The 60,948-nt window shown below is 45.2% G+C and overlaps 2 protein-coding genes across 3 annotated transcripts; both read left to right on the forward strand.

The window, feature by feature from the left end:
* The first annotated feature begins 20,035 nt into the window (after positions 1-20,035).
* Positions 20,036-30,402, forward strand: BPIFA3 (BPI fold containing family A member 3). The gene is made up of 7 exons (XM_005896918.2): positions 20,036-20,159; positions 25,822-25,972; positions 26,984-27,091; positions 27,969-28,118; positions 29,281-29,365; positions 29,787-29,850; positions 30,368-30,402. Exons 1-7 carry the CDS (start codon positions 20,036-20,038, stop codon positions 30,400-30,402), a joined length of 717 nt encoding a protein of 238 aa, XP_005896980.1.
* An 8,634-nt stretch (positions 30,403-39,036) lies between these two features.
* Positions 39,037-46,208, forward strand: BPIFA1 (BPI fold containing family A member 1). Of its 2 annotated transcripts, none has more exons than XM_005896919.3 (9): positions 39,037-39,193; positions 40,758-40,932; positions 41,082-41,241; positions 42,698-42,805; positions 43,123-43,272; positions 44,118-44,202; positions 44,777-44,840; positions 45,373-45,448; positions 46,024-46,208. In XM_005896919.3, exons 2-8 carry the CDS (start codon positions 40,773-40,775, stop codon positions 45,411-45,413), a joined length of 768 nt encoding a protein of 255 aa, XP_005896981.1. In that variant the 5' UTR covers positions 39,037-39,193; positions 40,758-40,772; the 3' UTR covers positions 45,414-45,448; positions 46,024-46,208. The 2 variants fall into 2 exon arrangements, with proteins under 2 accessions (XP_005896981.1, XP_070238219.1); XM_070382118.1 differs by having other exon boundaries at positions 39,053-39,193; positions 40,743-40,932.
* Positions 46,209-60,948: the final 14,740 nt, after the last annotated feature.

Raw genomic sequence — 60,948 nt, forward strand, 5'->3', positions numbered from 1 at the left:
CAGAAACCTGACTCGGGTTGCCAAAAGGGAGAATCAGAGCCTCTCATCCAGTTTCCAGTTATAAGCTAGTTCAGAATCAGGAAGACACTGATGGAAAGGAAGGCAAAGGATCCCACAATGTGGCCACAGTGTATACTGTAAATCTTCCTTCAAGTCTCTCCCAGACTGGCCCATTGACAATCATCACAATCATGGTGTACCATGAAAAAAAATACCCCAAACTTTTGGGAATGTGAGATACTGGCTGCGAGTTTATGTAATTTTCTGGGAACCCAATTTTCCAGGTCCACTAGTTAAAACGGGCTTCTGTTTTTCAAGTGATAAATGGGATTTTGGTACAAGTTTGATTCAGAGTGGGCCCGATAATTATGGGGACCCATTCTGTGATTATTTCCCCAGTTCATTCATGTATAATTGGAACAGATATAATTAGCAACTGACAGAATCCCCAGATGGCTCTCTGATTTATAGAGTGAGAATTGTTTTAGGAGACAATGGCAAGCAGAAACTCCTGGAGTTTTCTCTTGTCACAGGATAATAAACCAAAAGCAGTTGGAGGAGTTGAAGAGACAAAGGTTATAATTTAGATTTGAGAGACAAAATGATGCTGATACTCTATCATTCAGGATCAATTTACAGAAGAGGGAGGAGAGAGAGAGTGCAAGCTCAAGCTCTTGAGAAATTGGCTTATGTGATTATGGAGGTGGGTTAAGCAAGACCAAAACCAGTAGGTAAAGCTACCAGGAAGGGAAAAGCCAGAACTGAAGCTGCATCCCACAAGAAATTTTTCTTCTTTTTCCTTCTCTTCCTCCTTCTTGTTCTTCTCATTCTCTGTCTCCTTCTATCTCTCCCTCCCCCTCAGCATTGCTTTAAAGGTCTTCCAACTGATTGAATTTGTCCTACCTAAATCATCCAAGATAACTTCATTTACATAAAGTCATCTCATTATGGACTTGAATTATATCTGGAAACTCCTTTCAAAGTAACGCTTAGATTTGTACCTGATTAAATAACTGGGGACTGTAGCCTAGCCAAATGGACACACTGAAAAAGAAAATCATATTATTATCCCATCCCCACCTAACACGACTGCTCACTGTCCACAGCCCCTGGCACCTGGGATCCACTATTGCCCTGGGAAACATTTTTTGACCCTATACCAAGCTGTAGGAACCATCAGAATCAGCTTGCTTTTACTTGTCAATGCTATCAACACACCTTCACAGTTTTGCTTTGGGCCAGTAAGCATCTTGCTCTCTACCATAATATAGTTTGCAGGACTTCCCTGGTGGTCCAGTGGTTAAGAATCTGCCTGTCAATGGAGGGGACACGGGTTCGATCCCTGGTCCAGGAAGCTTTCGCATGCCGCAGGGCAGCGAATCCCATGCACCACAGCTACTGAAGGCCACCTGCCCTAGAGCGTTTGCTCTGCAACAAGAGAAGCCAGCACAATGAGAAGCCATCCACCACGGCTAAAGAGCAGCCCCTGATCAATGCAACTAGAGAAAGGCCACACACAGCAACAAAGACCCGGCACAGCCAAAAATAAATAAAATTTAAAAGTGTACAATTTTAAAATAATAGTAATATGGCTTGCAAAACTATTGATTATCTTGACATCAAAGAACATTTCATACATCCAATACACTGTTAACATTATGCTTGTTATATGTGATGAGCAGAAATTAGCAAGAAATTTAAATGCATTATCAAAATACACGAGAGCAAAAAGATATGACAAAATTTCATGAAAACCCAGGACCCCACCACTGTGATGAAACTTTTGAAAGGACAATGGTTTGGAGCATGTCAGGATGTCCCTCCAAGATAAATAAAAAATTGTTGTGCCCTTGCAATGCCTATTCTTACAAAAAAGCGCAAAGCTTCATAAGCCATTTTGATTTTTAAGACAATATATAATACAACTAAGGCTTCGCAGGCGGTGTCAGTGGTAAAGAATCTACCAATGCAGGAGACATAAGAGACTCAGGTTCAGTCCCTAGGTTGGGAAGATCCTCTGGAGAATGAAATGGCAACCCACTTCAGTATTCCTGCCTGGAAAATCCTATTGACAGAGGAGCCTCGTGGACTACAGTCCATGGGTCACAAAGAATTAGACATGACTGAGCACCCACAAACACGCATACATACCACAGTTAAAAGTGCCTTTCTGATTGCACTTAAGTACTAACTCTTAAGGTACCAGATTTGAGTAGGAATCAGAGCAAGAAAAGTCTCTCCACCAAGCAGTTCAAGCTTCTCTACCACTTTGTCCTTAGGACCAAGGCAGAGCCAGTGATACTTTTAAAGTATCTTTCGCAAACAAGGGCGTTGTATTGATGTTCTGGCAAACTTTAATAAGAGAAACACAACACAAAATTTTGGAGAAAACTCCAGCATTTTGGAGAAGAGTACTATCCTATTGTGGGGATAACTGTTTTGATTTTGAAAAACCGCTCCTGTCTTGAAACTGAGTCCTGGTAGAGATGACCATCTAACTATGAGATATCAAATGACCATGCAACCTGAGATGCCCTTCCTAGAGTATGTGTAGTCTGATCTATCAGGTTTTAATATTGGGCATGCACAGCAACAATCCTTGTCCAGTTGGAAACTGTATAAGAGACTGAGCCTGAGCAGGTCCTAAAGTCACAAGTTAATTTATATATTTGACTCCTTGCAAAGAAAAAAACATGCTATTATTTTCATATACATTATGCCCAATACTCTCTGAATATTAAACACTAATTCTGATAAGCCCTTAATGTACCACCATTCCAGCGGGAAGGAAGAACACCATCCAGCCAGGTTATGGCAGGTTGAGAAGAATCAGTCATTTCTACTCACTGTAATAAGCACATCTTCTTGATATGGGTTTGCCTTTCTGTCCCTAGTGATTCAGCCATCATCACTATCTGTGGTCTGACATAATGCCTATCTACCCCTATGGTATCCCACACAACATTGGTTCTTATTTTCTTTTTAATGTTACAGAAAAAGCTTTCCACTTTGGTTAGGACTGAGAAGTGAAAGACCATTGTTTCAACAATAAAACAACAGTTACATGAAATCCACACTTTTTCTTAAAGTCATTGAAATGAACTAAATTCAAAATGGACAAACCCTGCATTGATGATTAAAGAATAGTGGCTTCTATAATATCTGGGGTCAATTGTCTAGTTTAGATAAATATTCGGGTTGATTGAAATGCAAGTGTGCCCTGGGTGGAGATACTTTGCTAAGAAGAGAGACCAGTACTCAGTGGCTGAGGACAGAGGCTTGCCGGCATCTACCCTCGGAGTCATCTCAACCAGTTGGTTGGTTGTGACTCTTCTACAGTGAATGCTCTCTGGTGGGCACTGGTGCAACACAAAGATTCACACCCGTTAGTAACCCTCCTACATTGTTGGTGGGGCTGTAAATTAGTGCAGCCCCTATAGAAAATAGCAAGGAGCTTCCTTTAAAAAAGAATTGCCATATGATCCAGCAATCCCACTCTTGGGCGTATATCCAGAGAAAACTCTAATTCAGAAAGATACAAGCACAACAATGTTCATAGCAGCACTATTAACAATAGCCAAGACACGGAAGCAATCTGTGTCCATCAACAGATGAACATCTAAAGAAGATGTGGTATACATAAATATACACAATGGAATAGTAATCCGCCATATAAAGAAAAATGAAGTAATGCCATTTGCAGTCACATGGACAGAAGTGGAGATTATCATACTAAGTGAAATATGTCAAAGACAAATATCATACGACATCACTTATATGTAGAATCTAAAATATCATACAAATGAACTTGTTTACAAAATAGAAACAGACTCACAACACAGAAAACAAATTTTTGTCTACCAAAGGGGAAAGGGGGTGGGGAGAAATAAATTAGGAGTTTGGGATTAGCAGATACAAACTACCATATATAAAATAGACAAACAGCACAGTCCTGCTATAGGACACAGGGAACTATATTCAACATCCTGTAATAAACAATAATGGAGAAAATATGAAAAAGAATATAAGACTTCCTCAGCGGCCAAGTGGTTAAGAGGCAGCCTGCAAATGCAGGGGACACAGGTTGTATCTCTGGTCCTGGAAGGTTGTAAATGCCACGGAGCAGCTAAGCCCGTGCTCCACAATGAGAGAAGCCACCATCTGAGAAGCCCACGCACAGCAACAGAGATCCAGCACAGCCAAAAATCATAAATAAATGTTTATTAAAAAGAAGAAATACGTGTGTAACGATCTATATATGTATAACTGAATCACTTTGCTATATACCAGAAACTAACACAACATTGTAAATCAATTATTTTTAAAAATAATAAAAGGGAACTGATCACACACACACACATGCACACACACACACACACACACACACACATATTCACACTCTTTATATTGTCTCAGTCCATTCGGGCTACTATAGCAAGACACATTAGCCTGAATGGCCTATAACTAACAGAAATTTATTTCTATGGTTCTGCAGGCTGGAAAGCCCAAGATTAAAGAATGACAGATTCTGTGTCTGGTGAGCCTTCACTTCCTGGTTCATAGATGGCCATCTTTTTTGCTGTGCCTTTACATGTCAGAAGGGGCAAGGGAGCTCTTTGGGGCCTCTTTATAAGGACACTAATCCTGAAAACGTCATGATCTAATCACCTGCCAAAGGCCCCACCTCCAAATACCATCATATTGAGTGTTAGGTTTCAACATATGAATTTCAGGGGGACAAAAACTTCCATTTATAGTGATATTCACTCCCATTGTTCATTCATGCGCCTCTTCCCCAGACCCATCCAATATCCTCAACCATCCAATATTGTTCCTTCCAGTCCTATGACCAATGAGCCCTTCATCACAGCCCACAGGTCCATGTCTAGCCTTACCTCAGGCCACTCTCTCTGCAGAGTAGGTGACAGGTACTCGGCCTAAAGCTCTGTCCAGAGAAATGGTCTGGGCTCCTTGTGAGAGGAGCTGTAGTGCTGAACAGATCTTTTTCATGTCATATCAGCATACCAAGCTGATCCACTCATGAATCAAATTTCAAAAATTTTTCTCCTCTGTCAGTTGGTTGTAGAAAACTTCTATAAGGCCATAGATGTCGAGGAAAAGATGCCAGTGCAACAGTGAGAGGTGACGTGGGACCTGGGCCGCCTGCTTATGTACCTTATTTGTACCCTCTGAACTGCTCAGGACTAGTCCTGGATAGGACACTTCAATGTATCATGGACTGATCCTGGGCCAACCTGACTTTTTTGGCTTATTTGGTGGTTCAGGCTGTACCAAGCTCAAGAGAAGAAGTTCTGGCCACATGGTTATTTGAGAGCCCACAGTCAGACACAGTTGTCTACCAGGGGCTGGTATCAAGCTAGGTGCTATTTTCCAAATGATATATAGTTCTCTGCAGCAGATGGTGTGGCCTTGTTCTGGAGCTCCAAGGGGTATGCACTATGATTTTCTATTGGCACTTGACAAAGGCTCCACCTGGTATTATTCCCTATCACCAAAGCTTCTTGTACCTAGTTTGCTCTTGCTTCGTTTCACAGTTATTTTAGCTATTCTAACTCCTTAACATCTCCATGTGAATTTTAAGAATAAATTTATAAATTTCTACACAATCTTGCAGGGATTTTTAATGGAATTTCATTGAGTCTGAAATCCAACCGGAGGAGAAAACTTATTAACAATATTGAGTCTTCCAACAGAACATATCTCTCCATTTATCTAGATCTTTTAAAATATCTCTCAGCAATATTTTGTAGTTTTCAGTGTACAGATCTTACATACCTTTGGCCATATTATTCCAAAGTATTTAATATTTTTTTAATTTAAATTTATTTATTTTAATTAGAGGCTAATTACTTTACAATATTATATTGGTTTTGCCATACATCGACATGAATTCGCCACGAGTGTACACCCCTCCCACCTCCGTCCCCATACCATCCCTCTGGGTTATCCCAGTGCTAATGTTATCAAAATAGTATTGTTTTAATGTCAGTTTCCAATCATTCATGGCTAGTATGTAGAAATGTAATTTGATTTTGCTTCTTGATCTTGTATTCTGTAACTGCTAAGCTCACACATTAGTTCTAGTGACTTTTCTGTAGAATCCATCAGACTTTGTGTTGATGGTCATATCATCTGTGAATAAAGCTAGTTGACATCTCTTTTTCTGATCCAGCTGTTTAATTTCCTTTCCCGTCTAGGTAGAACATCCAGAACAATGTTAAACAGAAGTGGTGAGAGCCGACATCCTTGTCTGGTCCCTGAAATTAGTGGGGAAGCATTCAGTCTTTCACCATTAACTACAATGTTAGTTATAGGTTTTGTGTAGATGCCCTTTACTTTATCAGACTGAGGAAGTTCCCTTCAATTCCTAGCAAGATGAAAGTTTTTATCAAATCTAGATGTTGGAGATATATAAAATGCTTTTTAAGTATCTACTGAGTTGTGTAATTTTTCTTCTTTAGTTTGTTAATGTGGTGATTTTCAAATGCCAAACCAATATTTCATTCTTGAGATAAGCCCTTACATAGTCAAGATGTGTTACCCTTTTTATACATTACCATATTTAAATCACTAAAATTTTGGGGGGTTTTGTCTCTGTGTTCACAATGGACATTGGTCTGTATTAGTCTGGTTTTGGTATTAGGGTAAGGCTGGCCTCAGAGGAGAACTTGGTAAGTCTTCCTTCCTCTTCAGTTTTCTGGAATAGCTTGGATATAATGTCGTGTTTGGTGATGACATGATCTTAGCCTAGTGTTTTCTGTGTGCTAAGGCTTTTTCTACAAATTCAATTTCTGTAAGTGATATAGAGCTTTTCAGGTCATCGATTTCTTCTAGAGAAGCTTTGGTAGTTTGTGTCTTTCAAGGACTTTATTTTTGTCTAAGTTGTAGATTTTACTGTCACAGAATTCTTCACAATATTTCTTTATTAACCTTTTAATACCTGTGAAGTCTGTAATACTGCCACCCCTTTCATTCGCAATATTGGTCACTTGTGTCCTCTCCCTTTCCTAATCTCTCTGCTGAGACTTTTTCAATTTTATTAATCTTCTAAGAGAAACAGCTTTTGATTTTATTTTCTCTACTATTTTTCTGCATTTATTTCATTAGTTTCTACTTTGACTTTTATTACTTCCTTGCTTCTGCTCCCTTTGGGTTTAGCTGACTCTTTTTCTAACTTCTTACGATGGATGCTGAGGTCTGATGTGTGTAGTAAGGGCTCAAGCACATTCCCTCCTTCCCACTGGCTGACATTTAAGGCCAGCATTGTGGCCCTGAATGGCTGGTGCCCCCGGATGACCCGCCTTCCCCCGTCCTGAGAACACCTCCGCTGTGCAGGACCCTGGGCTGGATGGAGTCAGCTTCTGCCCTCTTGTGGTCCAGAGTGTTCACGGTTGTGGCAAGACGGGCAGTCTTCACTCCCCTGGTGCCCCAGCAACTCCGGCTCATTGAAAGTCTTTGATATTCGCCATGCGGGTCCCACGGACTCTTTAGCGGTCTCTGTAGAATACGAGAGGAAATGCCACTGGACAAGGCAAGCTCACAGAGCCCAGAACGAAGGGTGAGAACTGTGAGTGAATTTATCCAGAGACAAACTAGCGCCTACTATTATCAGACAACTTCACACTTTTGGGTGCGTGTCTGTAGGCAAGTGCCCCCATCTCTCTGTGTCTCAGGCTTTGCATCTGTGAAATGGGGCAACAACAAAGCAAGCCTCAAGGGTTGTTGGGAGGAGTCGTCAAATTAATCTACAGAGAATTAGAGCAGAGCCTGGTACAGATTCGGGATTCAATGAGTCTGCTCTTGTTACTCTTCCTGCCTCTCCTTGTGCTGCCTGGGGGGGGGCTATGGATGGTGTTGGGGGGCACAGAGGAGTGTAGGATGGGAGCTTGGTGGGAAATGAGTGACAGCTCCTCTGATCTCCCTCCTGTGGGTCTGGCTGCCTGGTTCCTGCCCCAGCCCCACCTCCCACAGCTGGGTGACTGGGAATTTTACCTAACCTCTCTGTGCCTCTGCAAAGGGAGGCCAATAACAACAGTACCTACCTCAGGGGTGGCGTGGAGGACTAACTAAGCAATTACAAGGAAGGCACTTAGATGGCCCCTCATGCACAGTCAGCACTCAACAAATGTTGACTAGTATCATTACTCTTATTTCAGCTGAACAGACCTCCTGCACCCTGTACAGCAGAATGGCCCAGAAGCTCATTCCCAGGTCCCATATGCAGGGAGACTCTGACTCCATGGCTCAGGGGTGGCCTAGAAATCTGAATTTTCACAAGGACCACCCATCCCTCCAAAAGTACTGCAATGCCCCAGAAACCCCAGCTCTTCTGTCTTCTCTTCCCCTTCTCCAGGCCACGGTAGAACCCACTGTCATCCTTTTTTGTTAAATTCCAATATTCCATTCAGGAAGGCCCCTACCTCCATTTTAGGGAAACTTGTATGTGGATTAAAGTTCTAATCTTGTGTGATAAATAGCATATCAATGAATAATGGATCCCATTCCTTAGACAAGTGATTCTCAATGAGTGGACCAAGAAGGCCTGTCCCAAACCCTGCTGATTCAGGTGCGGGAGGCTGCCTGTTACCCACTTGCTCTGCTGCTCCCTGAAGTTTGAAGACCTCTGCCCTGGGGGACCTTAAGCTGTCTTAGAGCGCAAGGAGATGGGGGAAGCCACTCCCAATGGCCACAGGAGGGCACTCGCACACAGCACTTGCACAGCCTTCACTCTGCCAGGGGCGCCTGTCCCCTTTCATGGCTGGATGCCCCTCCCTGGAGCTGTGGATGTGAGCCGGGGCCTCTTCTGGGCACATGGCTGCTAACTTCTTACCTGATGGTCCCAGCCACACCCAGTTCTTTTGTTCCTCTGACCTGCTGAGCCTTCTCCCACCGCAGGGCCTTTAGCCTGTGGTTCCATCTGCTGGCAGCTCTTACATAAGTGCCCAAGGCCAGCTCCATCTCCTTCTCCTGGTTCCAGTTCAGAGGCCACTTTCTCCAGAGAATCTCCCTAACCCTTGTCCAAAGTGACCTCCCTGCAATTCCCAGTCTCACCTCACTTTACCCCCTCAATACAATTCGTAATTATTTCATGTATTGTTCATCTTTTGTCCGGATTCTCTCCCCAGACTATAAGCTGCAAGAGAAGCAGGGATCCTGATATTGCCCAAACCAAGTGCAGTACCTGGCACATAGTGGGCCCACAGGAAATAGTGGTTGAGTGGACAAATCAATGTTCCTGCAAGTCAAACTCTTGGAAAGCCAACTGTTGTTCAGTCGCTCAGTTGTGTCCAACTCCTTGCGACCCCATGGGCTGCAGCATGACAGTCTTCCCTGTCCATCACCATTTCCCCGAATTTGCTCAGACTCGTGTCCATTGAGTCAGTGATGCCATCCAAACATCTCATTCTCTGTCGCCCCTTCTCCTCCTGCCCTCAATCTTTCCCAGCAACAGGGTCTTTTCCAATGAGTTGGCTCTTCACATTAGGTAGTCAAAGGATTGAAGTTTCAGCTTCAGTATCAGTTCTTCCAATGAATATTCAGGATTGATTTCCTTTAGGATTGACTGTGATCTCCTTGCAGTCCAAAGGACTCTCAAGAGTCTTCTCCAACACCACAATTTGAAAGCCAATTACCTACATGCCTTAGGAGGACCACAGAAATTCTGCTACAGTGAGCAACATTTTTAAACCAGGTACATATATGTTTATCATCACAAACCCAAGTTTTCATCACATTTCCAAATGTCTCCCCAAAACGTAAAGAAGCCTGTTCTAAGGAACGTTATTTGAAATAGTATTGGGGATTGCTAATGGGTGAAGTTTGGGATGTCCAGCAGCTCCATCTTCCAAAGGGAAACAGCATCTCACTGCTCTGGGGAGGCAGGCTGGTGGGTTTCTCTGGGTCCCCGTCCCCTCATGTTTGGCAGGAGGGTAGAATTAGATCTTGCATGAAGCAGGCTTAGCACGGTGAATGAGGCCATCAGATAAATATCATCACCATCCTCGTAGGTAGCTGCTTACAGAAGAGCTGAGCCTCCCTCCAGCACCCCCTTCTCTGGGAGCACCAGCAGGGACAGAGGTGGGACAACACTCAGCTAGCTGTAGTCTTTCCCTTAAATGTCAACTCTGCCTTCTTGGGCAGGTCTTTTCTCTGATTACCCCCTCCCCACCAGCCAGGTCTCCCTCACTGTACCCTGGCTTAGCTCCTCCCACCTCCACTCCACAGCAGAGCCCAGCTTCATAGCCACATGTTCGCTGAAGACTGTCTCCCCGTGGGCATGTGAGCACCAAGAGGATGAGGAACCCGCCTGGATGCTCGGAGCCATGGTGCCTGACATGTAGCATTCAACACTTCAGGGCTTTGTTTGTTGAATGAATGAGAGCGAAGCCCACCATCTGATTGGACATCTGCAAACGCCCTCCAGGCACTGGAGGCACACAGCCCTGCCTTGTAATTCCTGATAGAATTGCCCAAACAGCCACGCGTTCATTTGCAGACACACTCAGGAGAGGTGGCTCCCTAACATGCTGTGCATTTTCAGTGTCCTGGGCACCATCTCCAGGCTAATCATACATGGTGTCATTCACTCCGCCAGCTTCTCCAGTTTACAGGTGAGGAAACTGAGACTCAGAGAGGCGAGGGTGAGGGTGACCGCAATCATAGCTACAAGCATTTTGAGCATCGCCCTGAGCATGATTCCCCTTAATTCTCACTATAGCCCTGCACGATGCTCCTCCTCTTTTTACAGATCTGGAAACTGAGTCTGCCAGGAGGGAAAGCCAGGATTTGCATCCTGGTCCGTGTGACTGAGAAGCCCATGCTCTTAACCACCTGTGATTATGCGTTAGTGAAAGTGAAGTCACTCAGTCATGTCCAACTCTTAGCGACCCCACGGACTACAACCCACCAGGCCCTCCGTTCATGGGATTTTCCAGGCAAGAGTACTGGAGTGGGGTGCCATTGCCTTCTCCGGATTATGACTCCAAATCCAGGGCTCACCCCTGAGCAGTGCTTCCTGTTCCCAAATCATGCCCCAGACCTGGACAGTCTACACCTTCCACATCATCATTTCTTTACACTCAGTGGCCCTGAGAACCACAGCCTGTGATGAGGTGGGACTGACAGCCCCTACCCTCACCCCCGGTTCACACCTCCAAAGAGCCAAGGACAACAGTGCCCTCTCTTCTCCAATTCTCTTAATAAAATAATAACAAAATCCCAGCTGGTTACACAAGACCAGGAAGAGTAGAAAAGTACATTTCAAAGTAATTGATATTCTACAAACATCCTCAAGGGGATCATGAACCCTGAGAGAGAACCTCAAATGAGGAAAGCTATCACCCTGAACTGATGCTTTTGATTTAGTAGGGGTTGCAGTCAGAGAGGCCACAGACAGAATGCCTGAAGAACTATGGTTGGAGGTTATATTGAGTGCATATTGCATATTGAGAGTGCAGCATCATTTTCAGATCTGGAATAGCTCAACTGGAATTCTATCACTGCTGGGAGCCAGTGAGGAACTCCGCCCATGACAAAGGTCATGAGGAAGGAGGCTCGGCATACGCAAAGGCGGGATCGAGCTTCAGGAGTCCCCTTGGAAATTCTCGAGCATATACCCCCAAAACCAGAGTCTGCCTACTTTCTGCTTGTGCTTTCACCTAAACCTCTGACTTTACGGGGGGCTGTCCCCCACTACCTCTCTGAAAAAAGAGTTAGCTTACAGCTCCAGTTAATAATTCCTGGGTGTGACAGTGTTTAACCTACAAACTCCTTTGGAAATCCTCTAGCCTGCCTGAATAGGTTTTTCCGGCCTCATGTGATTGTTCAGAGCCTCCCAACTGTGAGAGGCAGGAGATGTTCTAAACTGTCTAAACACAGATTCTTTTGAGTAGTTAAAAGATTGATTAGAAATTGTATTGGTGAAGGGATTTTCACTTGTTGGGCCAATGTTTGCTGCTAAGTTTCCATATCCCTTACCTGCTGTGTCCCTGGCAGTGTATTGATTAATATAATTGGTGTAAATAGTAGCTTTAATGTTTGTAACCTGGGACCCTTGAGTTAATTCTTTTTCTTGTTATAGCCCACCACACCTTTGCTCTGTAGGAATGCAACTTTATCTAATGCTTTTTGGAGGGTGGCTCTGACCAATCACCTTTAGAGAAAATAAGTTTTCTGAAGAAAAGGTCTTAAAATGTTAACAGGCCTCCGGGCCAGAAGATGATGCAAATCACCTAAGCTTTTGCATATGATAAGTTTGCAGGAAGAAAGCCTGGCTTGCTGCCTGACTCTACCCCTTCCCCCATTATCCTCTATGCATAACTTAAGGTATAAAACTACTTTGGAAAATAAAGTGCGGGCCTTGTTCACCAAACTTGGTCTCACCATGTCGTTCTTTCTCTTACCTTCTGGCTGAATTATTCAGCCTCTTTTCTCCACTGAATTTCCTCACTGAGCTATCCTTATTTCAGCCTCTTTTCTTCACTGAATTTTACTGAGCTATCCTCATTCTATTACTCTTTATATCCTTAATTAACGTTTAATGCAAAAATGGGCTCAATAAAGGACAGAAATGGTATGGACTGAACAGAAGCAGAAGTTATTAAGAAGAGGTTGCAAGAATACACAGAAGAACTATAGAAAAAAGATCTTCATGACCCAGATAACCACAATGGTATGATCACTCACATAGAGCCAGACATCCTGGAGTCTGAAGTCAAGTGGGACTTAGGAAGCATCACTATGAACAAAGCTAGTGGAAGTGATGGAATTCCAGTTGAGCTATTCCAAATCCTAAAAGAGGATGCTGTGAAAGTGCTGCACTCAATATGCCAGCAAATTTGGAAGATTGAGCAGTGGCCACAAGACTGGAAAAAGTCAGTTTTCATTCCAATCCCAAAGAAAGGCAAAGAAAGGCAATGCCAAAGAATGTTCATACTACCGCAAAATTGCATTCATCTCACATGCTAGCAAAGCAACCCTCAAAATTCTCCAAGCCAAGCTTTAACAGTACATGAACTGTGAACTTCCAGATGTTCAAGCTGGATTTAGAAAAGGCAAAAGAACCAGAGATCAAATTGCCAATATCTGTTGGATCATTGAAAAACAAGAGTTCCAGAAAAACATCTACTTCTTTATTGATTATGGTAAAGCCTTTGGCTGTGTGCTTCACAATAAACTCTGGAAAATTCTTCAGGAAATGGGAATACCAGACCACCTGACCTGCCTCCTGAGAAATCTGTATGCAGGTCAAGAAGCAACAGTTAGAATTGGACATGGAACAACAGACTGGTTCTAAATTGGGAAAAGAATACATCAAGGCTGCATATTGTCACCTTCTCATTTAACTTATATACAGAGTACATCATGCAAAATGCTGGACTGGATGAAGCACAAGCTGGAATCAAGATTGCTGGGAGAAATATCAATAACCTCAGATATGCAGATGACACCACCCTTATGGCAGAAAGTGAAGAAGAACTAAAGAGCCTCTTGATGAAAGTGAAAGAGGAGAGTGAAAAAGTTGGCTTAAAGCTCAAAATTCAGAAAACGAAGATCATGGCATCTGGTCTCATCATTTCATGGCAAATAGATGGGAAAACAGTGGAAACAGTGAGAGGCTTTATTTTGGGGGCTCCAAACTCACTGCAGATGGTGATTGCAGCCATGAAATTAAAAGACGCTTACTCCTTGGAAGAAAAGCTATGACCAACCTAGATAGCATATTAAAGCAGAGACATTACTTTACCAACAAAGGTCCGTCTAGTCAAAGCTGTGGTTTTTAGAGTAGTCATGTATGGATGTTAGAGTTGGACTATAAAGAAAGCTAAGAGCTGAAGAGTTGATGCTTTTGAACTGTGGTGTTGGAGAAGATTCTTGAGAGTCCCTTGGACTGCAAGGAGATCCAGCCAGTCCATCCTAAAGGAAATCAGTCCTGAATATTCATTGGAAGGATTGATGCTGAAGCTGAAATTCCAATACTTTGGCCACCTGATGCGAAGAACTGACTCTTTGGAAAAGGCCCTGATGCTGGGAAAGATTGAAGGCAGGAGGAGAAGGGGATGACAGAGGATGAGATGGTTGGATGGCATCACCGACTCAATGGACATGAGTTTGAGTAAGCTCTGGGAGTTGGTGATGAACAGGGAAGCTTGGCTTGCTGCAGTCCCTGGAGTCGCAAAGAGTCATACACGACTGAGTGACTGAACTGAACTGAACAGAGACTAACCACTATTCATGTATTCATGTATCTCATTATTTCATGTATTCAATCATTCAGTCATCAATAAACAATCACCAGCACTTAATTTCTACCAACCAAGCATGGTGGTAGACATTACAGATGATCCTGCCCTTAGGAAAATCCTAGCCCAATTGGGAAGCCTGAGATTAGCCATCCTCACCCATTCATTCATTCATTTATTCACTGAAGAGTCACCAACATCCAGGCTTTGCAGAGTCTTGGAGAGGACCCCTGCTGGATGACCCAACAGTGGGCTCTACTGGGTGTCTCCAAGCAACCAAGCCTCCCTCTGGATCCCTGGCCTCACCCCAGTGTTCCACCTGCTGCCCTCACCATGTGAGCAAGCCCCGGCGGCAGCTGCCAGAGCCCATCACAACACCTCCCCAGAGCATGCTGGGGGGCTAACTCTGGTGTCATCTTCCTACCAAAAACCATGAGTCCATTCATCCCGGTGGCCACCCTTGCAGCCATCCACCTGTGTATCAACTGATCTTTCTTGATACCCACAGGTCCCAGAACCCAAGATGCATTCTGTCTGGAGGCTCCTGGTCCTCCTCGGCTTGCTGGCCTTGCCCTCAGCCCTACACAAGCCACACCAGCCTGGCCTGGCCAAGACTCACACAGACAGCAAATCGGCTCTGGCAAGAAGTAAGCTAACCTCATGCTCTGCCCGCTGTCACAGGGAGGGTGGGAAAGCATTACCCAGCTAGGTGAGCTGGAATCAGTCACTTACCCTCTTTTCTTTCTCTTTTTCGTAGACTCGAAGTACAAAAAATTGAGGTTGAGTTGATCATATGCCTATTCATAGCACATTGTCATTATCAGGCACAATAGCAAGGCCCCTCTTGTGTTATTTTATGTTATTTTCCCCTCAACCTCTTATTATTCCCCTCTTCCTTGGCAGGCAATGCAGTGTGTTTAATATATGTGTTTTGAAATGCCCATATCCTTGTAAAACATAGGTTGGCCATAATGGTTGTTCAGGTTCTTCCATGACATCTTAATTAAGTTGATGCCAACCCAATAAATAAGACTTCATTTTTTTTTTTTTACTGTTTTTTCTGGACATTATGCTGTTGACATATGTTGCTTCATGTTAGTGCAGAAAAGTCCATGAAATTCATCCACTTCACCACCACTTGTCCATTTCCCTAGGGATGAACACTTGAGTTGTCCCCAACTCCCTGCTATTATGAACTGCACGGTGATGAACATTCTCATATGTGTTCCTTTTAGAACCTGTGGGAGAATTTTTCTGGGGTATATCCGAAAGGGAGATGGCTGGGCTCTAAAGCGGATGCAAACTGAATTTAAAGACTGCTAGGTTGCTCTCTAGAATGATTACACCCCTTCCAGTAGCAAACAAGCATACCTCTGTCCCCACGTTTCCCAACACTGAATCAGTCCTCTTGGGCTGCCATAGCAAGATACTACAGACCAGGGTGCTTGAACAACAGATATTTATTGTCTCACATCTCTGGAGGCTGGAAGTTCAAGTTGCCAGGGTTGGTTTCTGGTGAAACGTCTCTTCTTGGCTTGCAGACAGCCACCTTGTGTCTTCACCGAGCCTTTGCTCTGTGTGCACACAGAGAGTGAGTGAGTGAGTGTACTCTGGTGTCTCTCCTTCTTCTTATAAGGACACCAGTCCCATTGGATTAAGGCCCCACCTTAATCCAATGGGACTGGTGTCCTTATAAGACCCTTAAGACCTGGTTTGCTTAACTCCTCCTCAAGCCTTCATCTCCAAACAGTCAAATTGGAGTCTGAGGCTTCACAATTCAGTACATAATGTCATCTTTCTAAATGTCTGCTAGTCTGTTTTGTTTTGTTGTGAGCAATATCTAATTGTTGTAGCTTAACTACCTGATTAGTAGGAACTTTGAGCATCATATCCTTTTTTAACTTTATTTATTTATTTATGACTGCACTGGGTCTCCGTTGCAGTTTTCACATGTAGGGGCTGCTCGCCGCACGGGCTTCTCATTGCCTGGCTTCTCTTGCTGCAGAGCACAGGCTCTAGGCGTGCAGACTGCCGAGATGCAGCATGTCAGCTCGGTAGTTGCAGCTCCTGGGCTCTGGAGCGTGGACTCAGCAGTTGGGGTGCATGGGCTTAGTCACCCTGCAGTATATGGGTCCTTAGCCAGTGAATTCTTAACCACTGGGCCACCACGGAGGTCCTGAGCATCACATCTTAATTTCTTTAGCCATTTTGACTTCTTTGAATTCCCTTTTCTTACCCTTTGCCCATTTTTCTATTTGCTTTCCATTTTTTTAATTCTCTTTCATTTGAGGAGATGTTAATTTATTTGACGTTAGTCCCTTCTCAGTCTAAGTACTGCTAACATTTCTCCCAAACTGTCACCTGTTAACTTTGTTTGTAGATGCTTCATTGAACAGGAATATTTTCAAACTTACATGTAAGATTTTAATTTATTTGGAGGCTGTCTTTATGTATATTTATATACGTAAGTTAGAGATTCAACTTCACTTCTCCCATATGAGTCCATTTTTCTCAACTCATCTACTAAATGATTAAGTTTCCAAACACGTGGATTCCTTTTGAGTTCTGTGTTCTGTTTCTGTGTAACTGTTTCCGTACCAAGAACATAGTATTTTAAACACTACATCCTTGTAAAATGCCATTTCATCTGATAGAACTTTCTTCTTCCAAATGAATTTTAGACTGGGTTTAGTTCATTGAAAAAGAAAAGTAATCTTCTGAAATTTAATTAGGATTTCATTGAATTTGTTTATGAATTTAATGATATTTTTGCAATATTACATTATCCAATTGCAAACTTAGTATAACTTTTCATTTATTCAGATTTTATTTTATAACCCTTAATAGAATTTTAAAGTTCAGTAAATGCTTTGAGCATGCTTTGTAAAATTGATTCCTAGAGATTTTGTGAGTTTTGTTGCCTCAGTAAATACTGCCTGATTTTCTATTATGGTTTCTAGTTGGTATTGCTGGTACAGATGAGAGGAAAGTTGTTGATTTTTGAAAATTAATCTGCTACCCCAAAGTCTTATGGTTTATTAGTTCTAATAATTTGTCTTATTTATTCTGTTCAATTTTTCTGTCTAGAGTATTACATCATTTGCAAATAGTGACAGTCTTTCCTATTTTCTTTCTAAACCTTATAGTTCTTATGCCTTTTTTTCTTATTTTGCAGTAGAGCCAAGGTCTCCTATAGGGGTGGAATATATCTAGAATTCTTCACTAAGTATATTTTCTGTAGGTTTTGAATATAGTTTTTTATTTTGTTAAAGAAGTCCCCTTATATTCCTAGTTTCCTAAATTTGTTTTTCTGAACTCTCTTGCTTTTTCCATGATCCAGCAGATGTTGGCAATTTGATCTCTGGTTCCTCTGCCTTTTCTAAAACCAGCTTGAACATCAGGAAAGTTCACGGTTCACGATTGCTGAAGCCTGGCTTGAGAATTTTGAGCATTACTTTACTAGCGTGAGATGAGTGCAATTGTGCGGTAGTTTGAGCATTCTTTGGCATTGCCTTTCTTGGGATTGAATGAAAACTGACCTTTTCCAGTCCTGTGGCCACTGCTGAGTTTTCCAAATTTGCTGGCATATTGAGTGCAGCACTTTCACAGCATCATCTTTCAGGATTTGAAATAGCTCAACTGGAATTCCATCACCTCCACTAGCTTTGTTCATAGTGATGCTTTCTAAGGCCCACTTGACTTCACATTCCAGGATGTCTGGCTCTAGGTCAGTGATCACACCATCGTGATTATCTGGGTCATGAAGATCTTTTGTACAGTTCTTCTGTGTATTCTTGCCACCTCTTCTTAATATCTTCTGCTTCTGTTAGGTCCATACCATTTCTGTCCTTTATCGAGCCCATCTTTGCATGAAATGTTCCCTTTGGTATCTCTAATTTTCTTGAAGAGATCTCTAGTCTTTCCCATTCTGTTGTTTTCTCATTTCTTTGCATTGATCACTGAAGAAGGCTTTTTTATCTCTTCTTGCTATTCTTGAACTCTGCATTCAGATGTTTATATCTTTCCTTTTCTCCTTTGCTTTTCGCTTCTTCTTCTTTTCACAGCTATTTGTAAGGCCTCCCAGACAGCCATTTTGCTTTTTTGCATTTCTTTTTCCATGGGGATGGTCTTGATCCCTGTCTCCTGTACAATGTCACAAACCTCATTCCATAGTTCATCAGGCACTCTATCTATCAGATCTAGGCCCTTAAATCTATTTCTCTCACTTCCACTGTATAATCATAAGGGATTTGATTTAGGTCATACCTGAATGGTCTAGTGGTTTTCCTACTTTCTTCAATTTAAGTCTGAATTTGGCAATAAGGAGTTCATGATCTGAGCCACAGTCAGCTCCTGGTCTTGTTTTTGCTGACTGTATAGAGCTTCCATCTTAAACTCTATTAGTCTTTGCCCTGCTTCATTCCATATTCCAAGGCCAAATTTGCCTGTTACTCCAGGTGTTTCTGACTTCCTGCAGAAAGTGAAGAAGAACTAAAGAGCCTCTTGATGAAAGTGAAAGAGGAGAGTGAAAAAGTTGGCTTAAAGCTCAAAATTCAGAAAACGAAGATCATGGCATCTGGTCTCATCATTTCATGGCAAATAGATGGGAAAACAGTGGAAACAGTGAGAGGCTTTATTTTGGGGGCTCCAAACTCACTGCAGATGGTGATTGCAGCCATGAAATTAAAAGACGCTTACTCCTTGGAAGAAAAGCTATGACCAACCTAGATAGCATATTAAAAAGCAGAGACATTACTTTACCAACAAAGGTCCGTCTAGTCAAAGCTGTGGTTTTTAGAGTAGTCATGTATGGATGTTAGAGTTGGACTATAAAGAAAGCTAAGAGCTGAAGAGTTGATGCTTTTGAACTGTGGTGTTGGAGAAGATTCTTGAGAGTCCCTTGGACTGCAAGGAGATCCAGCCAGTCCATCCTAAAGGAAATCAGTCCTGAATATTCATTGGAAGGATTGATGCTGAAGCTGAAATTCCAATACTTTGGCCACCTGATGCGAAGAACTGACTCATTGGAAAAGGCCCTGATGCTGGGAAAGATTGAAGGCAGGAGGAGAAGGGGATGACAGAGGATGAGATGGTTGGATGGCATCACCGACTCAATGGACATGAGTTTGAGTAAGCTCTGGGAGTTGGTGATGAACAGGAAGCTTGGCTTGCTGCAGTCCCTGGAGTCGCAAAGAGTCATACACGACTGAGTGACTGAACTGAACTGAACAGAGACTAACCACTATTCATGTATTCATGTATCTCATTATTTCATGTATTCAATCATTCAGTCATCAATAAACAATCACCAGCACTTAATTTCTACCAACCAAGCATGGTGGTAGACATTACAGATGATCCTGCCCTTAGGAAAATCCTAGCCCAATTGGGAAGCCTGAGATTAGCCATCCTCACCCATTCATTCATTCATTTATTCACTGAAGAGTCACCAACATCCAGGCTTTGCAGAGTCTTGGAGAGGACCCCTGCTGGATGACCCAACAGTGGGCTCTACTGGGTGTCTCCAAGCAACCAAGCCTCCCTCTGGATCCCTGGCCTCACCCGTGTTCCACCTGCTGCCCTCACCATGTGAGCAAGCCCAGCGGCAGCTGCCAGAGCCCATCACAACACCTCCCAGAGCATGCTGGGGGCTAACTCTGGTGTCATCTTCCTACCAAAAACCATGAGTCCATTCATCCCGGTGGCCACCCTTGCAGCCATCCACCTGTGTATCAACTGATCTTTCTTGATACCCACAGGTCCCAGAACCCAAGATGCATTCTGTCTGGAGGCTCCTGGTCCTCCTCGGCTTGCTGGCCTTGCCCTCAGCCCTACACAAGCCACACCAGCCTGGCCTGGCCAAGACTCACACAGACAGCAAATCGGCTCTGGCAAGAAGTAAGCTAACCTCATGCTCTGCCCGCTGTCACAGGGAGGGTGGGAAAGCATTACCCAGCTAGGTGAGCTGGAATCAGTCACTTACCCTCTTTTCTTTCTCTTTTTCGTAGACTCGAAGTACAAAAAATTGAGGTTGAGTTGATCATATGCCTATTCATAGCACATTGTCATTATCAGGCACAATAGCAAGGCCCCTCTTGTGTTATTTTATGTTATTTTCCCCTCAACCTCTTATTATTCCCTCTTTCCTTGGCAGGCAATGCAGTGTGTTTAATATATGTGTTTTGAAATGCCCATATCCTTGTAAAACATAGGTTGGCCATAATGGTTGTTCAGGTTCTTCCATGACATCTTAATTAAGTTGATGCCAACCCAATAAATAAGACTTCATTTTTTTTTTACTGTTTTTTTTCTGGACATTATGTTCATTTGGGGAGGGGTAACGCAATTCAGTACATAATGTCATCTTTCTAAATGTCTGCTAGTCTGTTTTGTTTTGTTGTGAGCAATATCTAATTGTTGTAGCTTAACTACCTGATTAGTAGGAACTTTGAGCATCATATCCTTTTTTAACTTTATTTATTTATTTATGACTGCACTGGGTCTCCGTTGCTTTCTCTAGTTTCCACATGTAGGGGCTGCTCCTCGTCGCCGTGCACGGGCTTCTCATTGCCTGGCTTCTCTTGCTGCAGAGCACAGGCTCTAGGCGTGCAGACTGCCGTAGATGCAGCATGTCAGCTCGGTAGTTGCAGCTCCTGGGTTCTGGAGCGTGGACTCAGCAGTTGGGGTGCATGGGCTTAGTCACCCTGCAGTATATGGGTCCTTAGCCAGTGAATTCTTAACCACTGGGCCACCACGGAGGTCCTGAGCATCACATCTTAATTTCTTTAGCCATTTTGACTTCTTTGAATTCCCTTTTCTTACCCTTTGCCCATTTTTCTATTTGCTTTCCATTTTTTTAATTCTCTTTCATTTGAGGAGATGTTAATTTATTTGACGTTAGTCCCTTCTCAGTCTAAGTACTGCTAACATTTCTCCCAAACTGTCACCTGTTAACTTTGTTTGTAGATGCTTCATTGAACAGGAATATTTTCAAACTTACATGTAAGATTTTAATTTATTTGGAGGCTGTCTTTATGTATATTTATATACGTAAGTTAGAGATTCAACTTCACTTCTCTCCATATGAGTCCATTTTCTCAACTCATCTACTAAATGATTAAGTTTCCAAACACGTGGATTCCTTTTTGAGTTCTGTGTTCTGTTTCTGTGTAACTGTTTCCGTACCAAGAACATAGTATTTTAAACACTACATCTTCGTAAAATGCCATTTCATCTGATAGAACTTTCTTCTTCCAAATGAATTTTAGACTGGGTTTAGTTCATTGAAAAAGAAAAAATAATCTTCTGGAAATTTAATTAGGATTTCATTGAATTTGTTTATGAATTTAATGATATTTTTGCAATATTACATTATCCAATTGCAAACTTAGTATAACTTTTCATTTATTCAGATTTTATTTTATAACCCTTAATAGAATTTTAAAGTTCAGTAAATGCTTTGAGCATGCTTTGTAAAATTGATTCCTAGAGATTTTGTGAGTTTTGTTGCCTCAGTAAATACTGCCTGATTTTCTATTATGTTTTCTAGTTGGTATTGCTGGTACAGATGAGAGGAAAGTTGTTGATTTCTGAAAATTAATCTGCTACCCCAAAGTCTTATGGTTTATTAGTTCTAATAATTTGTCTTATTTATTCTGTTCAATTTTCTGTCTAGAGTATTACATCATCTGCAAATAGTGACAGTCTTTCCTATTTTCTTCTAAACCTTATAGTTCTTATGCCTTTTTCTTATTTTGCAGTAGAGCCAAGGTCTCCTATAGGGGTGGGAATATATCTAGAATTCTTCACTAAGTATATTTTCTGTAGGTTTTTGGAATATAGTTTTTATTTTGTTAAAGAAGTCCCCTTATATTCCTAGTTTCCTAAATTTTTCTTAATCATAAATCCATATTAGCCTTTAACAAGTGCTTTTCTGCATCTAAAAATTACCATACTAAAACTTATACCTATTATGTTAATATGATAAATTATATTAACAGATTTTCTTATGTTAAACCCATCCTACCATTTCTAAAATAAATATTATATTTTATAATGTACTATAATTATATCTTTCCAAGCTACTATTTTATAATGTATTTTTGTAGTATACTATAATGTATCTATAACGTAGCAAACCAAAATTTATATTTTGTAATGTCATGTCATATTTTTATAATGTACTATTAGGTTTTTCTGGAACTCTCATGCTTTTTTGATGATCCAGCGGATGTTGGCAATTTGATCTCTAGTTCCTCTGCCTTTTCTAAAACCAGCTTGAATATCTGGAAGTTCACGGTTCACGTATTGCTGAAGCCTGGCTTGGAGAATTTTGAGCGTTACTTTACTAGCGTGTGAGATGAGTGAAACTGTGCGGTAGTTTGAGCATTCTTTGGCATTGCCTTTCTTTGGGATTGGAATGAAAACTGACCTTTTCCAGTCCTGTGGCCACTGCTGAGTCTTCCAAATTTGCTGGCATATTGAGTGCAGCACTTTCACAGCATCATCTTTGAGGATTTGAAAGAGCTCAACTGGAATTTCATCACCTCCACTAGCTTTGTTCGTAGTGATGCTTTCTAAGACCCATTTGACTTCACATTCCAGGGTGTCTGGCTTTAGGTGAGTGATCATACCATTGTGATTATCTGGGTCATGAAGATCTTTTTTCTGTAGTTCTTCTGTGTATTCTTGCCACCTCTTCTTAATATCTTCTGCTTCTGTTAGGTCCATACCATTTCTGTCCTTTATCGAGCCCATCTTTGCATGAAATGTTCCCTTGGTATCTCTAATTTTCTTGAAGAGATCTCTGGTCTTTCCCATTCTATTGTTTTCCTCTATTTCTTTGCATTGATCACTGAAGAAGGCTTTCTTATCTCTTCTTGCTATTCTTTGGAACTCTGCATTAGATATTTCTCCTTTGCTTTTCGCTTCTCTTCTTTTCACAGCTATTTGTAAGGCCTCCTCAGACAGCCATTTTGCTTTTTTGCATTTCTTTTCCATGGGCATGGTCTTGATCCCTGTCTCCTGTACAGTGTCACAAACCTCCATCCATAGTTCATCAGGCACTCTGTCTATCAGATCTAGTCCTTTAAATCTATTTCTCACTTCCACTGTATAATCATAAGGGATTTGATTTAGGTCATACCTGAATGGTCTAGTGGTTTTCCCTACTTTCTTCAATTTCAGTCTGAATTTGGCAATAAGGAGCTGAGTCACAGTCAGCTCCCGGTTTTGTTTTTGTTGACTGTATAGAGCTTCTCCATCTTTGGCTGCAAAGAATATAATCAATCTGATTTCAGTGTTGACCATCTGGTGATGTCCATGTGTAGAGTCTTCTCTTGTGTGTTGGAAGAGGGTGTTTGCTATGACCAGTGCATTCTCTTGGCAAAACTCTATTAGCCTTTGCCCTGCTTCATTCCGTATTCCAAGGCCAAATTTGCCTGTTACTCCAGGTGTTTCTTGACTTCCTACTTTTGCATTCCAGTCCCCTATAATGAAAAGGATATCTTTTTTGGATGTTAGTTCTAAAAGGTCTTGTAGGTCTTCATAGCACCGTTCAACTTCAGCTTCTTCAGCATTACTGGTTGGGGCATAGACTTGGATTACTGTGATATTGAATGGTTTGCCTTGGAAATGAACAGAGATCATTCTGTCATTTTTGAGATTGCATTCAAGTACTGCATTTCAGACTCTTTTGTTGACCATGATGGCTACTCCATCTCTTCTAAGGGATTCCTGCCCACAGTAGTAGATATAATGGTCATCTGAGTTAAATTCACCCATTCCAATTCATTTTAGTTCACCAAAGCCTTTGACGGTATGAATCACAAGAAACTGTGGAAAATTCTTAAAGAGATGGGAATACCAGACCACCTGACCTGCCTCTTAAGAAACCTATATGCAGGTCAGGAAGCAACAGTTAGAACTGGACATGGAACAACAGACTGGTTCCAAATAGGAAAAGGAGTACGTCAAGGCTGTATATTGTCACCCTGCTTATTTAACTTATATGCAGAGTACATCATGAGAAACGCTGGACTGGAAGAAACACAAGCTGGAATCAAGATTGCCGGGAGAAATATCAATAACCTCAGATATGCAGATGACACCACCCTTATGGCAGAAAGTGAAGAGGAACTCAAAAGCCTCTTGATGAAAGTGAAAGAGGAGAGTGAAAAAGTTGGCTTAAAGCTCAACATTCAGAAAACAAAGATCATGGCATCTGGTCCTATCACTTCATGGGAAATAGATGGGGAAACAGTGGAAACAGTGTCAGACTTTATTTTGGGGGCCTCCAAAATCACTGCAGATGGTGATTGAAGCCGTGAAATTAAAAGATTCTTACTCCTTGGAAGAAAAGTTATGACCAACCTAGATAGCATATTCAAAAGCAGAGACATTACTTGGCCAACAAAGGTTCGTCTAGTCAAGGCTATGGTTTTTCCAGTGGTCATGTATGGATGTGAGAGTTGGACTGTGAAGAAGGCTGAGCTCTGAAGAATTGATGCTTTTGAACTGTGGTGTTGGAGAAGACTCTTGAGAGTCCCTTGGACTGCAAGGAGATCCAGCCAGTCCATTCTGAAGGAGATCAGTCCTGGGATTTCTTTGGAAGGAATGATGCTAAAGCTGAAACTCCAGTACTTTGGCCACCTCATGCGAAGAGTTGACTCATTGGAAAGGACTCTGATGCTGGGAGGGATTGGGGGCAAGAGGAGAAGGGGACGACAGAGGATGAGATGGCTGGATGGCATCACTGACTCGATGGACGTGAGTCTGAGTGAACTCTGGGAGTTGGTGATGGACAGGGAGACCTGGCGTGCTGTGATTCATGGGGTCGCAAAGAGATGGACACGACTGAGCAACTGAACTGAACTGAACTATTAGATTTGTTAGCTAGTCATTTATTTAGCATCTTAGCAAATTTTTCATATATATATAAAACTGATACATAACTTCCCTTGTACTGTTCTTTTTTTCTAATTTTTTATTTTTAATTGGAGGATAATTGCTTTGCAGTGTTGTGTTGGTTTCTGCTATACGACAACGTGAATCAGCTATAAGTATACGTGTGCTCCTTCCCTCTTGAGCCTCCCTCACACCACTCCACCCCACCCTTCTAGGTCATCAGTCTTGTACTGTTCTTGAAGCAAGTCATACTAGGCTCATAAAATGAATTTTGCATCTTCTTTTCCCATTTACTTTCATAATTACCTTTTTATAAAGTTGGGTAAGAGTCTTCCGTGAAACCAGGGACTCTTTGTGACCCATGGACTGTAGCCTGCCAGGCTCCTCTGTCCATGGAATTCTCCAGGCAAGAGCACTGGGTGCTGGAGTGGGTTGCATTTCCTGCTCCAGGGGGTCTTCCTCCAGAGATCAAACGTTTGGTCTCCTGCATTTCAGGCAGATTTCTTTACCATCTGAGCCACCAGGGAAGCCCCCAGCAGTCACTCGGCAAGAAGTGGGTGCTGCAGCCAGCAACCTGGGCCTCCTGGCTCCAACACCCGCCCCCCAACTTTTGCCAGGACATCGTGCAATGTCACTGTCCCATGTCCATTTCCAGTTATTGCCCAGGGCCTCATGAAGCACAATACAGAGGGCCGAATCCAGAACATTCACCTCCTGGACAGTCTGAATGCCTCTGGGAAGATGGCCCCGGGGATGGTGGGCTGGCTAATCGGCAGCATGAGCCTTCATCACCATCAAGAAGGCAGGTGAGATCCTGAACACCATCCCTGGCCCTGGGATTCCTTAAAAGGCTCTGGGTCAGAGGGCAGAGCTGAGGCCTGGAGGTGCAAGCCCTATGAAGAAGGAAGGAGGGAAGATGAGTTGGGGCGTCACTGGGGAAGGCAGCACAGCATAGTCATTAAAGGTAGAGGTTTCGGGAGCAAAAGTGTCCTCACTTACATCCTGGCGCTGCCACCAACTTTGGGGAAATTTTTGGACCACTCTGATCTCATCTATGAGACATAGGTACCCAGAGCACAGCCCGGATAACATCTGGGGTGCCATAGGAACCCAGGGCTAGAGTCAGACATTCGAACCCCACTTTATTGCTTGAAAGCTGTGTGACCCTGGGCAAGGCATTTGAGCTTCCCGAGCTTCAGCCTTGAGTCCCATCAGTGAAATGGGCATAATGACCGCTGCATCCTGGAGTTGTTAGGGGCTTTCCCCACTGCACTCATAGCCACTGCATAGCCACTGGTTAAACAACTGCATAGCCGTTGGTATAATCAGTCTCACAGAACTGGGCCTGTCTTTCACCTTCACTTTCCCTCCTTCCTCTCAATGGATGCAGGTTTCAAAGCTACTCAGCTGTAACACCTTCTGTGCCCTTGACCTGCCTTCTCTGTGATCTGAATGCCTTATTCCCTCCATTTTAATGAGTGCCAGTGCTCATCACCTTGATGTATGAGGCCACAATCGCTTCCCTTCATTCATTCCTTTAACAGTCATCCTCTGAGAGTATTAGGCTGGCTCTGAGAACAAGCCCAGTGGCTGGGTCTGCAGTTGGCTGTGGGTTTCACGAGACAGCTGTATGGAGCTGTTAGGGGTGCTTGGGGTCAGCTTGCAGCCCAGGACTCCTACCGGGAGCTCTTGCCAGCAGAACATCTGTAAAAGGATCTGACTCCAAACCCAACTGCCAGCCTTGTCTGTCAACCCGAGGTCTTGAGGTCTGAGGTCCTTCAGCATTGGTGGGGGCCTTTTTCTCCTTCCTTGTGTAGTGCCAACATTACCAACGCTCAGCTGGACTATGGTGGGATCCGGATGTCTTTCCATAAGGAGTGGTTCACAGCAAACATCTCACTTGGATTTGACATTGACTTGAGACTGTGAGTCATTCAGAAGCAGGGTCTAAAGGGCACTGTTCCTCTTCATTGGGAAGCCGGGAGTGGGGGCAGGCAGATTTTGGCCATTTGGGGAACCCAGATCTTTCTGCCCCAACCTGGTTTCAAATCCTGGTTTCCAAACTCACTTGCTATGTAACCTCAAGCAAGTCACTTCACCTCTCTGAGCCTTGGTTTCTTCAGCTGAAATGTGGATGGCGATCAGTGATAAGTGGAGACAGGTCATTTGCTCATTTAAACCTATGTGAGTTCCCTATAACGATCTTTAAAAAGAGAAACACTTTAATGATCTCATCACCCTTCCCTCTGCCTGTTTAAACTGTCCTTTAACATTTGCTGCTCCCAAGGAAATGGAGGGCTCCACTAAATGATAAAGATTTTTATAATAAAATTAAATCTCCATTTTTTAATTTCCAAAGCCCCCTCCCAGAAAGTGTTAGTCACTCAGTCATGTCTGACTCTTTGCCACCCCATAGACTGTAGCCTGCCAGGCTCCTCCGTCCATGGGATTTCCCAGGCAAGAATAATGGAGTGGGTTGCCATTCCTTTCTCCAGGGGATCTTCCCAACGTAGGAATTGAACCTGGGTCTCTTGGCTTGCGGGCAGATTATTTTACCATCTGAGCAACCAGGGAAGCCCAAAGGCCCCCTAATCTAGTCTATTTAAAAGGATCTTTGGAAGCCACTCAGGCTAATAACATTTTTCTCCTTAATCACTGACAACAGAATTTAACATCCAGGCACCGTGGAGCCCCACTGGGCTGGTTTGGCAAAACAGCCACTCTCCATATTGGCTGCTTTCTCCTCCTTCTACTCTTTTTCTGTCTCCTGCCCTTCCCTCTCCTCTGCTGTCTCATCCCCAGGCCCTTCAATAACCATATCATAAAGACACACGAACGCATGAACCTCTCTGTGGAGTTCTGGCTGGAGAAAGATGAGTTTGGCCGGAGGGATCTGGTGATAGGCAAATGCCACGTGGAGCCCAGGAGTGTCCACACGACCTTCCTCACTGAGTAAGATCCCAGCTACCCCTTCCCAGGGCTGGGCCCCTTCCGGACCGGCACTGGCTTCGGTCGCACATCTCCACCAGCTCCTGGGAAAGCCCTAGACCGACCTCATGCTTTCCCCCAGATCTCTTCCTCCTCCTGCATTCCCATCCTGGGGATGGCCCTGCCACCCTCCCAGAAGCCAGACTCTTCCTCCCCCTCCCCACAGGCCATCTTCACCAGGTCCCATCAGTGACCTCCTGGCAACCCTCACCTGCTCCCTCTCTTTCCATCCTCACACCCACTGGCCGGGCTCATAGTCCACTTTCTGAACCTCCTCCGGCTTTCCCTGACTCAGACCTCACTGCCTTCACTCCGTTCTCCCCCTGCAGCAGGGAGATTTTCTGGTCTTCATTCTCCCCCAGCCCAGAAATCTGGTCTTGTTCCCCCCACCTCTGCTTCAAACTCTCCAGCGGTTCTCCAACACCCTCTGGATAGAGAGCAAACTCCTGGCTGTCACTCAAGGCCCTGCCTGTCCTGTCCCGTGCCCCACTCTGCGGCCCTGTGCCCTCGAGCCTCTCAGGACTCCCTCCATCAGCATGATATATTTTCATCCTTAGGCCTACACGCCCCTCCCTTCTCCTTTAAAGCTCCTCCTCATCACTCAGCCAGTCGACAGATACTTGATGAGAGCCTACTATGTGCTAGGCACGGTGCGCTTACTGCTAGGGATACAGTAGTGAGCAAGATAGAAAATAACAGATCTAAATGAAGATCTGTAAGCTGGCTGACCAAGTGAGTGAATCCCAACAGACTAGTGAGTCCCTCAAGGGCAAGATCTATGTCTGATTTCTCTCCATAATTCCAGATGGCTGAAAGCAACTAGGTCCTCAGTGTATGTCAGTTCATTTATTCATCAGATATTCACTGAATGCCTAGATCATGCCAGACATCCACAAAAAGGACTGTGGGGTGTGGCTACTGACCTGGTTCTAATCTAATCAGCACTTAACTAGCTGTGTGACCTTGGGCAAGGCATATCATTTCGCCCTTCGATTACTGCTTACAGTGACAGCTCTCGTGTAGAGCTGGCTGAGGAGTCAATGGCTGTGAGATGCCCTCCACACACAGCCCTTGCCATTGGTGTTTCCTGTATTTATCTGTGCAATACACCCACCTCTCTTTCTAGAGCTATCCCACCAAAGGTGAATCCTTTTCTCCGCAACTTCAGAGATAACCTGGAAAAAGTTATCCCACATCTGATAGAAAGTCAGGTAAGTTTGAGAAAAAGGGTTTTCACCTTGGGCATCCCTGAGTCTGTGGGTCAGGGCATATATATTGGCATTTCATTGGAGAAATGGGTCTTTAGAACCTGGGAAATCTCCATTAAAATGTTCAGTTTTGCCATCTACTGGCTGTGTCTTTAGGCAAGTGACTTAGCCTCCCTGGACCTCAGTTTCCCCATCTGTAGCATGGGAGCCATCACACTCTCTATTTCACAGAAAGTCACAGAGATTCAGGGGGACAAAGCAGAGTAGTGTGGTGCATGGCTCCTGGCAAATAGTTGGCACTCAATACAGGAGAGCCACTCTTGCCATGATTCCTTGTTGAAATCCCATGGCTCCCAGCCACAAGCCTTCCAGTTTTCTTATTCCAGTCCCTGGTCTGACCCTTCTTTCTGTCCTGGTGGCCCAGGTATGTCCTCTGATTGACGAGATACTCAGGCAGCTGGATGTGAAACTGTTGAAAAGTCTCATGGGTAAGTGAGCATCTGTGTCCATTTGGTGGGGAGGACTGAAGATGGGCAAATGGACAAGAGAGCTGTCCCTGCTTCAGCTCCCATGGAGGCCTTCTGAGGGGTGCCTGCATGTGCTCTGAGGACACTCGGAGGTGAATGTGTGACCATGACCATCACTGTCCCCAAGTGAGGTGGGACAGTGGAGGGCACCCCTACCAATCAGGCTGTACCCCATCAAACCTCCAGGTCACCAGAGCTTCCCCCAAGATCTCCGCTCAATCCTTTAGGGAGCACTGACCCCCCTACCTGAGCTCACCTGAGCCCCAGTTGCAGACAAACAGATAAAGTTCCTGCCATCAGGGAACTCACTGTGAATGGAAGACACAAGAAGTGATTAGATATCGTTTGAAGAGTTTCAGTGCAAATGTTCCCAGCACTGGGCCTTGGTCATCATGAAAGGATGAGAGACCCCTTCAGTGTGGAGCTGGGGATTTGGGGGCAGACACCTGGTGACTGATTCTGCCTCTTCTCCTTACAGAACAGGATATTGCTCACAAACTCAACCAACTTTGAGTCCAGCCAACCTTCCATGAACCAGACTTGAGCACCCTTCAGCAGCCACTGATCCATTAGAGGGAAATAACACACTTGGAGACCTTAAGTCTCCCTTATGGTGGGACTTCTGATGCTCCAAAAACTTGTACCACAGGTTCTATGGACATCCTGTCCTCTTCCATAATAAATTCTAGCTCTGAAGAGTGCAAAAGGCCTTCTGCCTAGGTCCTGAGGTTTGGGTTCCAAAAGTCAGACCTGATGAAGATCCATCCTGAGACTGGATATGCCTGGGTTTGCTCATCAGCCCAGAAATGACACAGAAAACATCGTTTCTTATCCTGTAATTGGCAGCCAGTAGCCCCCATCCACAGATCTGCTCAACAGTGCAGGGAGGGTCCTGTTGAGGTTTCTCATCCTCTCATCCATTGAACCCATGTTTATTAAGCACCTGGGTTCTCTGGTGGCTCAGATGGTAAAGAGTCTGCCCACAATGCAGGAGACCTGGATTTGATCCCTGGGTTGGGAAGATCCCCTGGAGAAGGAAACATCAACCCACTCCAGTATTCTTGCCTGGAGAATTCCATGGAGAGAGGAGCCTGGAGGGCTATAGTCCATGGGGTTGCAAAGAGTTGGACATGACTGAGCGACTAACACTTTCACTTTATTGAGCATCTAATATGTGCCAACCGCTCTGCTGGATTCCAAGGGAGTGAAGGATGGTGATAGAGTGGTAAAGTAGAAACATTGCACCAAAAAGATCTGCGTTCAAGTTCAATTCAACCCAATATGAAGTTCCGTGAGCATATGGACATGTGCATCAGGGCAGCCAGTGACCACACACCCCGTACCCGCCCCCAGCATCGGCCTGGCACATTTACTCGTGGTTAGATGCTGGGTAAGTCCTGGTCTTAGGACTCCCTGGCTATGTCAGGGACAAGGCACGTAACCTTTTGGTCTTCCTCCCCTGCAGAAAGGGGATAGAAATCTTGCAGGACGTGGAGCAACAGGAGCCAGCACACGGCTGGAGGGAGGTGAGTCATAACTCCACTTCATAAAACTAGGTGGCAGCATCTCCAAAAGGGCAGCATATTCCTCCCTCTGACCCAAAATCCCGCCCCTAAGTACAGAAATACGTGTCTGTGGATCCCACAAGATCTGTCCAAGATTGCTCGTGGCAGCCATAGTCATAAGAGCCCCAAAGTGAAAACTCCCTAAGTGCACATCCAAAAAAAGGATAAATACAGTGGATAGATAATTAGCTTGTGGGAAGGTCACCAGCAGAATCCTCTACAGTAAAGAGAATTACCTGCACTCACTCAACTGCATGGATGGATCTCACACACCTAATAAAGCCAGGCTCCAAAACACGGATCTCCCATCTATGTGAAGCTACCACACAGCAGACCTAATCCATGTAGTCAGCAGTCAAGTTGGTGTTATCCTTGGGGAGATGCTTGGTGACTAGAAGTAGAGGGAGGGGCTCTGTAGGGCTGATGCCATTCTGTTTCTTGATCTGGGTGCTGATTTACAGGGAAGGCATTCAGTTTGTGAAAGTTCATTGAGCTATTCACTTATGTGCGTTTTTCCCATTTATGTTATAGTTTAACCAAAAATTTTTATTTTGAAAATAAAAACTATTTACCCTGCAGGATATTTGCAGGAATACACAAAAGCAGTTGCAGTATGATTAACACGTGCTAGGTCCACGGAAAGTGCTAATTAAAAGTCATTTAATTTGTTGTTAATAAGTTGATTAATGACTATTCAATTCTTTTTTTTTTTTTTTTTTAGTTGCAATGTGAGAACTCTTAGTTATGGCATGTGGGACCTAGTTCCTTAATCAGGGCTTGAACGTGGGCCCCCTGCATCGGGAGCTCGGAGTCTTAGCCACTGGGACCACCAGAGAAGGCCCTCGGTTCTTAAATATAGATTCCTGTCCTCCTCCACCCAAGGCAAGGAAGAGCATACTGAGAAATAAAGAGGAAACAACATACACACAATTAATAGCAGTAACACACACATTTAAGGACTCAGCATATGCCAAGCTTGGTGCTCAGAGCTTGCATCCAGCATCTCATCAAATCCTCACAGAAACCCCATGAAGTTCAAAACTGCTATCTTATTCAAAACTGCTCTCCTTACACAGCCAGGAAATGACCAAGCCAACTGCACTCAAGCAGCCAGACTCCAGAGCCCACATCTTTGACCACTGTGGATCCCCCACTTCAGTCTTCCCTCCCAACATTCCTGCACCCACCTACACACACCCTACACTTAGGGGAAAATGATGAAATATTCATTCAGCTTGAGGGGAAAATGATGAAATATTCATTCAGCTTGACTGACAAGCTCAAACAAGGAGGTGTCAACAGCTCAGAGATGAGAATAGGGCAAGCGATACTCACGTCTCCATCTTTCAACTCAGACTCCCTAATCCAAAATGCTTCACTGGGGATTTGCAACCCTAAACGCCCACGTTCACACAAAAGATTCCCCTTGACAGCCTTGAGTTTACAGGATTTTCCTGCTTGTGATTCAGAGAGCAAACACGGGAGGGCTGGGCCTCATCCTCCAGCGAGATTGCCTGGTCCCTCGGTGAAAGTGGCTTTTGTCCACCTTTCTTCTGACCCCTGCCAGGAGTGCCTTTCTCAAGAGCCCTCCTCGGGTTTCTTAAATTCTGGGTTTTGTTTTGTTTTGTTTTAAGGTTCACAGAGCTGTGGACTCATCATGTTTTCTCCTGGAGGAGCTTGGTGCACAATGGACCTCTAATATGATACCGGGGTCTGGGGTAGGGGGTAATTGAAGCAGATATTCAGCCCCAAATACTCAGATGCTTGCTCCAGACCCTGCCCGCCTATGCTTGTAACGACTTCCTCTCGCTTCCATACAGAGTTCTGGCTCCCAGGGGACAGAGCTAGCATCCCACTCTCAAGTTCTGGAGAGCAGACCTTGCACAATTGAAAAATAAAATGAACTCTGCCCTTTAAAAAGGGATCTCTTGATTCACAAAACAATGCCAGCAAAGACTCCCCAACACAATCACAGTCTGATATGTAGGATGAAAAGGGCACAATCTCCAGTTTGTGAGAAACACAACAGGAGGCACTGACGTCACCAAAGCGGAAAACACTGTCTTGAAATGTTAGCTGGGTGTCTGTCCACACTTCTTGATGCCTCATGACCCTTGTCCTGCTCGGGGCAGGGAAACCAGCCACACCGGTGCTTCCAGGAAGGGCAACTGCAGCAGAAGCTGAGAGAAGGCTTTTGAGTCTGCGAAGCCTGGGTCTCTGACAAAGCGTCAGTGACAAAGAACGGATGAGTGGTTGCCAGTTGCAGGGGCGGGAGGGAGTCGGGAGAAGGGAAGGAGTGACTCTGAAAGGGCGGCATGAGGGTATTTTGGGGGTGATGGACATGTTCTGTAGTAACCTGATTATTATTGTGGCTACATAGAACTATTCATGTGTTAAAACTCATTGAATTATACACCCCCCCCAAAAAGTCAATTTTACTGTAGGTTAATTATTTTTTAAGCCTGAGTTTTTCATTTTCAAAATGTGGGACATAGGAGAATAACATGTATATGACTATGTTATAGCATAGTCTAATGTATAGTCTAATGGTATCCATTAAGAATAGTATGCATATGGCTAATTGAAGCAAGGTTTCTTGCTCCCAGGACTAGAAAATCTCCCTGTTGGTGGAGTATGTGAGAGTCCAAGAGAAACTGAAGAGCACATAATTGTCGTGGGTTCTGAGAAGTGTCTCCTGTTTCTCCCCAGGCAAACCTTGGCGTGAGAGGAGGGCCAGCAGAAACCCCAGGTCGAAGTGGGGGATTCCAGAATGGGCAGAGTCTGTGCCCCTATTCCCTTCCAGAGCCAGGAAAGATGGCTGGACCCCAAGGAGAGAAGGTCAACTGGAAGGTCATAGTCCAGACAGATGGGCTAAGGTCCTGCCCAAGGCCCAAGGAATCGCGACACAGGACACTTTTGGGTGTCCAGCAAAAGAGTAAAAAGTAAAGGCTAAATTTAAAGGGATGGAATTTCCCTGATGTTCCAGTGGTTAAGAATCCACCTGCTAATGCAGGGAATGAAGGTTTAACCCCTAGTCAGGGAACTAAGATCCCACATACCATGGAGCAACTAAGCCTGCCTGCAGCAATGACTGAGCCCATACCTGGCAATGAAAGTTCCCCCAGGCTTCAACCAAGACCCAGTGCAGACAAATAAGAGGGAAGGAATGGGGTGGGGGTGGGAGGGAGGTTCAAGACAGAGGGCACGTTAAGTATACCAGTGGTTGATTCGTGTTGTTTTATGGCAGAAACTAGCACAATACTGTAAAGCGATTATCCTCCGATTAAAAATAAAAGCGAAAATATAATTTAAAAAGTTAACTCGAAGGGGCTTTTAGGAAGAAAGGAAAGCACAGCATTTAGGCATCAAGGGACTAAATGGGGTGTGGCTGTCTCTACATTTCCAGTCAAAACAAGGACAGGGCAGCCTCCTTCAGATGCCCTGGCACCAATAAAGCCCCTGGAACAGAAATAAAATGCCAGGGGGAAATGAGGACAGTTCTGTTATTCAGCAAAATGATACTTGAAATATTAAACTCTACATACATTAGGGGGCGGGGGAGGGGGAACATGTAGGGGAAGTTCCCTGGTGGCCTAGTGGTTAGGATTCAATGCTGCCATTATGGAGGCCTGGGTTCAATCCCTGGTCAGGGAACCATCCCACATGCCATGTGGTAAGATGCAACCAAAATACAATAAATGAAAAAATAAAGGGATTATGTATTTAAAAAGAAAACCATGTAGGGACTTAATAATCCACCTTCCAATGCAGGAAACACGGGTTTGATCCCTGGTCTAGGAACCAAGATCCCACATGCACAGAGCAACTAAGCTCAAGAACTGCAACTACCGACCTGCGCAATCTGGAGCCTGTGCGCCACAGCCAGAGTCCACACACTGCAACAAAAGATCCCACATGACGCAACTAAGACTCGGCACAGCCAAACAGATAGTACATTTTTTTAACTTTTTTAACTTTAAAAAAAAAAAAAACATGTAAACACATGAGCTTATGAACTGAACATAAACCCCCTCCTTAGACATTATCCCCACAGCCCTGCGAGGTAGATACTAACTCCCCATTTTACAGATGAGGAAACTGAGGTTCAAAGGATTGGAGGGACTTGCCCAGGGTCATAGGATTTGAACCAGGGCAATATGTGCCCAAAGCCATCCCCTTTCTGCTGTAACACAAATGTAACTTCCTAGCTTGGCTGTTAGCTGTCCAATAACAAACTTGAATCTATTCCTTGACTTATCTGCCTCTGTTTCCCCAAAAGATAGTAACAATGTGACCCAGTCCAGAAGAGCTGTACCAAAATAACATAAAAAGGGGGCCCCTCTGAGGGTGACTGTCAACACACAGGCTGTAGGAACAGTCTGGTATGTGCTTGAATGGATAACTGAGTTCAAAGCCACAGCCTCCTAGAGGCATCAGCCAGACTCACAGGAAGCAGGAGTAGCTCCTGTGATGGTCTGAAATGAAGGGAGGGCAGCACGGCTCACTGTTTACCAGGACATCAGACACGGGGGAGAATTCTGATTCCATGACTCACTCGCTGTGTGTTCCTCGGCAATAATCACCCTCTCTGAACCTTAGTCTCCTCTGACATTTGAGGTTCAACCATATCAACCAATCATGTCAAAGATGAAGTTCATGTATGGAAACATCTGGCACACAGTAGGTCCTCAATAAATGTGCATTTCCTCCTTCACTGTCTGCTTTTGCTTATAAGGTGTTTGGTTCCACAAGACAAGAGCTGCTCTCACTGGACTAAGACCTGGAACTCCCTGTGCCTCATTTTTTTTTCATCTGTAAAACAGACTCCAAAGACCCAAGGGGTGGGAACAAATTCCTCATACCTTCATTTGGGGACGGGGAGAAAAAAGGGTAAGGGTAGAGATCAGGATGCCACACAATCCCTCAGGCCTCGGAGACCAGGTAGCCTTTTTCAGGTTATACAAGTGGGAGCATGACATTCACAGATGGAGGGATACAAAATGGTCATAGCATGTCCAAGCCATCCTCGTTTCAGCCCAGTGATCAAGAGAAAGAACTGGAGCATGGATACCTGGGCCCCATGCCCACCGTGAGACTCTGGACTCATCGCCTCAGACTCCAAGCCTCAGTTTCCCCCTTTGCAAAATGGATGTATTCATTCCCACCCCACACAAGGCTATGAGGATTCGTGAAGGGCTGGATGTGAAAAATAGCAATGCTGGGCCTGACATTTAGGCAGAGCTCCGCAAGCCTTAGCTATTGTCATAGTTTTTATTGTGATTATTATCCGGTAGCTTGAGTCCTAATGACACTGACCAGGGTTCTTGGCCTTCCTTAGTCAATAGAAATTGACTAGAGGCCAGACAATAAGTTCAGGGAAGACTTTACTGGGGCCCCTGCTAACAGCAGGGGGAAGCGAAAATACGTAACAGGCTCCCTTGCTCCCTCCCCAAGGCGGGGCATTCTGGTTCCTTCTAGGGGGTGAGGGTAGGGGGTGTGTCCAGGGGTTGGGCTGGAGAGGGGCTTAAATGGTCTGCCCACCCTTTTGGTGGTGTTGGTGCAGGGGGTATGTGCGGTACCCAACGTTTGCTCCCGACCACCGCCCCCCGGTTTTGGTTCTCAGCCTTTCAGAAGTGGCAGATGGGTTTAGGGTTTTTTTTATGTCGTGTTGTCCATAATTTGCCCCAACTGCAAATGCATGCAGTTATTTTTAGTCCCTTATAGTTTTTTTGTATTTTGTTACTCAAAGAGACATTTGTCCAGGAGTAAGCACTGCAGCAACTAACTCTGCCCTCATCTTCTCTGAGTCCTTGGGCACCTGTACCCACTGGGCCTCATGTCGGGAGCCGCGTTAGGCATTACTGACAAAATGCAGGCACGGTCCCCAGCCCCCTCTCCTCATTCCGCAGGCACGGATCCCGGGATGAAGGAGTTAGGCCTTGTAATTCTCACTTGTCTTTTCCTCTCCTCAGCTGAGTTGACTGAAAAGGAATATTAAGGTGCTTATTGGTCTTGAGAGGAGCATGAGAAGGTACAAAGCCTTCTGCGGCTGTGCTCAGAAAATAATTCATAAAGTTAATCATTGACATTTGTTCAAGGACTTTTACAAAAGAGTGTTCCAGGATGAGCACATAGGCGGTAGCTTGAGGCCATGGGAGGGATTGATATCTGAAGCCTATTTGTGAGGAGAATGTTTATGGCAAAGGAGTTTACTGAATTTAGGGCTTAGAAATAATTAAAATAGTTAGAAGTTAAACATTTAAGAAATATTGTAAAGTTAGCATATTTTACTATAGCTTATAGAAGTTAGGAATTTTTAGAGACACTATAGCTAGAAGCCTTGTTAAGAGATAGTGAGCTCAGGATGTTAGGGGCAAACAGGATTTAGGAAGATAAGTAGTAAACTGAGGAATGTAGCATGAGTTACAATGTAATCACAAGTTAACTATAGGACACATTAGAAGAGGTAGATAATAGATGATAAGAATCATTGAAGCAGGAACTCTGTTTGAAGAGCAACAATGATTTATGGAGACAATAAATCTGGGAGAGGGGGAACTGAAAATGTCAAACCTCTGGCCTAATGTTTTTGTAAAAGTATAAAAGAGAATCTTTAACTTGGAATAAACAGGCAGTCCATAGAAAACTGAGAGGCTGTCTCATTGGCCGACACCGTCATCTCTTCAGGTTGAACCCCTGATTGTTGGAATTGGACTCCGGCAGCCTCAGTTTCCACCTCGGCAAAGGAGGAGCAGCAACCCCTCCCTCCAGGGTTCAGTGAAGGTGTCTAGCTCCCAGCATGTGACTGTCATGCAACTGGGATTCAGAAGTCAGGAGACCCCCGCCCTGGAACCGAGGGGCGTCCCAGATGTAGGGAAATCAGAGATAATTCGATTCTTTTTCTACATTGGAGATGAGACTTTGGCCACCTGATGCGAAGAGCCAACTCACTGGATAAGACCCTGATGCTGGGAAAGACTGAAAGCAGGAGAAGGGGACAACAGAGGATGAGATGGTCAGATGGCATCACCGACTCGATGGACATGAGTTTGAGCAAACTCTGAGAGATGGTGAAGGACAGGGAAGCCTGGAGTGCTGCAGACCATGGAGTTGCAAAGAGTTGGACATGACTGAGCGACTGAACAACAACACTGAGACTGGTGGCGCTAGTGGTTAAGAACCCCCCTGCCAAAGAAGGAGAGTAGAAAGGTGGGTTCAATACCTGGGTCAGGAAGATTCCTCTGGAGAAGGAAATGGCAACCCACTCCAGTATTCTTGCCTGGAGAATCCCATGGACAGAGGAGCCTGGAGGGCTATAGTCCTTGGGGTCGCAAAGAGTCGAACACGACTTAGCGAGTTAAACCACGATGAGACTGAGGTCCCTTCCAGGGCTCCAACAGCTGCCTCTCCCAGTGTTCCAAACGTAATCTTCAGGCCACCTTGGAGCAAGGGTTCCCAGCCTCAGCCCCACTCATGAAACCATGAAATCTTGAGTAACATCCGCATCTCATTTTTCTGTTTAACTTGTCAATCAAACAGCTTAACGGTCCCACCTACACTGTGACTGGCAATTATTTACTTTGGAGAGCCCTGAAAGACAGCAACAGATTGCCGAATTCTGAATCATCTATAAATCCATCTCCCCATCACTCATTTCCTGATTTCCACACTATAAAAAAGGCTGCCTTCTCAGCAAAGTAAGGAGACCACAACAGCTGCCAGGACCTCTGAGAAGCCAGGTGAGACTTTGTGCATTCCACCCTACCCCCACACCCCATCACCGCTACTGTCTCGGGGGGCAGCTGTGCTAGCCTCCACACTGTGGCATCACTGGCTGGCTGCACTTCCGATCACTCTTTGGGGGTCTTCCAAGAGAGCCAAAGCTTGCCATTAGCGGGGGAAAGGTGATAACCGTCCACTCTGCCTCCCTAAGAGACCATTGACATCAATGTAGAGACTTTTGGCAGCAGGCTATTTGATGGTGATAGGGAGCACGTGGCTGTAGGTACACTGCTCAAATTGCACGTGAGCTAGGGATCTCTCACGGGCGTGCCCCTCCTGCCCTAAATCCCAGTCTCTACGGAGTTTTATCTTGAGTTTACCACTGTGCATTGCTCAGGGTACACCCTCGCTCCATTGTGTATCCAGACCATCGTCCAGCAACCTCTTACAATCCACCCAGTTTTGTACATTTTGGTGCATTATTCTGGGACCAAGCGTCCTTAGCTTCCATTGGAGTCATAAAAGATCTGTTGCCAAAAAGAGATTCAGAGGCCCCAAGCCAAGCTTACCTCTCAAGGAAGCCACAACTGGCTCTTTGGACCAAAAAGCCCTTTCGATTCCTGTGGCAGCAACAGTGATGGCTCTTTGGCCAAATCAGCCAGTTTATGGGATTTTGCCCGAAGCAGCCAAGTGTCTCCAGAGTGTGGGAGCCAGCTCCAGCTCTCGACACCTTTACTGACTACCAAAAAGGCCCTGGAGAAGGATGGTGGCCATCTGGGAAGGGGACTGGTGCAAAAGGGAGGCAGATGTCAGAGGTTGCCCAGGAAGTTCGTCCAGGTCACCTTGAGGGAAAAGAGAAAGACGTGGACGAGACAGTGTGTATATTGGTGGGGGTGGAGAGTTGGGGTGAGAGGGACACCTTCCTCCAACTGCAGTTCTGCCATTAGTTTGCTGTTTGACCTTGGGAAAATCACTACCCCTCTCTGGTCCTCTTGTCCTTGTGGAATGAGGACTTTGGATGGTTCCCAGGATTCCCCAGCACTGGTGTGAATGAGATGGTAGCTATAGCCCTGCCACCTTTGATAGTCTTGTGACTTGCAAGGGCTTCCACAAAGCGCCACGGGCTACACGCAGACCAAAGGACTTAAGGAGGATGGTGACAAAGCAGTGGAGTTCCTCAGCCACTAGCACGTTTAAGCCTTTTAATTTGCTTTGTCTCATTCAATACATTGTAAGCAAGCCCAGCTGGAAAGTAAATCTGATGGTCACTTAATTTAAACAGAGGCCCCCGGGCAGAGAGAGCTATCTTTAAATCCTATCCCCAGTGTGTACTTGTGACCTTGGGGAAAGTTACCTAAACTCACTAGACCCCCGTTGCCTCACTGGTGCAAGGCAGGTGCTAAGTGTCCACATCTTAAAAGTAAAGCTGAAATCAGTCACCGAATGTGGAGCACTCAGCCTGACACCTGGCTCAGATTAAATGCCTTAGCTGTTGCTGTCCACTCCCTGGTGTGCTGGGGCGGGGGCAGGCAGTGGATGGGTTCCTCTCTAGTATCTGTGCCACAGTGGTCCTTTCCGCAGATCCTGAGTGAGAGGATGTTTCACATCGGGAGCCTCGTTGTCCTCTGTGGGCTGCTGGCCCAGACCACGGCCCTGCTAGAAGCCCTGCCCGTGCCCCTCGGCCAGACTCTGCCCTTGGCTGTGACTCCAGCCCTGGCCCCGAGTCCCCCAGATCTTGCTGGAAGCTTGACAGGTGGTAAGTAAGAGTCTGTGACAACTTCTTCCAGGTGTGTGTGGGTGTGTGTGTGCAATCATCTAATGGTTGGGAAGGGGGCTAAAGGGGGCAAGGGCTGAGGAGCCATAATTGTCAGATCTGACCCCCAAGCATCCCACACCCCTTTCCAGCTCTCAGCAATGGCCTGCTCTCTGAGGGTCTGTTGGGCATTCTCGAAAACCTTCCACTCTTGGACATCCTGAAGACCGGAGGGAACGCTCCCAGTGGTCTGCTGGGGGGCCTGCTTGGGAAAGTGACTTCACTCACCCCTCTCCTGAACAACATCATTGAGTGAGTAGCCCTGAAACAGGGCCTTGGACCCCACCAGAGATCTCCTGCTGGAGACCAGCCAGCCCCAGGTAGTGGCCTTGGAGGAGGGAGTGGGGTCATCAGAACATGAGGCCAGGACTCAGGCTGAGACCCCCTCACAGTCTGGCAGGGAGCAGCAGCTCTCCTGAACCAGCAATCGCTCCCAGTCCTGAAGCACAGCTTGGATCTCCAGCATCACCTATAACCCTCACCATAGTCCTCTGAGGTCAATTTAATAATGCCTAGTTCTATAGAAAAGTGGAGGCACAGAAAGGGGCCTGTGCCCACACCACCAGAGTGGCACAGAGTGTGGGTTCCGACTCTAACTGACTTAAGTCCAAAGCCAAGGCTTCTTCCACTCCACTATGATAATTTCATTCTCTTCATCGGTGGAATCCCTTCTTAAGTTGCTCTCCTCACTAGTGAACACAATGGCTTTTGATGTAAGCAAGAAAGTGTAAGCTATTCTCCTTAGGGACATCATCATGTGATGTCCGTGGAACAATCCAATTAACAAAGAGCAAGAGTGGAAAGTGAGCTGGCAAGACTGGGTCCTGTACAGAACTGGATCAAATCCATTCCCAGGATTCCTCCCCCCTCTTCCCCCCAGATGCTTGCCTCTGACTTGAAGACAGATAGCCTTGAGTCTGATTTCTGTATCCATTATGTACTTGCTGGGTGACCCGGGGCAAGGTGCTCAGTCTCTCTGGGCTTGGTTTCTCCATCTGTAAAATGAAGATTTTGGTAGCCACAGAGAAGAACTGTCAGGAGGACTGGAGAAAATGTAAATCATCTGACACAGAGGCTAGCTCAGAGAAGAGAAAAGGCCTCAGAGAAGAGGCTTACGTCCCCCCTCTCTCAGTTCTCCCCAGCTTCCTGCTCCTCTATCTTCATGATAAACTTTATTGATTGACCTGCCATTAAAGGACTCAGCAAGATTTATGATCCCTACTCTTAAATGTGAAGGACTTACTTCAGTTGCCCCGACATCATCCACTCATCCACTTACCCACCCATACATCCACTTGACCATCTGCCCTTCATCTAGCCACTTTCTCTTCCATGCATCTACCCACATATTCATCCACCCACCTGCTCATCAGTCCACAAACTCAGCCAAAATAAAGTAGCCCCTTTCTTTGTAAGGCTCTGAGCTGGTGTACAGGATGCAAATATAACCCAGACACAGTTTCTTATCTTGGAAAACCTCATAGACTTAAGGTGAGCAGAGGGATATGACCCAGTGCAGAGGATGAGAAAAACTGATGCGAGACTCAAAACTCATGTGGCTACCGTTGCAAGACTCCCCTCATGTCTCCTCCATCCCACCTTATGGGTAGCTCCATCTCTGAGATGCTCCTGGTGGGAGTAGATGTGGTTTCTAAGTTTAGGACTAGAGGAGTTAATGTTTCTCACTCCAGTGTTTCTCCCTGGGCAGGTTGAAGATCACTAACCCTCAGCTGCTGGAGCTTGGCCTTGTGCAGAGCCCTGATGGCCATCGTCTCTATGTCACCATCCCTCTGGGCATGATCCTCAATGTGAAAACGTGAGTGGACTCCAAGGAGGGGATGGGAGGATGGCTCACCAAAAGAGACCCTGATGATTGTGAGTGGTAAAAAAGAAAAAAGCTGTTGGAGTCTATCCAAAAGACCTGAGCCTCCAACATCAGCTCGTTTGCTGCTATGCTAAGCAACCTTGACTCACTTAGGAGACTCACTTGGCCTCTTTGAGCCTACTAGGAATTGAAACAAGTAGAGTTGTGGGCAAGATGGAATGAGTCGAAACTGGCATTTCTGTCCAGAAGAAAACCTCCTCTGCCTTGGGACATGGAAGCTCAGCTACAACGGACTGTCTCCTCTGCAGGTCCTTGGTGGGGAGTCTGTTGAAGCTGGCTGTAAAGCTAAACATCACCGTGGAACTCTTAGCTGTGACAGATGAGCAGAAGCATGTCCACCTGGTTGTTGGCAACTGCACTCACTCCCCTGGCAGCCTGCAAATCTCCCTGCTTGATGGGTGAGGCCAGAGGGGTGGCTGCTCCTGTTGAGACAATACGATGGAATGATGGGTGCATGCTTGGACAGATGGAACAATGGGAGAATGGGTGAGTGGGAGGGTGGGAGGGTGAGATGATGGATGGATGGATGGATGGGCAGATGGACGGATGAATGTCAGTGGTCACTATCGCTTCTTAGGCCAGGCTGACCAATTTTATGCTGGATGAGGCAACAAGATATCTGAGTTCAAGCCCCATCTAGCTGAGGGGTATGGCAAGGGATGGAGGGCTCCCTGTGTGAACTTGAACAGTTCTTATCCAACTTGAGTCTCAGCTTACTCAGATAATTGTAATATGGAGCTATATCGGTGTTATTGAGAGAATCCTCAAAAATAATAAATGTGAGCATGCTTTGTCCCAGTGAATAGTAAAATAGCTATGGAACTCACAAGGGTAATTATTTCAGTTACTCTTGAATGGGAGAGGGAGGCAGGTATGAAATACAGGAGTCACCCCCATCATGACTAGCATTTATTGAACACACATGTGTGTGTCACATGTACTGTCTCATTGAATCCTCATGACAACTGCACACTAAGCACTGTTCATTCCTATATGGAGTCGACAGAGCCTGATTGAACACCTACTGTGTGCTGGCACTGAGTGTTTATTCCACAAGTACCTAGTGTGCACACTGCTGTGCAGGGTGTCGCTCCCTTTGGATGGGCGCCTTGTGATGGATGCACGTGGGTGTGGGGGCACAAGGCCAGGTCCCCTTATCAGTACTGAGACTGCGGTGGGCCCATACCCGTGCTTCTCCATACCAGCCCCAGGCCCCTGCACGCTCCATGCTTTTCTCTTTCAGACTGGGCTCCCTCCCCATTCAAAGCTTTGTTGACAACCTCACTGGCATCTTGAATGATGTCCTTCCTGGGCTGGTGCAAGGCAAGGTAAGTGGAGGTAAAGTGCGCCTCCTGGTCCTTGGATCTTAGAACTTCTCAGGCTAAAAGAAGCCCCTGGGGTGAGCTCTTCTGAGGCTCTCAGTCTGTCTGTCCATTGATCCATCTGTCCATGTTTCTTCTTCCCATCCTTCAAAATGTACTGATTGGTTTCTGCTCTGGGCCAGGCGCTCTATGTATCCACACTACAGCTGAAACAGATGGGCTCCTGCCCCAAGAAGCTTCCAGCCCACCCCCACTATGGCTGCAGACAAGGCTCACCCAGCCTATGCTCGGGATCTCCTATGACCAGAAACCCACCCCTCCCAGAGCAGTCCACCCTGTTCAGAAACAGATGCCAAATCACGGAGTGAACAACCACTCACTCTGTGATTGGACACCTCATCCCTGCCTTCATCATCTCCGTCTACCCAGTGTGGACATGTGAGGGTTCATCTGTGGGATTTCTTAGACACTCTCAGACACAGACAGATGACAGAGGATCTCTCCAGGGAGCCCATGCTCAGGATGCGGTTGCTGCCCGTGTCTCCCAAGGTGCCTAATGCTCCTCTCCGCCCCGGCTCAGGTGTGCCCCCTGGTCAATGCAGTTCTCAGCCGCTTGGACGTCACTCTGGTACATTCCATTGTCAGTAAGTACCCGCCCTGGGTCGGGAAAATCCCCTGGAGAAGGAAATGGCTACCCACTCTGGTATTCTTGTCTGGGAAATCCCATGGACAGAGGAGCCTAGTGGGCTACAGTCCAGGGGGTCACAAAAGAGTTGGACATGACCAGCTTGGGGAGGTCCTCTCTCTGGACATGACCAGAGAGGGGAGGTCCTCTCTCCCCTCTGCAGAAGCAGGGCTTTTTGCCAGGGAGCTCTGTCCCCATACACATGGGACAGTTAGGGCCCTCCAGCCTCAGGTCTCCCCATTTTGGAGTTCTTTTTTACCTTGAATTATCAGGATCATCTTGAGACATAGACCCTGCCTGTCTTCCCACATCAGCCATAACTTAAGAATAGCTGGGCTGGTTGATGAAGGAGGCACAGTCCCCTTCAAGCCCTGCCTGAGCATGGTTGAATCTCAGAGTTCCCATTTCCCAGGCCCCTGGGGACCATGAAGATCCCTGAGCTCCTTCCCTCTGGTCTGTGGTTATTGTTTTTTGGTTTTTTTTTTTTTCAGACGCACTGATCCATGGGCTACAATTTGTCATCAAGGTCTAAGACTTCCAGGAACGGACCTGGCCTCTGCTGAGCCGGTGAGTATTGCTCCACACTCCACAGGATCTGGGGGATGGTCGGCTGTTCTCCTCCTGGTGAGGGCAGCAGGGGCTTGGGACAGTGCCATCCAAAGGGAAAGACAAACAGCCTTATAGACAAACACTGAGATGCAGAGAGAAGTCCGCAGAAAGGTTGACAGTGGTGGAGAGACACAAGTGGCACCACAACACAGATACAGAGGGAGGCACACATGGTCAGGGACACACGCACACACACACACACACACACACAAGTGCCAGACACACCATGATTACTCAGACAGACATACAGATGCACACATCTCACATCAGCACACGTACACCTTTATACTCACATGTGCAAACACGCCACACACAAATACACATGGACACACAGACACGCACTCCCTCAAGCACATGCACAAGGAGCCCCCTGACTCTGGGTCTGGGCTCCCCCGGTGGCTGGAGACAAGACCCCCAGCTCCAGGGTCTCAGCCTCCTCCCCACCCTCTGGAGGGCAGGTTTGATCATGGGCCAATACCATCTAGACTCAAGGACCTTGAGTCTCCATTTTGTCTGGGGTCTTCTCCCAACAGAACCGTTTCCTGAGGCTGGATTCACTGCCTGCCCGAGGGCTCACAGAAGGCTGGCCCATGTCCTGGACAATGACACAGCCATGTTTGGAGACCAGAGCAGCCTTCTCACCAAGGAAACTTCTCCCTTTGCTTTCCCACCAAGCATGTGTCATTCCTTGTTCATCACCAAATAAAACTGCCCTTTCTCTGCATAAGATATTGTCATTCTTCACCATCACTGGAGGGCTCACAGGTGGGAAAGAGTCCTGGCCTGAGGGACTGGAGCTGTAAAACAGAGTTTGAACCTTACGTTGAAGATCTTAATGGTCTTAGATAGGACAGAAGGATGTTCAGATGAGCATGGATTTCAGAACGACTGCTCTGGGGTTCTTAGGATGTGTCACAAGGGGTTGGATAAATGTAACTCTCCAGACAAAGGTGATGATACACAAGACGTTTCACAAGAAATGAAAATGACAGATGAGAGAGATGTTCAGGAAGTGGACCTAGAAGGGTAGAGGTGGGGGAGCAGGTGAGACTCCCGTCTGTGTCTCAGATGGGGGATCCCAAAGGTAACCAGAAACGTGGGGGGAGGAGTTGATTGCAGCAGGAAGATCATGCCTTTAGCTGTGGCCACGCTGCATGAAAGTGCCTGGGAGACCCCAGGAAGCCGTCCAGGAATCTGATGGATGCAAGTCGTCTACCACTGCTCTTTTGCCTGTTTGCCTCCAGTCAATACTGGCCTCTTCTCTGCTTTTTCAACAAAAGGATGATAAAGATGACAGGAAGGAAGTGTAGGAGGAAGGACAAACTAGACCACAGTGTTCATTGCTGAAAGGCTTGGGAAAGTCAAGCACAGAGAAGGGTCAGAGGAGTTGCATATGAAAAGATTATTGATGACCTGAGTGAGAATCATATTTTTAGAAAAAGAAACCTGATTTTAAGGAACTGAGAAGAGAATGGGATATAAGGAAGTTGAGACTGTGGATCCAGGTAAGTTTTATGAAAAACTGGAAGCAAGAAGGAAGAAGAAGGGCTACGTAGGCTGAAGAACATTGTCCTCTCAAATAAAAAATAAACATGCTGTCATTATTTGAGGTCCTTAGAGGACCAGCCCCACCTTTTCACTCCATAGAGGAAGCCCTGGGTTGTTGTATATGAATGACTTGTACAAGGTCACAGAATGACAAAAAGGCAAATTAAGGACTGCAACATCACAGATATTGGGAGACCCCACTAACTTTGTGAGAATTAGAAGATTCAGGCTGGTGTTTCTCAACCACTGCCAAACATCTGCCATCATGTCTGGACCCACCACAATCTCCACTTTCTATTGCCACCAACCAATATGGCATCAAGGGAGGACAGTCCAGGGGTTCAGAACTGCAAGAAGGTTTATTATAGGAAACCAATATATGTCTTCTGATGAGGATTTAAGAGGGGAAGTATTTTTCACACTCACAGAAGTAGAATATCTTCAAGCTCAGGATGAATAAGTTAAATTCTGTAAGCAGCTGAATTGATTGTTACAACTATGAATGACCTGAAATACAGAAAGGAACTTCCAGACTGGAAACCATCAATCAGGACCTGACTTGGAGAGAACCCAGGCATATCTTTCCTGGTCAGGACTGAGAGTCTCCCAGGGCTGAAGCCCCAAGAATCAAGGTGGATAAAGATGAGCACACACACACACACACACACACACACACCTGTGGGGGACCATCAGCACTGACCCTGCTGCCCTCTGACCTGGCACCAAACTGTATTCCTGCCTGGACACACATCCACTGTCCATCTCTGGTTACTATTTTCTTCCCACTGCTCCCTGGGCTTCTTCCTATAGCTCACTAGTGGGTCTTTTCTCTCCCCTAACAATTTCAATTTCTAATTAACCAAACATTCCCCTGGATACAAGACAGTCTGCCAAGTGACCTGGTTAGTCAGAGCACATTTACGACTTTTAATAGTGACATTTTCACATTTTTAAAAACTCTCCACAAGGATGTCAGTGGCAATGGCAACGGCAGGTTAAAGACTTCCAAAATCGTCTGCTATCTAAAGCAATCAGAAAACTGGAAAAAACTGTCAGAACCAATTTTTTCAGACCTCTTAAAATTTATAAAAGACTTGCAGCATCTGGGTGGGGAGGAGGTGTTTATTCAATAAAAACTGCTGAAAATTTGTGACATTTTATCAAGCTTTGTGACATTTTATCTTACCCATCTCCCACTTTCCAGGACATTTTATCTTACCCATCTCCCACTTTCCAGTTCCACAGTAGACTTGAAAACTAAAATCCCATAATCTTGGTGAAAACCAGTAGCCTGGCAACCACTGGAGGCCAGCAGAAGGGGATTGATCGAACAACTTCAAAGCCTCATTCCCAGAGAACTGTCATATTTCGTCCGGTCCACTAGTTCCCTGGATGAGCCCATTCCCAAGGCTGTCTTGACATGACCTGACTCAGAATTCAGCCAGTCAATATGAACTGTCTTTCCCTAAGGACATTTGTCAAAATGGTACGCAGGCCTTAAGACTGGATCCCCAGGAATCTTGTGGACTCTCAAGCTAGTCCACATTCAAGTTTTTAGGAACTTGTCATAATTACCTTTTAAATGTTCCTACAAGTTACCAGCTCCAGCAGCCTCTGCTTCAGGTAAGCTGTTCTTGACTATAACTCTATGTATTCATTGTCTCTCCAGATTTCGATATGGCAGTTAGTCCTATGACCTCCGCCTGCCAATACAGGAGACATGGGTTTGATCCCCAGTCCGGGAAGAGTCTACATGCCACAGAACACCTCGTCCCATGCACCGCGACTATTGGGCCTGTGCTCTAGAGCCCAAGAGCCCAAGTACCGAGCCTGCGCACCACAACTGCTGAAGCCCACATGCCCTAGAGCCATGCTCTGCCACAAAGAGACGCCACCAGAGTGAGAAGCCCACCCACCCCAACTAGAGAGTAGACCCCATCTGCCACAACTAGGGAAGGCTCTCGCAGCCCCAAGACCCAACACGGCCAAAAATAAATACATGAGTATTTTTTTAAGGATGCAAGGGTGCAGGGAGGGTTCCTACTCCTCTTAGGGACACAGTGGAGAACCTGGGCAGTTGATAAGGCAGTGGAGCAAGAGCCAGAGACGGAATGCTGGTGCAGACCCCACTCCCACTTGCATGTGACCCCGAATGCAAAGTAGCCAAGACCAGTCACAATCCCATGGCCCTCTTGAGCTTTAGCTGCAATGCAGCAGAGCAGAACTCACTGCATGGCATCCTCCTCTTTGGGAATCGGTCTTCTAAGCTATGAAATGGGAGACTTTTAGCATATGAGTCCTTGTTTCAGAAGAAAACTCTCTCCCCAGGAAGGGTGCTGTTTTATTTATGCTGCAGCTGAATACCTGGTTCCCTTAGTTTCCCTTTGTATTCATTATCTATTGCTGTGTAGCAAATTACCCCAAAACTTTTTGGCTTAACACCATAAACTTTTATTCTATCACAGTTTCTGTGGGTCAGGAATGTAGAAACAGCTAGGTGATTCTGGCTCAGAGTCTCCCATGAAGTTGCAATTAAAATGTTTTCCAGGACTGTGTCTTCCAAAGACTTAACCAGGGCTGGAGAATCTACCCTCAGTACTTTGCCTCTCAGATCTCTCCATTGGTCTGCTTGAGTGTCCTCTCAACATGGCAGTTGGCCTCTCCCAGAGCAAGCGATCTGAGAAAAAGAAAGGGAAACTGCAGAATCTTTTATGACCTCATTCTAAAAGTCACACATCATCACCTTCTACTATCTTCTCTTCATTAGAAGTGTGTCACTAAATCCATTCCACCCCCAAAGGGAGAATTAGTCCCCTCTTTGAAGGGCACATCAAAGAATTTGTGGGCATGTTTTAAAAACCACTGTTCCCCTCTCCATTCCAGATGCTTCCCTGGGCATTGCTCTCAATGGCCAAAGGCTCAGAAGCATGTTTTCCTAAGCAAATGAGACTTTGCTCCCTAGTTAAAATCTTGAGCCTCCCAATAAGGTGGAAGTGGCTGCAATCCAGTTTGGATTTTGTGTTATTTTTATTTTGACTGTTTGTCTAAAAGCAGTTTTTCCTTCCCACTACATTCAAATCAAATAAAAGTAGAAATACTCTGACTGAAGTGGAGATAAAGGGCACAGTTTCAACATTTCTGCCCTCTCTGTCTCCTCCAGAGCTGATGGTTTGTGAGATGACTTCAGACAGAGCATGAAATCCCAACGGGGAAACATTTTTGTTCTCTGTTGCTTCTTTTTCCCTTCTTGTGACTGCAGCATGAAGAAAGTCTCACTTGGGGGCTAGTCTGTCTTTAGTACTTTGGGTGAATTGGCTACAATCGAGAGAGAGAGAAAGTGAGATCCTCCAACTCTCACCACACTTTTCCATGAAATTTCACGTTTTTTTGTTTCACTTATATCTACTTTGTGGTTACATTCTATTTCTGAAAGTTGATGATGCTGGGACTTTTAATTGAAAATTGTGACGTTTCCTATTACAATAGATTTTCTTTAAAAATAGACAATTGAAAGGAGTAATAAGGTAATGGTGGCTGGTTTGGGGCAGAAATCGTGGAGGTGACATGTGAATGATTGGAATCTTGGAATCAGATCCTCAGATCCTCTAATGGGGGACCAGTTTCTTGATGCCTGGAAAGCCTGGCTTCTGGATAGCCAGAAGCCAAGTAGACCTCCAGGGCCCTAGCCAGCACTCTCACATAGCCCTGTGACCACTAGAGAGAGCTGTTGCATGGCAACCCAGCAGTCATCTTGAAAATGAACATTTATTTGGCAGTAATGGTGAGCCTGGCACCTTACTAAACCCTTTAAAGGCAGAATCTTATTTAATCCTCACCCAGAGATGAGGACTCTATGACCTAAAGTCATCCAGACTGTGAGCAGCAGATTCAAGTTTCAGATTCCGGAAGTCGAACTCTAGAGCTCAAGCTCTTTGTCAGGGGTTATAGACTCACTATCCTCCAACCAAATCAGCACATTTTCATTTTTACTGATTCTTCTCCTATTGGGTACTGATTGCAAATGCGTTCACCTATTCCCGCACCTCCAGCATACCAAACTGTCTTATGGTATTAAATGCTTGGCCCTAAAAGTAGGGTGCCTGATCTACCAATAAAAATACAGGACACCTGGTTGAGTTTGAATTTCAGACAAACAATGAATATTTTGTGTGTATGTCCCCAGTATTGCATGAAACATATTTAAACTATGAATTATTCATTTGTGAGCTGAAGTCCAAATTTAACTGGGCTTTCTGTATTTTTTTTTTTCTGGAAAATTTACCCTAGTGGCATTTGCATTTGTATCTCCACCCCCTCCGCCCCCATACTCCATTCACCCAGAGAGGGGAATATTTATTGAGCATCTACTCTGTGCAAGTTTTGAGTTGAGCCCAGAGCAGTCGAGGGCTCTGCAGCAGCTTCAGGCTACAGTTTAAGCAGCACTTGTTTGAGCCATGTGATGAGACAGAACCCATGGTACTAGAGGTATCTGTGATAGATAAAGATGCCATGTCGAGTGTTTGACAAGCCCCATGCCATCTTCAGCAGAGAACTGTACACCATTAGAAAAAACAGCTCCTCATTGGTCATCAAGTGACCGTGAGGCCAGAGCTTCCCATCATGCACTAGGCACAGTTACCCAGCAAGTCATAAGGTCAGGCAGGACCTGTAGCCATCCAACATCAGGTAGAAGTAGTACATCTAGCTTGAGTTTAAGGTCCAGGGGGCATAAATAAGCTGCAAGAATAAGTTGAGCGTGAGGCCGGACGTCCATCTCCCGTGTCACAGATGTCACCTACTCGTGTTTTTGCCCTTCCACTTCTCTCTTGGTTCACACCTATGGCTGCGTGACCAGTTGATGGAGGAGAAAAAAACCTGAGCGTGATCCTTTAAGAAGTTGGTCTAAACTGAAAACAGATGCTGTTTCACTATAGCTCTGCTCACTCAGGAGTGACCCTGAAAGATGAGAATGAGAAGGAATCCTGAAGTGGGCAAACTTCAGGCTGCACACGTGGTCATCCAATTGAGAAAAGAGAGAAATGGCCAGATAGTCACTGTTTTGTGGGCTGAGGAAGATGCCATAATAATTTAATCATGGACCTGGAAGAAATAAGATTTAGAGATTGGGAATGCCAAAGCAGCTTTAGTAACTGCCACCGAAGGTAGGTATGACCTGCCACCAACAAGGACCAGCAGTGAGTGCCTGATGTGATACCATCCATTCAGGTGACCAACCAGCCTCTTGGCCCAGCAGAAGGGCTGAGGATTAGGACAACTGGGAACAGACAGCATTTTAAGTATCGGCTGAGGCCTTATGATCCGCTGCAATACCATGGACTCCAGTTATTTATAGTTTGGAAACTTCCCACGAATTATGACTGCATCTGTTTTGTAGGGCAGCCATAAGAAAATACTACAGAAATGTATTTTCTCACAGTTTGGAGGCTGGACATCTAAGATCAGTGTCCCGGCAGGGCTGGTTTCCTCTGAGGCTCTCTCCTTGGCTCACAGGTGTCCTGTCTCTTGTTGCTTCTTCACATGGTGGCCCCTCCATGCAACCTCGCCTCTGGTGTGATCTCCTCTTCTTATTAGGATACCAGCCAGCTGGAGTAGGGCCCATCCTAATGACTCCATTTTAACTCGATCACCTCGGTGAAGGCCTTGTCTCCAAATACACTCACAGTCTGAGGCATTGGGTGGTTAGGGCTACAACATATGAATTTAGGGGAACACAGTTCAGTCCATATCACATAGAATTCTGGAGTGGCTGAGCCCACAGAGAGCAAACTTAATATGAATAGCAAGTCGGCCCAAGCAGTGAAAGGAGTGGCCTACAGATGCTGGCACTATCCCCCCACCCCTCCTCAACTGGGCAGAGCCTCACAGCTCCCCCTGCTCTAGAGAACAGCTTTCAGCCAACAGGATGGGTCCCACCCCCTTAGGGGACAACCCCCACAGATGATGGACTAATACGAGGTTGGGAAAGGCCAGTCCCTGGGCCTGAGAGTGGAACAACTCTGTGCTGTGCTTTTCCACTCCCTCTCATAGCAGAGGATCAGAGCTGTGGGAGGACTGGCTCAAGGTGCCATCTGGCACTGAAAAGGGTGTGAATTCATGTGCGTGAGATGCTCACTATTGGAGACAGGGGGAAAGTTTATGGTACGATACAGCCTGTGAAATGAAAGAGTCAATCTATATGTGCTGATGTGGGGAAAACCTCCAAGACACATTAATGATGGGTGAGGGAACAAGGTGCAAAACACCGAGTGGGTTGATCCTTCTATGATTGTTGCAAAAGGATAAGTCCTTTCTGGAAGGACAGACCAGGAAGTATCTACAACGAATAAAACTCCAAGGGAGTAGAGTGGCTGGAATGAGGAAATTGTGCACCTGGGCTTCACTCAACATCCTTCTGTATTGGTGAAATTTTTATCCTATATATGTATGACTTTCCCCCAACATTTTACTATAAACATATTTATACATATAGGAAATTGAAAATAATTTTACTATGAACATATTTATACATACAGGAAATTGAAAAAAAAACCCATATACCTACACCTAGATTCTATAATGAACAATCTGCCATGCTTGCCCTATCACATAAAGGTCTATCCATCCTTCCATCTTATTTTTTATGCATTTCAAAGTAAATTGCAGATAGCAGTCCACTATGTCTTTAAACACTCCAGGAAACATTTCATTGACTAGAGTTCGGTAGTTGCACATGTTTTTTAACTTTAAGGTAAAATGTATATCAAATGAAATGCACAAATCTTTGTGTATGTATGTATGTATCATTTTAAAATTATTTTGTTATACTTTTACCCTAGCATACACCTCTTTTTTCCTTTTTTATAAAGCCATTTTTTATTTTATTTTATTTAGTGAGTTGTTGTTTTTTTTTTTTTTTGGCCACACTGTGCAGCATGCAGGATCTTAGTTCCCCAACCAGGGATTGAACCCACACACCCTGCACTGGAAACATGGAGTCAACCATTGGACCATCAGGGAAGTCCCCTCTGTATATTATTTTCATACTTGATTTTCTTAAAGACATTTTTTCGAAAAGAGTGCAGGCGCCGGTCACCACTGCTGCACTTTCAGCCAGCACGTATTGAGCCCCTACTCTGCGCCACATAGCGTGGCAATGTGCTGGGGGCGATTCAGTGGACAGGACCACATTGCAGTTCTCATAAGCTCCTCGTCCGGTGATGGGGGAGGAGAACAAACAATAAGCACATAAAAGAATAAGTAAATAAGCTCATTGTATATTGAGGGAAAGAAGCCAGGTGCAGCCGGGTACGTACAGCGTGTTCTGTTTGCATGAAAACCAAGTACAGACAAAACCAATTTACGGTAGGAAAAAATGAGAACCCACCCCCCCTATGGGGACAGAGGGTGTGAAATTGACTGGAAAGGGGCATAAGGGAACTTTCTAAGGGGATGGCGAAATTCTGTATTTTGATACAGGTTTGGGTTACACAGGTGTGCATATTTGTCAAATCTCAGCAAATGAACACTTAAGATCTGCGCTTCTCATTGTGTACTGAAAGTTTTTCCACTGCAGCCCACTGACTAGACAGCCCCCAGGATCACTTCAATGGTTCCAGAGAGTTCTCTAGCTAAAGACCAGTGTGCATCTATCAGGCAATGTCGACAGCCTTATCAAAAGTGATACTTCCAAAGTGCTTAATGTCTTTCTGCTCCTTTCTGTCCCTGCATGGTTCCTTGAGGGCTGTGATGTTTGAGCCTGTGTGTTCCGAACAGTCAGTTCCACTGTGAGCCTCAGACCCTTTTGGTCCCCAGTTGCCTTGGCAACGTCATCACCAAACTTTTTTGGAGAGAGACCCAGGGAGCCAATCTGGGAGGCCAGGGCTGACGTGGCCCCCACTTTCTCACGGGCACACAACTTTGATCTCCTTGGGGTGAACTTGAACATCATGGAGGAGGCAGCCTATGTTGGATTCCAGGTGTCAGACAACCGGAAACAGGTACACCTTGGCCTCCTTCAAGCCGAGAGCCCAGCTGCAAGCAAGGTTGAATTCCAGGTCACCACACACGTGCTGAGGACTTGGTGGGAAGGGTACTCACATCTGCAATTTAGTCTGAAATGCATCAAACAAATATGGATGGGCAGAATTTAGGCGGTAATATGTAGTGTTATATGTAAAACTAACTGCTTTGTGTTTGAAACTTTCTTAAGAAAATACTAGGTCTCTGGCTATACTGCAGAGAGGAGATATGAGGGGGCCAGACCAGACTGACTGCAGTTGCCCCAGGGAAGAAATGATGAGGCCTGAGTTGAGGCCTGGCAGTGGCATGGAGAGGAGGGAGGCCAGAGACACCATTTGGGGGAGAGGCCAGAGGCAGCTGGGGAGGTGAGAAATGACTGAAAACAGGCCAGAAGTCAGAACCCCATGAAAGCCCAGAATGACCTCTCCCAGGGGCTGCAGATGCTGAAAGTGCAGAGATAACGGGCAGGAGGGCGTCCTGAACGACCCTTCCCAACACAAAGGGGAATGTTGAAAAGAGGCCCTGGATGCCCCCAACTCCCAGGTGGGTCTCCTGGGTCACCCACTAACTCCCTCTTTCTCCTCTCCTGGAGGACCGGGTGACCGAGTGAACACAAGAACCTCTGTGGGGTGACTTCAAGAGAGGTGCTAGATGGGTCCCTGGGCTCTCCTTCCAGCCTCCAGGAAGTCGAGATAAGCCCAAAGCAAGACATTCACAGGCCAGGGAGGTCCCAAGTTCAGAAAAGACACAAAGGGATTTGAGAACTCACTCGGTCTGGGTTTTGGAGCCTCTGCCGGTGCCAGGGGACACAGCCACCCACACAGTAAGAGATTTGTCCTCCAGGTCAGTCACACTCAGAAAGAGCTCCTCACCTTTCTTGGTGCATGACAGAGAGCTTGGTGCAGGTTTTCCAGAAGCCGGGCTGCCTCCCACACCATCGCTGGGAGTGAGAAAGGGATTCCCCTTCTGCTCTTTCTCAGTCCTCCGCAGAATTTGGGTACGTCCTGAACGCCTCTCCAGCCACTGCCTGTTCTCCCCCCCAGGTGCCTTGAGTGGGTGACATTCCCAGCTAGAGCTCTACAACTCATGCTGTGGCTCACCGTGGCTTTAGCAAAAGTATGTCACCTCTCTGAAGGAGGATCATCCACAAAATGAGGATAAAAAAGTGCCCAACTCCAGACATTGGAGTGGGCTTAAATGGGTTAGCTCACACAAGGGTGCATAAGTGCTCACGAAGCTTAATTATAGACTTTATCTTATCTTAATTATAGCCATTATCTCATCACTATAATTCTGCTGTCACCTTTTTTTCTGAGAAGCGATATTGTTCTTTGACTTTTGGTAGTGTTAGAGAATTTTCTGTTAGAAGTGGAAAATCAAATGCATTTAAGTTTGAAACTGATTCCATTTACCAAAATGCGTGCCAAGTAAATAGTAATCTCAGGGGCAGGCAGATATTGCGAAACATAAATGCAGTTGTGGCAGGCAAGGGAAGGTGGCAGCAGATGATGGCTGAAAGACTGAGAGCACAAGTTTCAGAGTCCGATGAACTAGAATTCAAATCCTGCCATCTTGTCCCCAAAGCTGGGTGAACTTGAGCCAGTCTTCCCACCTTTGTGTACCTCCATTTCCTTATGTACAATGGGGAGAGCTTCCCTGGTGGCCCCATGGTAAAGACCCCACCTGCCAATGCAGGAGACTAGGGTTTGATCCCTGGGTTGGCAAGATCCCCTGGAGAAGGAAATGGCAACCCACTCTAGTATTCTTGCCTGGGAAACCCCGTGAACAGAGGAGTCTGATGGGCTACGGTCCATGGTGTCACAAAGAGTCAGACACGATTTAGCTACTAAACAACAACAACAATGAGGGGATAGCAATGAACTTGCAGGTGGAGGCTGTATCTGGCAGGCAGTGAGCCCTCAGAGGCGGTAGGGCTGTTCCTAGACTATAAAAGTCGAACAAGGAGAGATTTATACAAGGAGTGTGCGTGTGGTGTGTGGATGGAGGGCATCCAGTTCCCAGGCTGGCTGAAACCATTAAAGCCTCGTGATGCTCTGGTGGTACACTTCCAGCATCCCAAGTTTGCCTTTATCTTAGGTCTCTGTTCTCCAGAGGCCCACAGAGTCCTGCTCAGTTTCAATTCAGGGAACTGGGTGACGACATCTCTGGCCACTTCTGCCAAAATGGGCATAGTCCTGCCTCAATTTGGAGAATAGGCACTGAATTGGACATATTTCTGAATTCCAGGCCATGGATCTGAGTCTCATAGGATTAAAATTTCAACCCGTTGGTCCTCGGTTTTAGAGTAACAAACTCAATTAGAAGTAGTTGGAGGAGAGGTGATAACTAGTACTTTTATCTAAGTAGATTTTAACTTCCAATGTGGTACTAATATATACATAATTTCAGCCATTGGCCACTACACGTCTCCTTTTTCTACTAATATCTGATCTAAAGCAATTTCATTTTCTAAAAATTTAATAGTTATAAGAGGATACCTTGAAACCATAATTACAGCTACCAACTGCCAGCAGACATTGTTTTGAGAGTGGCTGGTGGCATCCCAAGTCTAACACAGCTCAGATAACTCAAGTTCTTCCCAATTCAAGGACTCGTCTAGTCGGGTCTAGTATTACCTTGGACGTCTGAACCACAGCTACTCCATCTTTACTTTCAACTGCATCTCTCTCCTTAATGGCCAAAGCAGATGTCACCCACAATTAATGATCTTGGTGCCTTTTCTATATATGAGAAGATACAAGAGTTTGGGCTCTTAAAAATCTTTTTCTGAAAGTGCCTAACTATCTAGAGGCCTGTTTTGCCAGTTTTCCCCAGAGCACAAATTGCTTCATTCCTGATCTCCACCTTGAACTCCTTTTAAGGTATGTTGAAGGTCAGTGGCCATTGACCTAATTCTTGCAGAGACTGACAGCAAGTGCCGGTTTTCAGCTGGCAGGGCCCCTTCAGGGTCATGAATACAACCATGGCTTGAGGGGCAGTTTATGACCATTTCATCCCATGATGCTAGGAATGTTCATCCCCAGGTCTGGCAAAAGTTTCAGTAATAAGCCACTCAATGTGCTAGGTCTTATCAACAGTGGCCAAAAATCTGGGCTAGGTCTTATTAACAGTAGCCAAAGGTCTCTGGACCATCTGTCTTACTAGTCTCTTATGTCCAGGGAAATATTCCCCCTGTTGCCTCTTCCCATATCTAGAGTTACACTATTACAATCATTGATCTCATACAGGACTATATCATCATTTTATTAGAGGTTTATCAGAGGTTTATTTGGTAATGAAAGAAACAATTTCATAAAACAGGCAATATAAAAAAAATAATATAGCAAGCAGTATTAGTAAGGTCATAAGTAAGAATATAAGTCAAGAACTTCCATCAGGTGCAACCCAGTGGCAATGGCACCCCACTCCAGTACTCTTGCCTGGAAAATCCCATGGACAGAGGAGCCTGGTGGGCTGCAGTCCATGAGGTCACGAAGAGTCGGGCACGACTGAGCAACTTCACTTTCCCTTTTCACTTTCATGCATTGGAGAAGGAAATGGCAATCCACTCCAGTGTTCTTGGCCTGGAGAATCCCAGGGATGGGGAGCCTAACGGGCTGCCGTCTATGGGGTCGCACAGTCACACATGACTTAGCAGCAACAGCAGTATATCTCAGGTCTCTGACTTAGTCTGTTCTGTACCAGTCCTTATCTTTAAGGGAAATTATATATTGGCACTGTCCATAAGGCACCCAGCCCAGTTTTCTAGTTTACTAGACTGATTATCCTTAGTATGATATAATTGTTCCCAATATAGAGAAGCCTTTAAACTTAAATTACCATACTGTACATAAACCCATCCCATAATTATGGGAGGTTTTATTCCTTTTATTCCAAGCTCAATTTTGCCTGTTGCTCTGATTGAGCTTAAGTAATAGAGGAAAATTCATGTTTATGGCCAGGATCAGAGCAGGCATTATTAGTTTGCCAGGTGAGGGAATTCTACCTCGTAATATAAATAGTGTCTTGAACAGGACTATAACTTTTTTCTTTTAAAATATATTTCCTAAAAGCCAACCAGTTAGAGCCTTAGAGTGGAGAAATCCACCAAGGTAACCCGGAAGTGCTGTAATTGGTCACAAACCTAAAATTGATTGATTTTTAAACATAGCATTGTATCGTGCCCATGGTAGAAAAACATTTGATTCATATGCAAAGTTCAAGAAGTCAAGAAAACATTATAAATAATGATATGAGTCAGGTCGAGGATCTTGAGCTAGCTATCTACTTCTGATGTTGTCTTCTTCTTACGCTAGTAGAAGTGTAGTTTCTCCTCTGTTTGAGCGTTGTTTTAAGGTGAGTCTTAGTAAATACAGACCTCTGTTAATGGAACTGTTATTTAATATCCACTGAAACATAATCTTTTTTATCTCTATAATTAACCTCATTTTTACCAAAGTACCAGGCTTCCCTGGTGGCTCAGACGGTAAAGAATCTGCCTGCAATGCAGAAGACCAGGGTTTGATCCCCGGGTCAGGAAGACCCACCGGAGAAGGAACTGGTAACCCACTCCAGTATGATTGCCCAGGAAATCCCATGGACAGAGGAGCCTGGCAGGCTACAGCTCATGGGGTCACAAAGAGTCAGACATGACTGAGCAACAAACAGTTTCAGTTTTCAGTTTTTACCAAATATAGCCAAATTAAGACCAATCTGTTTGCAAAATAAGCCTGGTCTCAGTAAACTTGGCCTGATGATTTATATAAACTATGATTGATGATATAGGCCTGTTTTGCTTTGCTGAAACTTTTATAGAGTCTCAGACTGAACTTTTACAAGACTTCTCAGGGCTAGGAAAGTCATGCCAAGAGCTTGTCACAGATATCACCTGACAGATCAAGGTGAATTTCTCCCTTTTCAAGGTCGCCAACATACCTTGAGATTTCTGTACCTGTTAGTGAGTTAGCCTTCCTAACTTATCCTATAAAACTGCTGGGAACCTAAAAGTTTCCAATCTCTGTAGGGATGAGACAGAGGGAAAAGGTAAGTGTTTCAATTCTGTTTTCAAAGGTATAATTTACCAAGTGACTTTAAGTCATAATGAGTTTGAGGGGAAGGTTTTCCTTACACCTGGAAAACACAGATCAAACCAATAATTTTTCAGATGGAAACCATAAAAATTATAACTATAGTCACCAGTTCACTCAGTCCTATGTAACTGGTCCTTTTTGTTAACAGTTTTATGAAGCCGCCAGGTTTCCCATCAGGGCTTCCTAGGTGGCGCTAACAGTAAAGAACCCATCTGCCAATGTAGGAGACATAAAAGACACAGGTTCAATCCCTGGGTTGGGAAGATCCCCTGGAGGAGGACATGGCAACCACTCCAGAATTCTTGCCTGGAGAATCCCATGGACAGAGGAGCCTGGCAGGCTGCAGTCCACAGGGTTACAAAGAGTCAGACACGACAGAATCAACTTAGCACGCATGCACACAGGTTTCCCATTAGAATTCTTCAATTTCTTACTCAGTTCAGCTTTATGGTGGGCTTCCCTTGTGGTTCAGCTGGTAAAGAATCCACCTGCAATGCAGGAGACCCCAGTTCAATCCTTGGGTTGGGAATCCCCTGGAGAAGGGAAAGGCTACCCACTCCAGTATTCTGGACTGAAGGGTTCCATGGACTATAGTCCAGGGGTTACAAAGAGTGGGACACGATTAAGCAACTTTCACTTTCTTTCTTTTTCTCAGCATTATGGTATGATAGTCAGAAACTTGTATTTATCCAAAAATTCTTTCTACAAATCTTCTTGAGGAGGGAGCATTTTTGCAAAAAGTTTAGAGTGAAACTGTAAGTGTCTATGAATGACAAAAAGAGTTAAAACCCACAGTAAAAA

The sequence above is a fragment of the Bos mutus genome, chromosome 13, assembly GCF_027580195.1.
Source record: "Bos mutus isolate GX-2022 chromosome 13, NWIPB_WYAK_1.1, whole genome shotgun sequence".
NCBI classification, from domain to species: Eukaryota; Metazoa; Chordata; class Mammalia; order Artiodactyla; family Bovidae; genus Bos; species Bos mutus.

Coding starts and splice junctions, on each gene's coding strand:
- BPIFA3 (XM_005896918.2), top strand. CDS start 20,036: ATGCATTCTGTCTGGAGGCTCCTGGTCCTCCTCGGCTTGCTGGCCTTG. Junction 20,160..25,821: donor CAAATCGGCTCTGGCAAGAA/GTAAGCTAACCT, acceptor GTCCATTTCCAG/TTATTGCCCAGGGCCTCATG. Junction 27,092..27,968: donor TTTGACATTGACTTGAGACT/GTGAGTCATTCA, acceptor TCTCATCCCCAG/GCCCTTCAATAACCATATCA.
- BPIFA1 (XM_005896919.3), top strand. CDS start 40,773: ATGTTTCACATCGGGAGCCTCGTTGTCCTCTGTGGGCTGCTGGCCCAG. Junction 40,933..41,081: donor TGCTGGAAGCTTGACAGGTG/GTAAGTAAGAGT, acceptor ACCCCTTTCCAG/CTCTCAGCAATGGCCTGCTC. Junction 44,203..44,776: donor CTGGGCTGGTGCAAGGCAAG/GTAAGTGGAGGT, acceptor GCCCCGGCTCAG/GTGTGCCCCCTGGTCAATGC.